The following is a 72089-nucleotide window of genomic DNA, read 5'->3' as shown; positions in this document are numbered from 1 at the left end:
TGCTCATAAGTTTTTGAAGAGTCGAAAACATTAGGATAGAAATTATCGGAATGTTGGAGTTGTACGAATACCGACAACACTGACATGTGAAGAGAAGGGTAAATCTGTAGTTTACAATATGTGAGTAACCGGTTAAGTAGCAAAGAGAGGAAGTGGATGAAGAGTGCGCATTTGCCATATGACAGTAAAAGCCTGAGCCTTCTGTGACGGCACATGATGAGTGTTTGTGCAAATAATATTTTTCTTATTTTCCTATATTACCCCTCCATAGTTATCCATAATTCATTTTATTTACATATTTAAATTAGAGGATACTTATTTTTTTTTTTGAATAATCAGATGTTTTCAGATAGTTTCATTTGACCAAATAAATGTTTTCGTTTGATTTCTTTGTTGGACCCCTTTTTGTTTTGTCAAGGTTGGACCTCTTCTTCTTTATGAACTTTGTTCTACTCTTTTAAATTTTACATGGGTGGTGTAATAAACTCATGTCTTTTTCATTATATTCAATGATAAAATATCTAACGAGAATGCTCCCAAATGATATTTTGAGTTTGATTTTTTTTTTATTCTTGATATATATATATATATATATTTGTTTTTCTTCATATTTATTGTATAAAATTATGAGTTAATTAAAAAACAGTAATACAAAAAAATAATTTCAAATGGAAAAGCAATCAGTGAAAATAAAGATACTTAGATACATAGTAATTGACAGTTAATAAAAAACCAAACAAGTTTTCCAGAAAAAAAAAAACTGAATTTGTTAAACAAAATAAGGAAAACTTTTTATCATCATTTTCAAGAAAAATGAAAAAAATCCTCTATTGTTCTCATCTTATTCTTATAATCAAGATTATTATTCTTAAAATTCAGTAACTTCTACATATAATTTTTTCCGGTCGTCCTCGACATTATGAAATGGACTTTTTGATCAGTAAAAAAGAGAAATAATAAGCGTATTAAAATACGTTTTTTAGAGGCGTTACATGTTGATGTGTTATGAGCCAGCAAAACTTCATTGGAAAAACAAGAACAAATTTGAAATCGAAGAAAAGACTAAAAAATTAATTTGAAATATGAGAACCGGGAAAGTGAACCGGAAACCGGTTGATCAAAGGGAGAGAGAAAATGGCATGTGAAGGCACATGGGAGAAGAGAAAGGCAAGGAGACAGAGAAGGAAGCATGGAAGTGAACAGAGAGCATGTTCTGTATATTCCCTGCATGCACATAACTTCATGTTTCTTTTCTATAATGCTGAAAAATAAGATTATATAATGAACTTGGTTTTAAAGATTTGATTACTTTACGAACCAAAAGGGAGGGTGGTTTTTCTGTTTATAATCTCGATTTGGTGCACATGGTTTACTATCTAGAAACCAGGTTATAGCATGTGTTTAGCTGTTTCCACGTGACTGTTTTGTGTAATTGCGTACATTGATTAACAGTTATCAACTTTTTATTTTGCTAAACAAAAATTTATTGAATTAGCACCGGGTATCTTAATTTCGCAAAATGTTTGTCTCGAAAATAAGCATGTCTTTTGGCAAAAGAAATCGTGTAATTATAAGTTCACCACGGTTAAAGCACCAAATTGTAAGTAGTCCAATAATAGGATTTGGACATGGTGCAGTCGAATCCGAGGCTGTAGTAAGTTTAGGTCTTTGGTCCAATACCATAATGCCACCACCATAGGAAAACTGATTCCAGTCGGATGGATTTCGGATAGATATAAAATCATCAAGTCTTTAATTTTGTTTAAATTTTTCATTTTTGATGGAATACTTATTGTTTAAAAGGATAAATCTATACTTTGTAGTGATTTTTGCAAATCTACCGTAAATTAAAAATCTTGAATAAAGTTCTAATGACTAAGTGACCCAATCATAAACTATTGAGTTTAAGGCATTGGTCCAATCTACCATGCCATCAGGCGCCGGTTAAATTTTTATTTTTTAAAATCTAATGTTCAATTATATTTGAAAGAAAAAAATAATCGTTTTACAATTTTTTGAGAGTTTTTGAAAATTCTTTTTATAACAAAAAAAAAAAAATACTACATCAAACTCATCATGAGAACCATGTTCTTAAGCCATCCTCATATCTCATGTTTCCTGAATCTCGGATCGAGCAAAGTTGGTTTCACACATTCTTGTCCATCATCTTCGCAATACGGTACATTGTGTAAGGCTTCTCATCATGCCTTCGTTTATTCCGTGCTCTTCAAATAGAACGGATCGACATTTGAAATGCATATATAAGGAGGAAAGCTGACGTCCGGTTACCTGGTGGTTTGAGGATCAGCTCCACCACTTCCTACCAAACGCAGGTAAACCTGGTTGTCAATAAGGAGTACGCATTTTTTTAAATATTAGTTTTCTTGTCACATAATACATGTAGGTTATTTAGTTGATCATTTAATAACAAAAAAAAAGTTATTGCTCAACGTGCTCATACATGTTTTACATCTGTATTTGGATTAGTGTCGACATACTGAACTTTATTAGCTAGATTTCTTTTAAAAATAAATCTTCAACCATAATTTCTCAACACTTAACATCCCTAGTATTATATGCATACATGCGTTAATAAGGAGGAAAGAAAACAAAAGTTTTTGGCTTTTGTTTTGTCGGAAACATTGGTTGACTAAACCAGCTGCATGAAGTAGAAGCTTCCGGTTAGGAGCTTGAATCAAACCAAATGCGGAAATCAGGAGATTGGTTTCGGTACAACGCTGTTATCATAATTGTGCTTAACGTCGTCGTTTTATATCATCTTTTAGATGATGGAGCTTTTACAGATATGACCGTTAGCGAGTGGAGTCAACGCACACGAGGTTGTTACGGTTGTTATCGAGCTGGTATTGGGTTGTTTTAATACTAGTCATCGAGTCTGTAGAAGCTTAATCGGTTCAATTATATCTTAGAGAGAAGTGAGATCTTTTGTATCGGTGAGAGAGAAAATAGAGAAAGCTTTCCGGTGAGTGAGAGTGTTTCGGGGTTTTCCGGTGAGAGTGACGGAGGTTGTACACGACGACACCTTAGTGAATTCCGAGGAATCCTTGGCCAGACGTAGGGAAGCGGTTTGCTCCCGTACTGGATAAATCTCTTGTCCCTTTTTTTTAGTTTTCTGCATCTCGTTTCGTATATCGATCTTTCACAAGTGTTCGATCAAATTCGTTCTCTCAAAGCGAGAGAGTTCTTGGTGAGATTGAAGGAGTATTTTCGCAACAAGTGGTATCAGAGCGTAGGTCGGGAGGATTGGGAAGATCTAAGCTCGAATCAGTCTCGCCAAGAGGTATTGGACAAATCCATCAAGATGACTTCCGCAAAGATCGAGTTGGAAAAGTTCAATGGCACGATCGATTATAACATGTGGAGAGAAAGACTGTTTGCGAATCTAGACCTGCTCGGTCTGATGCAAGCATATAAGGCTCAAGAGGCAGAAGAAGAAGCTAAGAAGGATGGATCGGCTAAGGAGGAGGATCCGAAAGGAAAAGGTCTCGATGCCTCAGAAAAGGCATCAGATCCATCCATTGCTGAAAATCAAAGAAAGGTACGTAGCACCATAGTCATGAGTGTTACTGACAAGATAGTGAGAAAGATTGTTAAGGAGAAAACTGCGGTTGGTATGTTGAAGATCTTGGTAACTCAGTATATGTCTCAGTCGTTACCTAATAGGATGTATTTGAAGCAACACCTATATAGTTTCAGAATGAATGAGTCTACGTCTATAGAGAACAACATAGATGAGTTCTTGAGGATAATCACAGATTTGGGGATTGTTATGGTTGAGATACCAGATGAGGATCAGGCTATATTACTGCTCATGTCTCTACCAAAACAATTTGAGCAGCTGCGTGATACTTTGAGGTATTCTAAAACTGAGATGACTCTAGATGGTGTTATCGGGTTTATCCACGCAAAGCAACTTGAGTTGTCTGTTAATGGGAAGAATAACAAGGCTCAGGGTGAAGTGTTGTACTCGAATCATAATAAAGGAAAGGCGAGCAAAGATTCAAACTCTGGTAAACCACAAATTAAGTCCAAGAAGGGTAAAGGTAAGACTGGAGTCTATACTTGCTGGATTTGTGGTGGAGAAGGCCACTTCAAGAAAGATTGCCCTAAGAAGACAAGTCGTCAGGGTAAAGATAAAGTTCAGATGACAGGGGAATCATCAGCTGTCACTGGTGTTTAGTTCATTGAGTCACTAATGGTGTCTGAAGTAAATGTAGCTGAGGGACATGACTTTAATGAAACTTGGATTATGGATACCGGATGCACATTCCATATGACACCTAGGAGGGAATGGTTCATAGAACTTGAGGAGTTCATAGCCGGGTCCGTAAGGATGGCTAACGAGACAACTTCCACAGTAAGGGGAATTAGGACTATACAGCTCAAAACCGCACATGACAGTTATGTTCTGGTCAAGGGAGTAAGGTATGTTCTGGATTTCTCAAGAAACCTTTTGTCTTTGGGATCCTTTGAGGAACAAAGCTGCACTTTTGAGTCGAAAAATGGTCTGCTTCAAGTTATAAAGAATGGTAAGTTGATATTGACTGCTAAATGAGTCCATAAGCTGTACATTCTCCAAGGAACGAGTCACGGTGGAGAAGTTCACTCGGTGAATGGTAAAGATGAAACGAACCTCTGGCATAGTAAGTTGGGTCACGTTAGTCAGAAGGGTCTTGACATCCTGGTAAGGAAAGGCTATCTGGAAAAGTCAAAGGTCTCAAATATGCAGTTCTGTGAGAGTTGTGTGTTTGGTAAAAGTCATCTTCAGAGTTACTCGTCTGGTCAGCACACGAGCAATAACTGTTTAGAGTACGTTCATGCCAATCTGTGGGGTTCTCCAACGGTTCCTCAATCATTCAGTAAGTGTCATTATTTCTTGAGTCTGATTGATGATTATTCCAGAAAGGTGTGGGTTTATTTCTTGAAGTCAAAAGATCAAGCGTTTGAAAAGTTTGTCGAATAGAAACTGTTGGTTGAAAATCAGGCAGGCGTCAAGGTTAAGAAGCTAAGAACTGACAATGGTTTGGAGTTTTGCAACAGGGAGTTTGATGGTTTCTGCACAGAGAATGGTATTTCCAGACACAAGACCATCCCTCACACGCCTCAACAAAATTGGGTTGTGGAATGGATGAATAGGACCATATTGGAAAGGGTTCGAAGTCTTCTGAGTGAATCTGGGTTGCCTAAAGTTTTTTGGGCTGAAACTGCCAACACTGCTGTGTACCTCATAAATAGGACTCCTTCCAAAGCTATCCAAGGTCAGATTCCAGAAGAAATTTGGTCAAAAACGGCACCAAGCTTTCATCACCTGGGGAAATTTGGGTGCATTTGCTATTTTCATCTCGATGATGGTAAATTGCAACCAAGGGCAAAGAAGGGCGTCTTCATTGGTTATCCTGCAGGTGTGAAGGGGTACAAGGTATGGTCTTTGGAGGATAAGAAGTGTGTTATCAGTCGCAACGTAACATTCAATGAAAATGAATGCTATAAGGACTTATTAAGTCAAGGTGACTGTAATAGAGAGAAAAACACCGCTTTTCTGGATATAAAACTTGGTATTTCTCAGTCTGGAGATACAGGTTTAGGTGGAGAGAGTCAAGCTGGCTCAGGTTCAGATGTTGTGAATTTAGATGATGATGAAGAAGGACCGGATGTAAGTACGGTTTCTGAACCTGGTACTGATGGTTATCGCCTGGCTCGGGACAGACAGCGAAGGGATATAAGGCCACCTCAGAGATATGATGATGAGTTCATCCACCTGGATTTACTCGCATCAGAGGATGGAGATCCGGTTGAACCATCTGACTTCAAAGCTGCAATGAGGGATATGTTCAGTGAGAAATGGAGAATGGCTTCAGAATGAAGAGATAGAGTCTTTGAATAAAAATGAAACATGGACTCTTGTATCAAGGCCTAAAGGAAGGAAGGTTATTGGTTGCCGGTGGATCTTTAAAAGGAAGCCTGGAATACCAAGAGTGGAGGAGCCACGCTATAAATCAAGGCTTGTAGCTAAAGGCTATGCTCAAAAGGAGGGGGTCATTTACAACGAGATCTTCTCGCCGGTCGTCAAGCATGTGTCCATAAGGTACTTGATGTCCTTAGTGGTGAATGAAGACCTAGAGTTAGAACAGTTGGATGTAAAAACCGCTTTCTTACATGGCGATTTGGATGAGGAGATATTCATGGATCAGCCTGAGGGTTATGAGGTAAAGGGCAAGGAGGATGCTGTGTGTCTGTTAAAAAAATCCTTGTATGGACTTAAGCAGAGTCCGAGGCAGTGGAACCAAAAGTTCAACACGTTCATGATTGATATGGGATTTAAGAGGAGTGATCATGATCAATGCGTGTATATCAAATATATCTCAGGCATCTACATATACCTCTTATTGTATGTGGATGACATGTTGGTGGCGTGTAAAGACATGGGGATCATTAAGGATCTGAAGGAACAGCTCAGTTCCAAGTTTGAGATGAAGGATCTCGGAGCGGCTCGGAAGATTCCGGTATAGATATAATTCGAGACAGGAAACAGGGGTGGTTAAAGCTGTCTCAGGCGAGTTATATGGAGAAAGTCTTGAAGACTTATAACATGGATCAAGCGATAGGTGTAAATACACCAATGGGAGCTCATTTTATACTCTCGTCTGCAACTGAGGAACAGCTTGATGAGGAACAAGGCTATATGAGGTCAGTTCCATATTGCAACGCAGTCGGGAGCATCATGTATGGTATGATAGGCACTCGACCTGATCTTGCGTATCCTGTTGGTCTAGTAAGTAGATTTATGAGTAACCCGGTGAAGATGCATTGGAATGCAGTCAAGTGGGTACTAAGATACATCAGGGGATCAACTGGTATGAGTCTTTTATAAAGGAAGAGCTCATCGTTTGAGATATGCAGTTTCTGTGACTCTGATTTTGCTGCAGATTTGGATGGGAGAAGATCCATATCAGGTTATGCGTTTGTCTCGGGAGGAACTGTCATAAGCTGGAAATCTAGTCTATAGAAGCTTGTAGCATTATCAACAACTGAATCCGAATATGTTTCAATGACGGAAGCTGCAAAAGAAGCTGTATGGTTGAGAGGTCTGTGTAAAGAGTTCGGGTATCCACAAGAGAAAGTGGAAGTGTTCTGTGATTCTCAGAGTGCTCTGGCTCTGGCTAGGAATAATGTTCACCATGAAAGAACCAAGCATATGGCGGTTAAGTTGAGTTTCATCAGAGAAAGAGTCGAAGAGGATGAGTTGCAGGTCTCAAAGGAGAATACAAGTGAGAATCCTGCGGATATCTTTACTAAGGTTCTGCCTGTTGGCAGGTTCAAACAGCTGTTAAGTCTGCTTGGTGTCTCTGAAGATTAAGAGGAGAAGGATCCGAGGTCGGAAGTTCGCTAAGGTGTTGAATGTTATGGTTTATCAACCAAGGTGGAGTGTGTCGGAAACATTGGTTGACTAAACCAGCTGCATTAAGTAGAAGCTTCCAGTTAGGAGCTTGAATCAAACCAAATGCGGAAATCAGGAGATTGGTTTCGGTACAACGCGGTTATCATAATTGTGCTCAACGTCGTCATTTTATATCATCTTTTAGATGATGGAGCTTTTACAGATATGACCGTTAGCAAGTGGAGTCAACGCACGCGAGGTTGTTACGATTGTTATCGAGCTGGTATTGGGTTGTTTTAATACTAGTCATCGAGTCTGTAGAAGCTTAATCGGTTCAATTGTATCATAGAGAGAAGTGAGATCTTTTGTATCGGTGAGAGAGAAAACAGAGAAAGCTTTCCGGTGAGTGAGAGTGTTTCGGGGTTTTCCGGTGAGAGTGACGACGGTTGTACACGACGACACCTTAGTGAATTCCGAGGAATCTTCGGCCAGACGTAGGGAAGCGGTTTGCTCCCGAACTGGATAAATCTCTTGTCCTTTTTTTTTTATTTTTCTGCATCTCGTTTTGTATATCGATCTTTTACAAGTGTTCGGTCAAATCCGTTCTCTCGAAGCGAGAGAGTTCTTGGTGAGATTGAAGGAGTATTTTCGCAACATGTTTTGTTTGTTTCATGGAAGTGGAAGTGAGGGACAATATGATATAGGGCAGGGACAATTTATTTTTCTTAGTGGTCATAAATTAGTAAAGAAGTTACAAAAAAAATTTAGATGTTGACGATACATCTTTTCATTCCCCTTGTGTTTCCTTCCTTACTTACCATTTTATAATTCAAATCAAAATTTCAAAAGCATTCGATTATGGGACTAGGGAGTGTCTATGTTTTTTAAGTGTCTTGGACACTAACACGTTGTTTTGCTTTAACCAATGAAATATGGTACAAAAAGGAAAAGAAAGATTAATTGACCCACGTGAGATAAACAATAAACATTCTAATGAAGAGGTTTTGGACACTAGTCGACTATTTATGTTAATGTATAAGGTATAAATGACTTTCTGTTCAAGTAGATGTCTCGAGTTTAAAAACTGTCATGTAATGACGCAATGTCTAGATAATCTATACTTAGAGCAATCTTATTTTAAGAAAAGCTCATCCTCTAGTTAAAAGTGGATTTTAAACAAAAAATATAATAAAAGTGGATTGCTCCAAAAGATCTTCAAATTTATCCTTAAAATATTTAAATATTGCATTCTAGTCCTCAATATACATAATAATTAAATGGAATGATAAAAAAATCAGAGTAGTCTGTTAAAATAATTCCAAAAATCGATTCTTATTTAACTCAACATTGATTCTTACATTTTTTCATAATTTCATAATGTATTATCACCTCATTCAAAAATCTTTGGGGGTTGATACTATGCATTCATTTTCGATAAGTTTTTACCGATTTTCAGATTTATAAGAGATTAGTCATGAAATTAAGCAAAATTTTTACAAATTTCGTTTTCTTTTATTTTTGAAAAAAACCTCATATATCACATATCCTTTTTCTGAAAATATCTACTTTTCCATGTGATGTAGTTTTCTAGTTTCTTCTCATAACTTTAACTTTATTGTAGATGTTTACTTTTAAAAAAAAAAAACAAAAATCAATAACAAGGAGAAGGAAAAAAGAAAAGAATATTGAGGATTATGTGGGGAAATAAGGTACCCTAAGACTAAACACAAGGGGTAAGTTGTTAAGTCAGTAAATAGTGACTACCGATCCCACACTCTGACCTCCTTGCTCTTGTCTCCCATGCTCTTCTCTATTTGTCCTCTTTTCACGTTTATCAATTGTTTTTATTCAGACTGATTTTTTTCACATAAATTGCCCACCTCCAAACAAAAAAATACGAAATAATCAATACTGTTTTGTAATTTAGTTCTGTTTGACAAAAAAGATATTGTTGTTCTAATTTTAAGTAAATGATAACGTCATCCTTAAACTTAGATTAAACATATATATGAACGAGGCCCATTGTACCATTTTCTCAAATTTTAGTGGGGATTTTGATTCGAATTCCGGTGGAAAAAGCTGCTGATATGACTGACTTAAAGACATTTTCTCGGATATGAATTATTAAAATAGGTTTTTTAGCTAGTTTAAGATCTAATTTAAAAATCATAATTCGCCAAATTTTATAGGTGCCATAGTTTGTTTCTACCTCTAGTAATTAGATTAGAATAAAAATGAGATCATATTTGTGTCGTTTTTTCTACAAATACTTTGGTCTTTTGAAGTATTTCTTCTGTATAGAATTGTTTTTCTTTCTGATGGCATTGTTTTATTTCAAAGAAACTATGCTTTGGATCTTATTTTTAAAATTTGATAATGGTTTTTTAGTTAATCATCCACTTGTCTATGAAGCAAGAAATTTATGTTCGCTGAGTTTAATTTATTTTTGTGTGACTCAAATCTTTTTTCCATATTCTCTTCAAATAATTTGTTAGTTTATATCATTGGAAATTGCATGATTTGGTTTAATTCGATGCTCGCCTACCATTTGGTGAACGGGATACCTCTTTAGCATGTAAAAATCAGAAGCAACACACGATTCACGTTCTTCTGCATAAGTTGAATATCAGATTGTAGTGGTTCTGATTTGTAAACTTAAATGGCTAGAAGTTTTGCTAACCTTTCTTGGCAAAACGTTTAGGAGTCAAACGTTTTGCACATATATTTTCCATGAGACGGAAACAAAAACATATCAAAGTGGATTTGAGACAACCAGACCATCTCACGAGTCCAGTTTGTACAAAACAACATGCAAACATTTTCATTAAAACGATAATTTGATAGTGCTTATCACTCCGATTGCAAACTCTCTTCCTCCGTTTACAGACCACTTGGATGAGACTAGAGACATACTTTCTAGATCTCTTCCTCCGTTTACAGAATCTTTTTTATGTAATAATTTATCTTATTTAAGTGTTTTTCTATAGCATTCTCATGCCGCCAAAATGCAATAATGAATTACTACTAATCACACAATACATGGCCATTTTTAGTATATGTAACAAGTTCATTGAGATAGAACTTTAGTTCACTTTTTTTTAGCATAAATTTTTTTTACTGAATATGTATATATAAAGGTCCTTTGCAATGGCGATTCACACCTAACCGCTCTCTTCATGTACTGTTAGTAATAACAGGTTCTAAGGGCAATCTATCTACGCCGGATTTCTCCAGCCGACGCCAGAAAGGACAACACGGCTACTCCGGCATTGGTTGGTCGAAATATCTCTTTTTTCTTTGTTTTTGCTTCGTTTTCTTCTATCACGATCTTCGTATGTTTAATTTGGTTCTCAGCAGTGCCGTGCCTAGCTTTATGGAGGCCTAAGGCAAATTTTAAAATATACTGTTATTTAATATGTTTAAATATGTATTTTCATTTATAATTTATTTAATGTTAATACTATTATAGTTTTTTAAACAAAACAAAATTTTAAACATCATAATACTTTTATTGTAGTTGTGTCTCAAACATTTATATATAATTACATAGTGTTATATAACAAACAAAATCATGTATCTTACATATTTGATTAAAATTATAAAAAAATGTGGCCTTTAAAACTAGAACAAATTTTGGTGGCCTAAGGCAATTGCCTTATTTTATACATGCAAGGCACGGCTCTGGTTCTCAGTAACCACTCTTTCTCTCCTTCTTGGAGTTTCCTTCCGGTGTCCATCATGGTGGTGTTGCCGGCGTTATATCTCGGAGATCGATATGATTTACTCTTTGAATCAAATTATCCAATTTGGTTCAAGATTGAAGCGATGGTCTTAACGAAAATTACTACCCACCATCTTGTGGTATATGTATGTCATTTGATTTTTATTCGGGAATAGGAGTAATTAGGGTTAACGAAGATGATGGACAGCAAATTTGGAATTTTTGTTCGATTTTTTTTTCTGGTAATTTTACTCTGCTGGATATGGCATTTCTATGAAAAAAAACCATCATGGAAACCGCCATGGAGGGTACAAGGGTTTGGAAGAGAAGATGGAATTTTTTTGTTGTATGGCGACATTCGTACAGTCGTTGAAAATTGACAATTTCTAATCTTATTTCTTTCAAAAGAGTCAATAGATTGAGTTCTTCTTCGAAGAATATTTTTTGTTCTGATTTGGAGATGTGTCAACGTAATACAAAAGGAGAAACTATAGATAAAAGCCAGAAATGAAGATTGCATCAAATCGAATGCGAATATAAAGAAGGAAAGTGTGGATACTCTTTCAGCAAATAAAACTTCTCGGAGAAAGAATCGTCAACTTTCACTTTGTTGTTTATTGCTTGTAGTTTTACTATTTTATGTATTATTGTTGTTTATTTTTACTATTTTATGTATTGTTGTTGTTGATGTAACTAGGATTCTATATAAATAATAAAGATAGATGTTGAAAAAAAATATATATACAAAGGTCATACGTTCAAGTAATTTATAAGATCTCAAGGGAAAGAGGAGAGGGTGGGAAAAGCTTGGTTACTCTCCATTTCTTCGTTGAAATTGTTTTAATTTCCTGTATTTGTGTTAACAGTTGTAACGAGATTGTTATCTGTATTATTATTATTATATAAATTGTAACATCCCAAAATTGGCCCAATTATAGAAAGCCCATCAAAGCCAAGCCCGTTCCAGCAACTCTAATTTATTCCAATATATAAATAGTGAATTAAATTAGAAGGAACCTCATTTGTCTTCTAAGAACCCTAGCCACCCAAAGAAAAAGAGAGAAGGAGAGAGCCAGCCGTCGCCAAGCTCCAGCCACCGTCGCCGCCCATCCTTGCCACCGTCGTCGTTGTCAGCCGAGAGGAAAAGAAGCCGCCGTCAGCCTCTTCCTTCCCAAAAGCTCCTTGATTCTCTCGTTTCTAGTTCTACATAACTCAGATCTGCATTTGGTGAATGTGAGGATTAGATCTAGGTTTTTCTTCTTACTCTTTTGTCTTCTTCTGGTGTGGGAAGTCTAGATCTGATAAGTCTAAGTTGTTTTCCTGCGCATCTAGATAGATCCATGTATATATATATAATTAATTCGAATTAAGACTCTCATTAGAGGAAGCACCATCATACTTGATTGTTCACCCTGCTTTGTGGTTAATGCTTGGTAAAAATAGCTAGATCATGTATCCGTCTCGGTGGAGGTGTGCCGAGGTACGGATTGTTTGCTGGATTAGTGCCGTCTGTGTGATTGTGACATTAATTCATCGCCAGGTGGTTAGACGAACCACCATGCCTATCTTTGTGATCTGGCATAGCCTGTCTGTGTGACCTGGCAATGTTGAGCCTGTCTGTGTGACCTGGTGCCTGTCTTTGTGACCTGGCGATGTAAAGCCTGTCTGTGTGACCTGGCATAGCGTGTCTGTGTGACCTGGCAAGATTGGAGACGCCTCTTTGATAGTTGTTTGTGCACTTCTAGAGTGATTGTTGTTGCTTGTTTGGTTTATACTTGTCATATTGGTTGGAAATGATCGAGTGGGAAGAGTGCCTGGTTTAGTTCTCACTGAGTAATTTCCCAAATTACCCACCCCTCTCTTTGAAATCCATATTGCAGGTGAGTATGATGAATGTGAATGTGATGATGACTGGGAGGAACAAGATGAGTAGTTCTAGTGTGGTGTGCCTTCAGAGATGGAGGAAGATTTCATTGCTTTAAGAACTATTTCGTATTTTCCTTTTAAGACAATGTTTTCTAATCATTTTCGGATTTATTTAAGTTATTTCATTTCTATTGTAAGACTTGGATTTAGTTTGGATTTGGAATAAGATTTAAGAGTTATTCTGGAATTATTAGTTAGGTTTAGATAATACCGCCGGTTTAGTCTGGTTTTCTTGGAATCTAGGATCGGAGTGTTACAATTGGTATCAGAGTCTAGGTTCGAGGTAGGAAAAGAGAGTGTTAAGTCTAGAGTAGTGGGTTTGGGAATCGGATTTCAAAAAAAAAAAAAATAGTACATTAAAAAAAAAAGTTTTCAAATATTTTTCTAATATTTTCGGATTTAAAATAAAATAATAATTTTTAATTTTCAAAAAAAATAAATAAATAAAACCACCACCTAGATTAGCCTCTCTAGTTATTATTGTTTGTTCTTTTATCTGCAGGAAGTTAGTTTTTACGGGACCAGACTGACTTATCTGCCTTTATCTTTTGTAATGAAGATGCCTCCGAAAGCAAGGAATGTGCACACCAGGTCCCAAGCTCGTCGTCCAAGTGGGGATGAGGAGACTACTGGCACGACAGGAAGTTTGAACCGAGTTCCATTGGACCAGCAGCGTAACCCACCGCCAGCCCTAGTGGACCAGCAAGGTGGAAATCTTGCTGGAAATGTGCCTGTTCAAATGCCTGCCGCAACCCATGATGCAGTCTTGGAGGAGTTGCGCCGCTATCAGGAGATGTATGGTCACTTGAACCCTGGGGTAGGTGTGAATGTGCAGCAGCAGCAGCAGCACCAGCAGCAGTATGTGCCACCACCAGTGTTTGTTCAGCCTCAAAATGTGCCGCCGCCGGCGTTTGTTCAGCAGCAGCAGGTGCCTCCGCCGCCTCCTGCGCCTGCTAATGTGTTTGGACTGATATATTACGAGGCCATGAGACACCTGAAGGATATGGGGATGGAAGCTTTTGGAGGAAGATCTGATCCAGTGTCTGCTGACAACTGAAGGAAGAGATTGGAGAGAAATTTCGATGCCATGAGATGTCCAGAAGGCAATTAGAAGGACTTAGCCGTGCAGTACCTGAAGGAAGAGGCGCTGATATGGTGGGAAGGTGTAGTGGAAGTAACTCAGGGTCGCTATGAGTTGACCTACAATGATTTCAAGGAAGAATTTGCTGGAGAGTACTTTCCGCCCGAAACCTTGGATCAGATGGAGAGTGCCTTTGAAGATCTGCGTCAGGAGAACCTCTATGTGAGAGAGTACAAGGAAGAGTTCAATAAGTTGAGGAGATTCTCCAGGAAGCACTTCACACAGGCTGACTTGATCCGTCAATTCATGAAGGGTTTGAGGTTGGAGTTGAAGAGCAGATGTTCTGTCAGGAGGTATCCAACCTTGGTGGAGATGGTGGAGACAGCTGCCATTCAGGAAACCAATTTAGAGGAGCTGAGGAGAGCTAGGCAAGCTCAAGCTCGACCATCTCGTATTCCGGAATCACCAAAAGGACATGGGATGACATGGCAGCTTCGGGAACAATGGTGAGAGCTCAAAAGTGTCAGCGCTGTGGGAAGATGCACATGGGAAGGTGTGGTGTGGCTAAGTGCAATGGCTGTGGTAGTTTGGGCCACCTAGAGAGGGAGTGCCCAGCAATTGCAAAGGATGGCAAGTGTCAGTGCTGTAGAAATTTTGGACACACCCTAAAGGATTGCAAGGCGAATTTGAGTAACCAGCAGGAGGTGAAAGCAGCACCTGGATTGCCCCCAGCGCCACCAGCTAAGAGGCAGGCTGTTGGACCTCGTGTTTTTGCCATTGGAGATCCTGAGGGAGGAGCGCCAATTGCTGGTAAGTAATATTGAGTGATTTTATATGTTGCTTGTGAATAGGAATGTAGAAGGAAATGCATAACTAAGAATAAGTACACATCATCTAGGATCGGTCTCGGTAGAGGGCGCGATTGCATATATCTTGTTCGACACCGGTGTCACTCATAGCTTCGTGAGCCCGGAGTTGACCAAGTGTTGGACTTTCTCTGGGAAGTTCACCCCCAGATCTAAAGCAGTGAAAACTGCTGGAAATGAGCAGGTAGAGACCATTAGTATCCATGAGGATGTGCCTATCTTGATGGAAGAAGCATAGTTTCCTTGGACTCTAGTGGAAATGAAGTTGGACCACTATAATGTTATCCTTGGAATGGATTGGATGAAGCATTATGAAGTTGTTCTGAATTTCCGGAAGTCGAGGGCCTATGTTCCGCATCGAGAAGGTCGGAAAGTCTCTCAAGGAGTGAAGACCGACACGGGAGTGCCAATCATTTTGATGATTAACGCAGAAAATCTTATGGAGGAAGGATGTGAAGCTTTCTTGGAGACAGTCTCTATGGTAGAAGAGGGAGCAGCTAAGAGTCTTGAGGAGATACCTGTGGTAAAGGAATACACTGACGTATTTGAGCCATTGACGGGACCACCGCCTAAGAGAGGAGTTGACTTCCCTATTGAAGTAGAACCAGGGACGAACCCTGTTTCGAAAGTTCCATATTGGTTAGCACCAGCAGAGATGGCTGAGCTGAAGAAGCAATTGGAGGAATTGACGGATAAGGGATTTATTCGGCCAAGTAGCTCACCGTGGGGAGCACCAGTGTTGTTTGTGAAGAAGAAAGATGGAAGCTTTCGACTTTGCATCGATTATAGAGGCTTGAACAAGGTGACCATCAAGAATAAATATCCCCTGCCAAGGATTAATGAGTTCTTAGACCAGTTAGAGGGAGCTTCATGGTTCCCCAAGATCGATTTAGCATCAGGCTATCATCAGATTCGGATAGCAGAGAAAGGAATTGTCCTTTGAGGTTGGTGATATGGTATATTTGAAGTTGAGAATCTTTAGAGGAAATGACAACCATCAGAATATGAAGAAGCTCAAGCCAAGGTATATGGGACCGTACCCTATCTTTGAAAGGATTGGAGAAGTGGCTTGCCGCTTAGAATTGCCCAAGAAGTTAGCTAAGTTCCATGATGTGTTTCATATCTCGCTTTTGAGAAAGGTTCTGAGAATGTCAGAGCTCATTTTGCCTCAGCTGCCAGTAGATGTGAGGAAGAATTTTTCAGCAGCCTATCAGCCTGTGGTAGTGTTGGAATTTCGGGAAATGGAGGTCAATGGTAGGAGGAAGCCGTCAGTTAAGGTCTGTTGGGAAAGGGATGGTATCCGCGAGGAAACTTGGGAGTCGAAACAAGAATGTGGAAGGATTACCCGGAGCTCTTTCAGGACAAGAGAGGACAAGGGCAAAACCGGAGGAGTTGGGGAGAATTCGGGGACAAATTCTTTGGAGTCGGGGAGAGTTGTAACATCCCAAATTTGGCCCAATTAGAGAAAGCCCATCAAGGCCAGGCCCGTTCCAGCAACCCCAATTTATTTCCATATATAAATAGTGAATTAAATGAGAAGGAGCCTCATTTGTCTTCTAAAAACCCTAGCCACCCAAAGAAAAAGAGAGAAGGAGAGAGCCAACCATCGCCAAGCTCCAGCCACCGTCGCCGCCCATCCTTGCCACTGTCATCGTTGCCGGCCAAGAGGAAAAGAAGCCGCTGTCAGCCTCTTCCTTTCCAAAAGGTCCTTGATTCTCTTGCTTCTAGTTCTCCATAACTCAGATCTCCATTTGGCAAAGGTGAAGATTAGATCTAGGTTCTTCTTCTTACTCTTTTGTCTTCTTCTGGTGTGGGAAGTCTAGATCTGATAAGTCTAGGTTGTTTTCCTGCGCATCTAGATAGATCCATGTATATATATAATTAATATGAATTAGGACTCTCATTAGAGGAAGCACCAGCATACCTGATTGTTCATCCTGCTTTGTGGTTAGTGCTTGGTAAAAATAGCTGGATCAGGTGTGCCGATGTACGGATTGATTGCTGGATTATTGCCGACTGTGTGACCGTGGCATTTATTCATCGTTTGGTGGTAAGACGAACCACCATGCCTGTCTTTGTGACCTGGCATAGCCTGTCTATGTGACCTGGCAATGTTGAGCCTGTCTGTGTGACCTGGTGCTTGTCTTTGTGACCTGGCGATGTAGAGCCTGTTTGTGTGACCTGACATAGCCTGTCTGTGTGACCTGGCAAGATTGGAGACGCCTCTTTGATAGTTGTTTGTGCACTTCTAGAGTGCTTGTTTGTTGCTTGTTGGGTTTATACTTGTCATATTGGTTGGAAATGATCGAGTGGGAAGAGTGCCTGGTTTGGTTCTCACTGAGTAATTTGGGAAATTACTCACTCCTCTCTTTTAAATCCATATTGCAGGTGAGTCTGATGAATATGAATGTGATGATGATTGGGAGGAACTAGATGAGTAGTTCTAGTGTGGTGTGTCTTCAGAGATGTAGAAAGATTTTATTGTTTTAAAAACTATTTCGTATTTTTTTAAGACAATGTTTTCAAATCATTTTTGGATTTATTTAAGTTATTTCATTTCTATTGTAAGATTTGGATTTGGTTTGGATTTAAAATAAGATTTAAGAGTTATCCTAAAATTATTAGTTAGGTTTAGATAATACCGCTGGTTTAGTCTCGTTCTATTGGAATCCAAGATTGGGGTGTCACATAAACTATTTATGATATATATATATATATATTTGATTTGTTGAAAAAGATAGATTGTTGGTGTGGACAACAATCTAACACAAAAACCGAATTAATCAACGTTATTGGACATAAACTCTACATATGAGAGAGAAAACGGTTACCTAAAACTGATCATGCTTGAAGAAAATGAAGGTAAACCACTGACACATCACTTCTTCACAGACGATCAATCTTAACCATGGCCACCAGTGTTGCATGAACAAACCACCATGAACATCTAATGTAATCGGATGAAAGATGAGACAAGAGCTTATATAAAGGTACATACATATGGAAAAACAGGGGCATAGTGATAAAATCAATGTTAGACGTTATTGATCGCTTACTCGAAGGGAAGAGAGAAGATCGCATTTACTACTCTCCGGAGGTGTTATTGGAGAGTTGATTTATAAAGATTTTTAAAGTTTAAGATTCTATAGTTATTGGTTTGTGGATTTTTACATTCTTAATAGATTCCTCTGTTATTCATTTAGAGATTATAAAAATCAGTTGTTATTGATATGATGATTTTTATAATCTAATCAAAATCCATTGTTATTCAAAAGTCTGCATTTTAATGATTCTATGATTCTGTTATAATCTAGTGTTATTGGCATAATGATTCTTTATAATTTAATTCATAAATCATGATTCTCAAAATACTACCTATATCTCTTGGATTCTCAAAATCTATCATATTAAAATTTTTTTAATAGATTGTTTAAATCCATAGAACTCTCTCTAAATTTTACAAATCCAACAAAACTCTTAAAAATTTGACAAATCTCATGATTTTTAAAATCAACTAAAATCTTCATAAATCTAACTCCCAATAACCCCTTCCAATTATTGTGAAGAGATGCTATGTTAATATATAAAAAACCTATGTTATTGAACTTGGGCTACTTTATCTATTGGGCTAAAGCCCGTTTAATTACTTTAAGTTTCTTATTAATTAATTTATTAATTTCTCAGTTTTCTTCTTCTCTTTCCAGCCTACCGAATACGAAGATGCTTCTTCTTGCTTTCTCTTTCCCCTAATTTCCCAGAAAATGTTCAATTTGTGAAATTTCTTCCGTTTTCTCGTGGAATCGTATCTATTCCATCCCATATTCGGCACCCAAATCATATAAAAGGTTAGTTCATTTGGTTATCATTGATATGGAAGCTTTGGGATTCTGGTTTTTTGTTTTCGTTCTTTTGACCGATGATCGTGTCCTGTTTCGATATTTTCAATCGAGAATTAACTTCTTCGGATGAATCCTCATTTTAAAAGTATGTTACTCGTAGTAAATTCAATTGGATTCGATCGATTTCTACTTCTCTAGTGTGTTGAAATTGTTGTTTTGTATCTCGGTTCGCTCTTCGCTCATCTCAGCGAATTACATACGGATCATGAATTACGGAGATAAATATAAAAAACTCGTCAATTCGATTACAATTAGGAAATGATCAGATAGTTAGATCATAGTTTTTTGGTAAATAGTTAGATCATAGTTACTGGTTCCATTAGCTTGTCTGATCATAAATTGAAAGCCTTTGTTGTTAAACATTGAATTTTCTCTTACAGGAAGTCAAATTAATAACTCAAATCAGTGAGGCTCTGTTCTGAATTCTGATATATCTCATGAAGTTTTACTTTTTATTTCAGAAATTAAAAAAATTTTGTTGATGAAAAGGATCTAAAAGAATGAACTTTTTTTTCTTACTGAAAGTCAAATTCATAACTCAAATCAGCGAGGCTCTGTTCTGATATATTTCATGATGTTTCACTTTTTATCTCAGAAATTGAAAGTTTTTTGTTGATGAAAATGATGATCTAAAAGAATGATTTTTTTTTTCTTACTGAAAGTCAAAGTAATAACTCAAATCAGTGTGGCTTTGTTCTAATTAGCTTGGCTGATCATAAATTGAAAGTTTTTGTGGATAAAGAATGAAACTTTTTCTTACAGATAGTCAAATTAATAACCCAAATCAGTGAGACACTGTTCTGATATATCTTCTGAAGTTTCACTTTTTCAGAAATTAAATGTTTTTGTTGATGAAAATGATTCTAAAGAATGAAGCTTTTCTTACAGAGAGTCAAATTCATAACTCAAATAAGTGAGGCTCTGTTCTGAAATATTTCATGAAGTTTCCCTTTCTCAGAAATTGAAAGTTTGTTGGTGAAAATGATTTAGAAAGAATGCATTTTTTTACTACAGAAAGTCAAATTCATAACTCAAATCTCTTTTCAGAACTTGAAAGTTTCACCTTTTTTTCAGGAAATAGTCTGATTTTTTGTCTCTAATGTTGATCCACTAAACCAATTGTGTCACTGTGTATGTGTGTGTGTAGTTGTTGATCAAACGTGAAGATGTTCTCTGAAGAAGTCTTGAAGAATGTTTTTCCATTGCTCGAAGGCGAAGATCTCGCAGCTTGCATGGGTGTATGCAAACAATGGAGAGATATCGCAAGTGATGATTTCTATTGGAAATGTCAATGCGCCAAGAAATGGCCTTCGGTTTGCAAACGCCACAAGCCTCCTATGGAAACATACTACAAGATGTTTCAAACGTTTAGCAAGCGGCGGTTAAACCGCTCTCTCCCTCCTCCAAGACTATCCTTCGAAAACTTGGAGTTCTTCATCGACATTTGGTCAGAAGATAAACTGGTATTCTCCGGTTTGATACCTGGTGTTACTCTGGAAACCGGGATTAAACCGTTACCGTCAGGGATCAGTCAAGTTCTTAGGAATCATCTCGGGAAACCTGACTACAAGATGATTGTTCCCGCAGAGCCAAGATTCACTATTCCTATAAACCAGACGGTTAGTGTGTCTATGCTTGTGGGGAGGAATGATTCCAATAAGGTTGCTCGGATAATAAACCGGTCTGTCTTTGACTATATCGACCGTTCATCGTACCGGGCCCTTGCTTTTGAGTATCTTGACTTGTCTCCTTATTACCCTTTTGTCTCTGGTATACGAGCATGGGTCTCTTTGCTTTTCATGGAAGTTGAGGATATAAATGATGGGCTCCTAGACGTTTTCGGGATTCAATTGGATTTCTGTGATGTTGCTGACACTAAGGAAGAGGTTTTGTGGCTTCTTGATATGCTTGATTGGAAGTGAAAACAAGCTTAAAGACTCTTTGATACCATTAAAGCTCTCTCAGGTTTGTAACTCTGTAAACAGAACATACTTTGGTTTTGTAGTCATACTTTTACAGCATTTGTCATAATTTTTGGTTAAACATAGTGTGATTTTTTTTTTCTTCTCTAAATACACCGTCCTCTATAAAAGTAAATTTCTTACTTTTGGTTTGATTATTACTTGAGAAAATTGGCTGGAAGGATAGTTTTAATTTTAAGTTCTTAATTTGGTGAAAGGGTGTGTTTTTAAAAAGGTAATGTCTTTGGGTAGTTTTTGTGGTCAATAACTATATCATCCTTTACTATTATCTATTATTACATTTCAATGCATTTTGATTTAAAAAAACAAATAATTCGAATAAATATGACAGAAAACAAAAATAAAGGAAGAGAGAGAAAACAAAAGAAGTAAAGAGAAGAGAGAGGTACCGAGAGAGCAAAAAAAAAAACAGATTTTTATTAAAAAATATTATTTTTTCTTTTCACTTTTTGATTTCTTCTTCTTCTAATTTATTCACTCTTATATATTATTTTAAATAACAAAAAATACAATAATATATATTTTAAAAATATTTTGATTTTTTTTTACACATTTTGAAATTTGAATTTTGTTAAAACAGATAATATTTAAAATTTGTTATATATTTTAGTTATGTATACATTAGACATGTAGGTCATGAATGTTTGAGTGATTTTTAGTTTTTAGTTTTTGGTTTTTGGCTTCAGGTATTTGGTTTTCAGATTTTAGTTTTTGATTTTTCTGTAGATTTTGGTTTAAAAAAACTTGAATGGTGGATTGTTTACATTTTGGTTTTTGTCTTTATAATACATATATATATATATATATATGATCTTGATTTATATCTTTTCTTATTTAAACTCTTTTTGTTTTGTTTAAAGTGTTTAAAATTGCTAAAATAAAGATATATATTTTTTCAATCAGAAAATATATTTCCTATATTTTCTTGTGTACAATAAATAATTAAAAGCATGTTTTATACCTTTTAATTTTATTTTATCATATACTTAAAACTTAATAAAATAAATATATCAAACTCACAAAATTTTATAAATAGGAACTTAAATGAAAATGCACATAGATTATGTTATGAAGTTAGAAAAAACAAACACATTGTCTCATAAATGCATATGAGATTTGATTCATGTGTTAAAAGTTATTAAATTGAGTATATTAATTTATTAATAAATTTCTATTATTTTTCAAAAAATAAAATTAATTTATTAGATTTTTTGTGTGTATAATATGAAACTGGTGATTTTATGTACAAAATATATTGAGCTAAGACTTATCATATATATATATATATATATATATATATACTGTTAAACAAAAAAATCTCGACATAAAACTTCTAAATAGTAGATTTTAGTTTTTGTTTGAAAATTGGAAGTTATTTTAAAAACTAGTTTTCCTAAAAACTAAGGAATCAACTTTGTCAAAATTATAATTGGATAAAAAATAATTTTTTGAAAAACAAAAACCAAAATCTATTTTAAAAACTGCAAACATTCAAAGTCGTATACTTCAGTTGTATACATTAGGCATGATATTCAATTGAAGGTATTCAGTTATGGTATTCAATTGAATGAATACTTAATAGATGTATATTGAATTGTGAATATGTAATAGTTGTAAACCAAATGAATGATGAATACCTTTGAGTGAATATTTTCGGGTGTATACCAAATAGTGAATACCTTTATGTGTACACCAGATGAATGAATACCTATGAATATGAGTGAATACCAAATGTTGTACACCAAATGAATGAATACTAAGTCGTGAATACCAGTGAATACCTTTCTGTGTACACTGGTGTACACCATTATGTATACATTAGTGTACACTAAATTGTGAATACATTTACGTGTACACTAAATGAATGAACACCAAATCGTGAATATCTAAGGATGAATATTTTCACGTGAATATTTTCAAATGAATACTTGATAGTTGTATATCAAATGGTGAATATTTTTAAATTTGTATATATTACAAAAATTTTTTTTTATATTTTTAATATATATATAAATTATTAAATGTTTTATTATTATGAATAATTTATAACAATTGATTTAAAGGAAAAAATAATCTCAAAAAAGAAGAAAGAGAAAATAAAACTACCTTTATTATAAAACTACACATGCCCAAGCCCAAAAGCCCAACAACGTCATTTGTACAAAAAACGACTGCGTTTTATAACTGAGAGTGAGTTGTACGTGTTAGAAAACAAAATTTTCACTCAGAGGTTTCTCTCTCATCCTTTCCTCTAATAAGGGTAGAAATGTCATTATGAAAAAGCCACTGTTCAAAAATGTTGAAGATTGCACCTGATATCAAAAACACACCCATTCAACTAATTAAAAACTTAAAAGTACCCTATTTCCCAAGAAGCTCTTATTACTTTGGTCTAGTAGTCATACTTTTATAGCATTTGTCATATTTTTTGTTTAAACATAGTTTGACTCAATTCTGTTCTTCTCTAAATACACCGTCCTCTATCAAAATAAATTACTTACTTTGGTTTGATTATTTTTTGTTAATTTTTTTTGTTGAAGATTGCATAGGATAAATTAATACTGAATAATTTCAACCGAACCAAAACCGGAAATGTCAAGGACCCAAAAAATTGAATTAACATTTGCTACGTTTAATGGGTAATCTTGGTCCATAACTCAAAGCTCTGGTTAAATCCTTTACTTTGAAGTTGAAACCTAATGCATGAATTAAATCATGGAAAATTAAAGAGAACTTAATATATTCTGAAATGTTTTATTTATTTATTATTATTATAGTTTTTGAACTCAAATACATCTGTTAATTCTTTTATGTTTTTAGCAGTAAGACTTAAGCTAAGTCACTTAGCTAGTAAAACTCAAATCATGCCTCCTAAAAGTTAATCTTCCCATCAAAAGTCTGATTAAATCCCCAATTAGGTGGTATCACATTAATAAAATCCTTACTAATTCCATCACTCGTCGCAACCCTGAAAGATAAGCCCGGTTAACACAACATCAGTGACCCAGTTCTGTCCCCAAATCTTCCTCATCGTAAGCCACCCGGTTCTCCTTCCTTTAATCTGTATGCATGGCCTTAATATCACCGACAACTCATACATTGTACGACAAGATTGTTAAGAAATTAGGGTTTCCTGAGGTTTCAAACTTGACACCACCGGTTTTTGCGCAAGGAATATTTCTGTATCTAACCGGGACAACCCCGGCTTTGTACTGTGCGATCTTGAGGAATATTGGTAGGGAGAGGCCAAAGTGTTTCTGTGGTGGGTTGCACCAAATGTCTGTAGTCTTGGTGTAGTTTGCTGGACATTTATTTGTTGCTGTGATCTTGATCGATCCAGGCAAACACCATTTTGGGTCATTCGTGCACATGATCTCGAAACAAGCCCCACACGTGTACCCGTCATTGAAAAGTCCCGTGCTCAACGCCGTCGTGGCTAGACCATAGCCTTGTTTGTTTAGGTCACCGTATCCACAAGCTCCCTCTATTGAATTTACTATGAAAAGTGAGTATACGATAAAAAAAAAAATGAACAGAAGTATATGATAATTATAGTATAATGTTTTGCACCTCCAAATGAATTTTACGGTTTAAGAACTTTAGAAATTTCAAACAAGCTCCAAATGAATTACATTATCTCAATAATTAAATTCGAAAAAATATTGGTAATTGAAGACGTGCCTGCAACATGGCTCGTGCGTCATACTAAGTAGGGTCGAGTCCATCGGTTCCAGGTGAGTTGGCTACATCACCAATCAATTGGGGCTCGGCTCCATGACCTTAACTGATGGGCACGAACCATATCGCCAATGTTATTAACAAAACAGTTGTACATATCATTATTTCTAAGAGTTTCATGTTTTTTTTTTGTTTATCTCTTTTTAATGATACTTTCTTACTTACTTTTTATTGATGATAAATGCTAATGAGAATGTGGGTATATTTATAGGAGAGAATGGGACTAACTTTGGTAATTATGTAACATGTTTTTAAATCTCTCCAAATGTGCATATACTTTACTAAATGATAAAAACTGTGTTGAAGTTTTGTGGTCAATCTGCATCCTCATAAGTGATTATATTGCCAATATATATTATATATAAAACTTGGCCAACTTTTTCCAGCTGTTTGTCACATCAGCACTGGAGAAAATGCCACCTATCCATTTAAAATCTTAATGAAATACACAATTAATCATATTTAAAAAAAAAACATTAAAAAACATTAATAAATATTAATATGTATAACAAATGTATTTAAATAAATAAATTCAAATTTATTTTAAATATATCAAAACTTATAATATTATATAATATAAGATTTTTCGAAATACATCATTCCATTTCTTCTTTCCAAGTGATTTAAACTACATTTTCAAACTAAAAGTATAATTAAATTTTTATGAAAGTGAAAAAAATTATCAGACTGAATAAGTTAAGAAGTTTTAAATAATCTTATATAAAACTCTAACTAATAAAATTATAACACACAAAAATATTCAATAAATGATTAAAGAGATAAAAATTATTAAAAAATAATAGTAAAAAAAATGGATACATAAAAATGTCATACAAAGTTTTTTAGTAATTTTTAAAAAGATTTAATCAATAAAATATATATAACCAAAAAAACTCAAAATGGTAAATTTTTCTATGAGCTATTACGTTTTTATATATAAATTAAAATAGTAGATCTTTAGTTCCTCATTACCGTAGGAGAAAAATTGGATTATTTGGTACAACCGGTGTGGAAGAGATTACAAATAATTTATCATCTAGAAGAAATCGGAAAATATAAATATTTTAAACGAAAAAAACATTGCTGGTAAAAATAAAATTCAATACAAATTCTAAAAATGTATTATTTAAAATATAAATTAAAACAAGATCTGCGCATATGCACGGGTTCTCTCCTAGTTGTAATTAATACTTTTCTATGTTACATGTAGTTAGTTTAGTATTTCTTTGAGTCTCTTCACATCTTACCATTACGTTCAAAATATAATATATTGGAATGTTTATCATGAATATTGACTACAAACATGTTCGTACACCTACTTAATTAAACAAGAAGTAATGCAAAGATATAATATTGTAATAAGAATATTGTAAAAATTTTACTGCCTAAATAATTAACCGGCTGTGACAATCGAAAAAAATCACTTTTAACACTTGAAATGAAAGTTTTTCCGTAAAAATTTAAAAAATTACCTAGCTAATAGTATATTAACAACTTGTAAATACACATTGTAACAACAAAATACGAAAAAAATTGTTAGGTATATGCATTTCCATGGTCTAATGACCTTGTTAATGTGTTTTTCGGGCAACCGAGTCTGTTGATATTTTCTCTCTTAAGTTAAAATAAAGCCGCAACTAGAGTACCTAGATGTTTGAGAAAAAACGAGTACGCCAAAGCAATAACGGTTGGAAATATGAAAGTGGGTTTTTAGAAAGTTAAGAAAGTTGGTACATATTGGCTACATATATAAATACTAAGCATCATAAGGCATGGGCAAAAAACCCGAATATCCAAACCAGAACCAAACTGAAATAGAGGTATCAAACCCAAACCAAAACTTATAAAAATGTCCGATGATTACTCCTCATTGATACCCGTGGATATCGGGTAAATCCGAAACCAAACCGATATCAGATCAGATATCTGAATTACCTAAAATATAATTGTATATTTTTAAAAAATTAAATATATTATGAGGTTTTAAATATATGTTTGGTATTTATATATTTTCTTTACAGTATTCAGATATATTTTTAGATTTTTGGGTATAACTTTTGAATTTTCTGATATATTTTCGAGTTTTCGAGTATATTTTTGGGTATTTGAGTCTATTTCGAGTATTCAAATATAATAAATATTCAAACAAGTTAAGATAAAACAAATTTTGGATATCTATCGGTTTAGAAATTTTGGAACCGAACCGATCCAGAACCGAATAGTATCGAAAAAAACCGAATCGAAAATATCGATATCTATATAGATCCTAAACATCTCTACCCGAAATATCCGGAACCGATCGACTCCTATCCGGAACCAAATCGAATACCCGAATACCCAACTTTAATCATAATATTGGAATGATTTATTATGAAAGGAAATAACACAACAGGAGTTTTTTTTTTATATACTTCAAATACACACTCTTTGATTCAAATGATTGTGAACAAATAATATTTGAAGCAGTGGGATCGTTGACAATATTAATTGTATTGTTAATTGGAATCCTTGTTAATTTTTCAAATGGGAAAAAACTGTTCTTTTTATGATCGTCAATCCGATGATATATGGAACTACCAATATAGGGAAAAATGAAAAACCTCACCACTATATTAAAATCAAATACCAAAACTGAATAAAAATTTAAACGCCTTATTTATAATCTTGGTCCTCAGGCTCAAGGCTCTCGTTAAATCTTTACTTTGAAGTTGAATCCAAATTCATGAGTTAAACTATGGAAAATTAAAGAGAACTTCATTTATTTTTGAAATATTTTTATTATTATTATAACTTTTGAACTCAATACATCTGTTAATTCTTTTATTCATCTAGCAGTATGACTTGGCTAAGTCACTTAGCTAGCAAAACTCAAATCATTCTCCTAAAAGTTAATCTTCCCATCAAAAGTCTGATCAAATCCCCAATTTTTTTGTACCACATTAATAAAATCCTTACTAATCCCATCACTCATCACAACCCTAAACGATAAGCCTTGTCCGGTTAACACAACATCAGTGACCCAGTTCTGTCCCCAATTCTTCTTCATGGTTATCCATCCAGTTCCGCTTCCTTTAATCTGCATGGCCTTGATATCTCCGGCTCCTCCTACATTGTACGGCAAGATCATTAAGAAATTAGGGTTTCCTTTGGTTTCGAACTTGACACCGCCGGTTTTTGCGCAAGGAATACGCCTGTATTTAACCGGGACAACCCCAGCTTCGTATTGTGCGATCTTGAGGAATATTGGTAAGGAGAGGTCAAAGTGTTTCTGTGGTGGATTGCACCATACGCCTGTCGTCTTGGTGTAGTTTGCTGGACAGAAATTTGTAGCTGTAATCTTGATGGATCCGGGCAAACACCATTTTGGATCATTCGTGCACATGATCTCGAAACAAGCCCCACACGTGTACCCGTCATTGAAAAGCGCCTGGCTCAACGCCGCCGTGGCTAGACCATAGCCTTGTTTGTTTAGGTCACCGTATCCACAAGCTCCCTCTATTGAATTTACAATGAAAAAAAGTGAGTGTACGATAAAAAAAAAGATGGAACAGAAGTATATGATAATTATAGTATAATGTTTTGCTCCTCCAAATGAATTACGCCTTAAGAATTTTAGATATTTCAAACAAGCTCCAAATGAATTACATTATCTCAATAATTAAATTCGAATAAAATATTGGCAATTGAAGACTTACGCTGAGTGCCTCCACCATGGATATCACCGTAAAATGTGGCTCGTGCGTCATACCAAGTAGGGTCGAGTCCATTGGTTCCACTTCCAGGTGAGTTGGCTACATCACCAACCATCGGGGCCTCGGCTCCATGACCGTAACTGATGGGCACGAACCATATCGCCATTGTTATCAACAAAACATTTGTACATATCATTATTTCTAAGAGTTTCATGTTTTTTTTTTTTTGTTTATCTCTTTTTAATGATACTCTCTCTTTTACTTTTTATTGATGATTAATACTAATGAGAATGTGGGTGTATTTATAGGAGAGAATGGAAGTAACTTTGGTAATTTTGTAAATATGTTTTAAATCTCTCTAAATGTGCATATACTTTACTAAATGATAGTAACTATGTTGAAGTTTTTGTAGTCAATCTGCATCCTCAATTCCTCATACGTGATTACATTGCCAATATATTGTAATTAATACTTTTCTAAGTTACATGTAGTTAGTTTATTTCTTCGAGTCTCTTCACAACTTACTATTACGTTCAAAATATAATATATTGGAAAGTTTATCATGAAGATTGACTACTAACTTGTTCGTATACCTACTAAATTAGGCAAAAAGTAATGCGAAGATATAATATTGTAATAAGAATATTGTAAACATTTTACTGCAAAAAAAATAACTTAACCGGCTGTGACAATCGAAAAAAAAAATCACTTCAAACACCTGAAATGAAAGATTTTCTGTTAAATTTTAGAAAATTACTGGCTAACAGTATACTAACAACTTGTAAATACAAACAAACATAACAGAGGTTAGTAAGAAAGAATAGACAATCTATTATATTTATTTTGACTCCGCAAATGTTTTTTTTTTTGCATAACTTATATACTGTTAACTGTTTAAATCATATTTTAGTACCAAAAAAAACATTGATTTGATTTCACATCTAACATAATTTTAATTTGGAAAAACAAATCCCAATTTTTTTTCATACGTCAATAAAGATACTAATAACATAAAAAATCTATTTTTATCAATAATATAGCATGACTACTAAAAAAAAACATAAAAGAGATAACAAATTGAACAATTTATAAATAGATACTGTCTATAAAAAAATATAGAAGCTTCTGTGCATTTTGCTCATCTATATATTAACTCATTATTTACAATGTTACATTCATCTCCAACTGAGTATGAATTTGATAAGTGTAATAGACTGCGAAAGGACATGAGTACATTAAAGGAGAAAAATTAATATAATGAGATATTTTATATATATTTTCTATATATTTTGTTATTTTTATCAAATTTTTTGTTAAAATCAAATTTATAAAAATAGACGTTCTACACTTTCAAACAAACAAGACGCTGGAAGAGAAGAAAAGTGACGAGACAAGAGAACAGCCAATCTGAATGATCTGTTACCGTCAACTCCAATGTTAATTTTTTTTTAAAATAGAGGCATTCAATAAAGAATTAGATCTTCCATACACATTTACAAAAGAGTGAAGATGAAAACTCACACTCCACCAAAAACAGACTCTGCTGGCGATTACGTATTTGAAAAAGAGGTGAAACTGACAAGGAGAGAAAAGTAAAGGTCCAAATTGATCGCATTGGTTTTTTTGAATCTGGGTACTCTTTGATATGGTTTTGATGTGGAAAACACATATTGACTTCTCTTAAGTTAATTTCTGATGAGATTCCATGTGGATTCGGTAAAAGAGGCTTAATAGTGGACTATTGGTATTGAGTCGGCAAGAGAAGCTGCACCAAAAAAAAATATTTGTGTGAGGTTGTCGATACAGCAGTGGCGACAAGTTTGCAGCAGCGAGGAATTAGTGAGGTAAAGAATATGTAGAAGAGAGAGAGATGAGAGATTTATGAAAAGATTTATACGTTTGCGTGAGTATAGTTGAATTATTGTTGGTTATTGTTTGTGTGAGAGTTAGAGAATCTGTAGGAGAGAGAGTGAAGATGTTCAAAGGTATAGTAGTATATATTATATATTATACATAGAATATAGTAACCATCTTTCTTATATGGTTATTCTCTTAATTAGTGAATTATTGTTGGTTATTAATTGTAATTTTTTGGAACAATAACACTTGGAAATTTAAAGTGGGTTTTTAGAAAATTTAGAAAGCTGGTACGTATTGTATATATATATATATATCCTATATATTAAATGAGAATGTAGTTTAATGAAAAAATCTGATTTGTTTTAATTTGATTGGCTTAGAAAAGCTTCCTTGCCAACGTCAATGATGACGTTTATTCCACGTCAAATGTGACATGGCAATGTCGCTAGCTCTGCGCAATTTCATTGGATGATGATGCTGATGTGTAAATTCTGTCCAAGTTTTTCTTATTTAAAAAAAAAACAAAAGAATAGAAAATCATAAACGGATAAACACGCGGATCTTTATACCCGACCCGACCCAATTATCTGTATTTTAAAAACACTCTTTGGCCTTATACGTCTGAGAAGCCCATTTCTGAATTTATTGAAATTATTGATTTTTAAAAACTTTTCCGTGTAAGAAAATAAAAATGATTCCCAAAATGGAAGATTACATTAACTATTAGCAGGATTTACCGGAGTTAATGTAACAAAATATACAGAAATCTTAATTTTTCAAAAAGAAACAAGAATTTATGTTACAGTTTAATACTAGACATCAATTTTGGCAATTAAATCAATTTGAATATTGATTCTCAAATATTCCCGCAACAATACCTACTTCTACGCACATTCCGAATATCCATATTCTTCATTTCATTCTCTTTCTCAAAATAATTGAAATCCCGCCTAACATCATTTTTAAAATGTTTTCATTCACTTCCTCTCCCTATATATACCACCTATCGTAAACCCTAAAACTCTACCATTCTCATTCACTAAAATGGTTTTAGTCCGCAGACGTTAAGCTGTTATAGTTCCATTTGCCAAATTAGATCAATCAAGTGAAGTTCAGAAAGTTAGAGCTACTATATTTTCACTTTGGAAAGTCAAGAATAGGCAGTCTAGCTTTGTTATAGAAATGGTATTGGTTGACGAAGAGGTTTGTATGCGATCTTATGTATTTTTTTTATTCTTATTTTAAGTAATCTATAGATTATATAGTAATACTATTTACGTGTGATTCACAGGACACTAGGATTCACGCTACTGTTGACGAAGAATTGATCGCAAAACATAAAGGGATCCTTATAGAAGGAAAATCACTTTCTATTAATTGCTTCATAATTAAAGAATACTATGATGATTTTAGGACGACTCCATTACCATAAGATCGCTTTGTGCAGGACAACCCGTGCTAAGGAGATTAAGATTTTCCATCAGATTTGCCAGAGAAATATTTGTCTGATTTCAAGTCAATCAAGGAAGACAAACTCGACAAAAACGTCCTCATCGGTATGTCATCATCTTGATTATGAAATTTATATTATAATAATGTACATATTTAACATTGTATACAAATATTTTTTCTTGAAAATGTCATTGGACAAATTGTCACCGTTGGGAGTATGGAAGTTATAAAAACTAAAAGAAAAAGTTGGATCAGCGAGAAATTAATGATAACACTTCGGGATACCAAGTAAGTAGTTATGATATCATACCAAAATAAACATAACAATATTTTAAAAAATTAAACGCTAATATGTTTACTGATGAAGCGATGTCCAACTGAAATGTACACTATGGGGACAATATGCTAAAGCAACTGTTGAGTACACTAATAAACATATGGCTGCTATTGTTGTGTGTGTAATGCGATTTGTCTGTATAAAAGAGTACAAAGGTTAGATCACGATATCCCCTATTCATATATATACAGTTTGTAGAGATTGAGTTTGGATTATTTTGTTAATTATTCTTTTTTATGTTTTCCGAGTATAAGTGACATTTCAATATCAAACACTTTTAACTCCACCAAAATTCTGTTTGATCTTGACTTCAAGATCATGAAAGACTTCAGAGAAAAGTATGTTATGTGACAATTTAAAATCATTTTAAAATTGTAGAAATTATATAATTATTGTTTACGTTTTTGTAGGTTGTCAAAAAACAATCAAATGATTGTGCATGCGGAACAGAGTTATTCGACTTTTTGGGGTGGTGCTATTGACTACCATGAAAAATTCTTAGGTTTGAAAAATAGGAGGCAGACGATAGCTGGAATTCGTGATACAAAAGTGGTATGAGCTATATATTTTGAAAATGGTATAAATATATTTACATTTAACTATATACATATTAATGGTTTTGTTATAGTCTGGCAAGATTGTCACATGCGTTACGGTCAAAGACGTTGACACTTCAAAGCTGTGGTATTATTGGGCATGCAAACCTTGCAACATCAAAGTTTTAGAGCATGGAATTATGTCTGATGATGAAGATTACGATAAGAGGATTCTTCTTTTCAATTGCAAGAATTGTGGTGATATTTATTCATATGATACCATTGTCGCAAGGTAATACAATGATTTGTCCCATAAAGTTAAGAAAACATTACTTATTAAGTATTTCTTAGGTAATATATCTAGCATATATAGCAGAATTATAAATATTGACTTTCTTTGATTGACTGGATAAAAGTTCGCCTTATTTTATTACATTGATTCGTCTGATCATACATTTATTCCGGCACTACATTACATGTTTATGATTGTAATTTTTAAATAACTCATTCTTCTATTATCTTTCAAACAATGTAGGTACTATAATGTATTATTTGTAATTGATGATTCAGACGTCGATGTCCGCCTCCTTATGTTTGATGACACTGCTCAAAGGTTGTTAGGTCATTCAGCTGAGTCAATAATGGAACAAAATGATGAGGTTATTTGTGTAATAATTGTATACATTATGCAATATTTACATTTTCTTAAACAATATTAATCCATTATATATAATGATGCACATGATTTACCAAGAGGGCTCCCTGATGGCTTGACAAAGCTCCTAACTATGAGGATGCTTTTCAAAATAACAATTTCAGAAGAACATACAAAAGGAAGCCAGTCTCCGTATATAGTAGAACTATGGTCTCAAGATGTCGACATTATAACTGAGTGGGATTCTCAATCAGAGGTAATATATGATAAACTTTTAAAAACTTCTAAAGCTCACTTTTTTCATCGTTTAGTTAAATTAAGACATCAACAATGTACCTATGTCTCCAGCAACCGTTGATGCTTACGAGTTCAGATGAACTTGAGAATCCATCGTCTGGATCTTCACTCACTCCTTATTCTAAGAAGGTAATTAAGAGTCCCGACTATTTGGATGTAGGTGAAAGATCTGTTAACAAAAAGCGACCGAAGCAAGAGATCCCAATGAAGTTATGAAGAAGCAAGACATCGTAATGAACTTATTGCAGAAATGCATTGCTGGTGATTGATTATTGCTTTTGATATTTATAACCAATTTGTCTAATGGGTGGATAACGTTTGAACTCTATTCCTTATTTTGTTTGCGGTTTTTGTGGAATCTTTTGGCGTATTTTATTTAATCGTGGAACTTTAATGTTGTCCTAGATTGTTTTTCCCTAATTATATTTTTTTTAAAACTTTAATTTGTGATTTTTTATTTCCAACCAACTGGCATAAATTTACACGAGAGTTTCAATTAAGACGACATTAAAACAGTAACCGTTTTACTCCATCACATAGAAAACTATTCATTTCCTTATTCTCTTTCATCTTCCATCTTTATAAAATTATTAAAACAAAGAATGTCTCCTTGTGAAAGACTTTCCGATCTTCAGATTTCAAACGGCGGATATCGTATTTGTTTTCAGACACTAAGAGATTATTATGATTATACTCTCTTCGATCGACCTAATCGGATGTTAGTTCTTGCGGATGAATTTGTAAGTTTTTCAAGTTTGAAAAGATTTATCAAACATATGTTTTAGGAATGTTTTCCTAAATTATTTATTTTTATAAATTGTGTAGGGCAATCGCATCCTGTCTACTATTCAATATGATATTATGGACAAATTCGAGTATGAATTGGTTGAAGGAGATTGGGTTTTTCTTGGTAATTTTGAAGTTACTGACAGAGTGATTCATCCAAGTATATCATTAAACAACTATCATATACATTTCCTCGAAGATACCATTGTTGAGAAAACCGATCCAAAGTCTTCAAGAGGAATATACTCTTTTTGTGCCTTCATGAATATTTTATATAGATTTATTTATACAGATAGATATCTTGGTATGTTTCTTACAACATTTTTTTTTAAATCGTTCATCTAAGGAACTCCAACATGTATTTAAAGACAGTCCTTTATTGTTGCAGTTGATCTTCTCGGCGTTGTCACATTTGTTCAGAAACTTCAGTTAGGAGTTCTTATGTCCGATACATCGGGCACACCCACGGAACGTCCACTTATTCGTTTAAAATTCAAGATTTTAGGTCTGTACAACTTATTCTTAGAACATCTGTTATTTGTATATTTTTTATAAATTTTAAAGTATAATAATAATGTTCTAAATAATTTAAATATACAGTGGAGGAACTTTGAAATGTATTGCTTGGGATAACTTGGCAAGAAAATTTGAAGATCTTTGGACGAATCGTGAAAGGTCTTCTAGGCATATTATTGTATTGCGATTTTTCTCTTTCACTAGATGGAGAGGTAACTATCTACCTCATTATTTGATATTTTTAATGAATTACAAGTTTTACATATATATTTTTTCCAAATAGTGAGTATGTCTATGTATATAGATGAATGGATAGTTGAATCGGAAAGATTCATATCTGATATTCTCGAGGATCCTCCTACCCCAGAAGTGGAAAGTGCAAGGTTGACGTATGTTTATTCCATCTTTGATATTGTATCCTATAATATAATCTTTCTAAATATATGATAGTTATATTTCTTATATTGACATAACGCTTATAATGATAAAAAAATCCTAATATTATTTCAGGTTGCATCTTCAAATGATTTTCCTCCGGTCCACGATCAATATGAAGACCAGTCTCAGTAAAAGAAGTTGTTGTTCCTTTTTTCTTATTTTTATAGTGTTATACCATACTTTTAAATTATTCTGATTGAGATAACTTATCCAATGAAAATATTTTATATTTTCTAAATAACAATTACATTTTTTGGGTATATTGTCGAGAATCGTACTCTATTTCTTTGATTACAAAAAATAACAATGATATTCAAAATTTGGATGGTCCGTGATTTGTGTCTGTATTAAAAAATAGAGTACATAAATTCCGGTATTGTACTCTCATTCATGATTTGTAATTAATGAAATGAAGTAATTGACTTAATTAAAAAGAAGTAGTCAGTACAAGATATGGCATTTTCCTACCATATTTACATATTTTACTATATATATTTAATCAATATAAAAGTTAAATATACCAATGAATTGAATGTAACCATTTTGGTTTGTTCGTAAGTCACTTAATGTAATAAATGTCAAAGGTTGCTATTTATTCGGATTTTACAAAACGACACATCCTTTCAAACCCTATACTTTCTATTGTTTTCCTATACATATAAAAGGACCAAGTAGAAAAACTTCTCGTCATCTTAACTAAAAACAAACCTAAAGTCCCAGAAAACAACCACTTTCCTCAAACATGACTCGCTATTGTGCCCTTGAGTATCTTTCTCCCACAAAATCTGACTCAAGAATCCTTATAAAAGTTCTACGAGTTTGGGAAAAATTCAACTACAGTAATCATCGCCAGGAATTGCATCTTATCCTCGGTGACGAAAATGTAAGTTCATATTTTGAAAATTTTTAATTCTGTTGCATGTTATGAACATTTAAACACATGAATCTCTGAAATGATTATTTGGTTCACGAATTTAGGGTTACAATATAGAGGCATCTATAGATCAGGATCTTATTTCTTCCCTCGGTCCAAAGTTTAAAGAAGGAGAATGGAATTATGTCAAATTCTTCAACGTTGTCAATGCGTTCAGATATTTCAGAAATACTATAAACTACCACTTCATCAACATGAACGCCGATACTGTTGTAGACAAGACGTTTCAAGTCAATTCTAAGCATATGATTGATTTTATGCCATTTGATGCCATTATTCGAGGGAATTTCCCTACTGAGTACTCTATCGGTTAGGCTTCTCACCTTTATTCAATTTAATATATAGGGTTATAAATATTGTGTAATGAAAATGTTTCTTGGTAGATTTGATCGGCGTAATCATCTATGTTGATGATGATCTAAGTACTGACATTGATGACCCATACGAGATGATTTTTGGACCTTCTCACAAATTGGACATTCAGATAAGGGACATGAAGTAAGACATTTTATATTATCATCTATATATGTAAAGGCCAATCTTTTTTCTTATAATTCAGAGTATTTATATTTTAGTTAATGTTGTTGTAATATAATTTTTGGTTTAGTTATAATGATATGGATATCGAACTCATTGGAAAGACTGCTCTGGATTTCTGGAAGAAGTGGGAAGACTTATGAAACAGTCTTGACTTTGCGCATGTTTCGTCTGACCTATGATTTCGAAGGTTAATAATAAAATTTTATAATCGAGTGAGAACATTCATTTCGACTTTGTTTATATGTTAATTTGGCTTCTAACATTTCTTCCCTTTATATTTCTAAATCATACAGGGAGACATCGCATAAGAAATGCTGGAGACCATTCTGAAATACTTTTCAATCCTCACATAAAAGAGGTTTCTGATTTTCTTGACTGGTAATTTTCTAATTGGTATTAATGTATATAATAAGTTATATGGGTTATTTTATTCTTTTTTCGATTGTTAACTTGAAATTATTTTATGTCAGGCTTCCTTTTACCGATATCCATGGAGATCCAAGCTGGCCATAACTTTAATCCCTCTACTTATATTTTAATACCAACTATTAAACGTTCAAACATTATGTAATATTTACCCATAAAACTGGGATATATTTGAACCTACTTTTGTATATTTGTAATGAAATATTTAGTATTTATTTATGGCAATGTTTAATTACCATTTTACTTGTGTCCTTTAATATCATTGTATTTATTGTTTATATATTTTACATGTATATATGTATAGTTTTGGATATAACATATATCATATATATATAGAATTCATTTGAATTTAGAAATGTTACTTCCTTTATAGACATTTTCTTCCATCCAATATTTCACATTTCCATAATAATAACATATTGCCAAATTATACAACTACAATATTTTAACGGCCATTTTTCATATTATGCCAAATTTATTACTATACTAATTTGTTACGGTAGACTTGGAAATTACATTTATTACGATCCTTTATGAGTTTCCTTATTTATAATTATGCCACGCGATGCAACTATAACGTTTCTTACGTAATTAACAACGTTTGCTCAGTATTGATTTTTTTTTGTCCAATGCGCACTATTGATCTATTAACAACTTTACGTGTAAGAGTAATTTTAAATTAATTCCGATTGACGTTTGTATTTCAGTGCTGACAACTACTGTTAAGCTTTTCTCATTACCTTTGGAGTTGAGTGTAAAATATTATATTCTGTTGCCTATGTTTTAATGTTTGTGGATTATAATGAATGTAGCAGATGAGCTTATAATCTTACGAATCAATACACATATATGAGAAAGTGAAGTGGGAGAAAAATTATTTTTATTTTATTGAAGATAATTAAGGTACAAAAAAACAGAGATAATATTAGCTAAACTTCGAAGTTTCGCCTTCCACGTTTATTCTTATGTGCCTACAATATTCAAAAACATATTACGTAGTTAACTTCAAACATATTAGTTAAACAAATCAATGTATTAATGGAATATTAACAGCTTACCCACATAGATATATCTAGGTAGCGGATTTCTGTCTTAACGAAGCCGCATTCTATACATTTCAAACCTACCTCCAGATCTAGATGGAGATCGTGTTTTCCGTTCTTGCAACGTTCCTTTGGATCATCAGTCGATTTTTCTTCATCAAGCTGCAGATATTACATATTGATATGAACATCCAATAATACAAAAATCATCAATAAAACAGAATAATTTAAAGTTTAAATCACCTCAGAAGGAACCTCGATGGCTTTCGTAGTTGATTTGCTCAGAAAGTCATTCATCTCTTCCCACATATTATTTTGCTTCATCTCTGATTCAGAAATTGGAGGAGGTGATGGTGTTTCTTCCACACCAAATCTCATGTTCAATGGTGGTGGATTCATTTTTACTAATCCGTTTTCATCATAATGTTTTTCTTGGTGATTCTCCATTTTTTTCTAATCGCGTTTAGGGTTGCAGAGTAAATTTTATAAGTATTTTTATAATAGAAGCTACCTCATATTTTATATAGGATAGGGTAGTTAAAAAATATTCAATGTCACCATATTTCTATGTTTTCTTGGGAATACTGTTTCAACCAACCTGTTTGACTTTTTCACTTTCGCTTTTGATAAATGGACATAATATTTACACAAGTCTTCTTCGTCCAATTCACATAACTTGTCTCATACAAAAATGTTTTAAAATTTGGATTTTCCTCTTTACAGTTTGATTTAAACCGCAATATATTGTAACATAATATTGTGCTCCGATAATTTCGAACTAATATTCTTATGAAGCAATTACATATATTCTGGATTTTTAAAAATATAATATGAAGGATATTGATATATTGTTGTTACTTTCTATAACGAGATGTATATTGCATCTTTAACTTATTCGTATATTCGTGTATGCCCTATTTAATCCATCTATATATTCACATCATACTTTTGTGAACTGCAACTTCATTTGTTACACTGAACAAAAATTCTCAATATTCTCCATTTCTACTGCTATGAACATGATAGGTAAGCCTTCTGCGTCCAACTTTATTCTATTAAGAATCCTTGGTATAGAACTATAGAGACTTACCCTTTATAACTTCTTATCATACATTATTTGTTTTCTTTTAACTGTTTTAACAAGTTCTTGTGATTGTTTTCAGAAATTATTCAATTTCATCTACCAAGAACAAATTCTCCCAAGTGAAACAAGGTGGACAAACTAATGAAAAATACAAAATTTATTGCTTGGATGGAGTGTAAAAAGATATATCCAACTGCCAGATTCATGCTCTACACTGAATTATCTCATCAATTTGTCTGGAATACCACATTGCATGAGTGGAGGCCACGGGTGAAAGGTTCAGGAAATCCAACTATTCTTCAACAGTATTCAATTTATGATGGGGAAATTTTTTATTTGGGTTGTCTGTTGAATATCATTAGAAGTCCTCGCAGTTATGAAGATATCCGAACAGTTAATGGTGTTGTATACACACCTTCAGAGAAGTTTGCTATGCAATGGGCTTATTCCCGGTCAATTAGATTTATATGTTTTTCTTAAGATTAGTTATAAAATTGCATGCTGAATCTTTATTTCAATAAGTTACTTTCATTTTGTTGTTTTTCATCGTCTTAATTTTTTAAATTACTTTTTATGTTGAATATATGAAATAGTAAGGAAATCATCTACTAAATACTACATTTTCCATCGTTATATATTACATAATCATTACAACAGTCAACCAATTAACATTTCATTAAATATACATTAACTTATAATTCATAATTTAGTTAATAAACTGTTATAATTGTAAGTTTAATGTATTGTTGATGCGAATTAATCGTAACTTAGTTGTTAATAAGATAAAATATATCTCAAATTTTGGAAATCTCTAATAAAATTGATCAACTTTTTAAATTTCATATTTAAATGAAATACATAATATAGAAAAATGCGATTTGTTGTTATTTTAGATAATTGCACAATATTAGATCGCATTCGATGTAAGTAACAATTTCCTACATAAGCAAGGACAATTTTTCCTAAAACTTCTAGTGAATAATAAAAAATCAACAATAACAAAAACTTATGGAAAACGGTATACATTTCTCATTACCTACTGTTCAAAATTACTTGTATTTCTACTCTATCCAGAATTTGGTATAAAGTACTAACAGTATACTTCTTGTCGAAAGTGAGATTTCAGAAGTAATATAATTACAATAACTCTATGGCAACACAATGAATAAAATTACTTATTCTGATGTGATTCTCCACAGATGCACAAAAAATATTATGTAGAAAAACGTGTATTTTTCTTTCATATAAACATATTTTTTGTACGTCTGTGTGAGGATCACATGAGAAGAATAATTGTAGTATGAGTTTTGTCTGAGTGAGTAATTTTTTGCTTGGTTAGTTGATCAAAATTCTCTTATGGTGTATATTTATAGAATTCGTACAGAGTGACTCCTCATTTTTCTTCGATGTGTTTCATATTTCCCAAAAGTCCTTTATAATTAAAACATATTAAATAACATTTGACTGATTTATCACAATTTCCAAATGAAGAACAATTCGAAATAAATGAATACATCTTCACATAAAATCTATAAAATATGTTCATATATGTCACATTTTGATGAATAACTTACGAACATAAAATTAATGTATGTATTCATAATTACATGTATTCTTTATCTGCACTTTCTTCATTATACATACCTAATTATAATTACTTAGAATTTATAATTACAAACATGAGCCAATTGTAAGACACAATCCAATTCTTATACTAATAACATACCATTCAGCCCAAAATTAGTAACATTTTACCCACACACACTGTCAAATATCAATATTATAACACTCGACCCAGAAACTTAACAATATACCCAAAAAAATTAAAATTTTAAAAAACATTCAAGCCTGCACATGCGTGCGGGCCAGTATCCTAGTATATATATAAATACTAAGCATCATAATATTGGAAAGAATTATTATGAATGGAAATAACACAACAAGATTTTTTTTTGGTTGATACTTAATATACAAACACTTTGATTCAAATGATTGTGAACAAATAATATTTGAAGCAGTGGGATCATTGACAATATCAATTGTTTTGTTAATTGTAATCCTTGTTAATTTTTCAAATTTGAACAAACCGTTCTTTTTACCATTCTGAATCCATGATGGAAATATCACCAATATTAGGAAAATGATTAACCTCGCCACAATATCGAAATCAAATACCAAAACTGAATAAAATTGTAAACGCCTTATTTATAACCTGAAAATTATAATATAAAATCTAATTCAATAAGATAATTATTAGAAATATTGATAACACCATATTTCGAACTTTTATGGATGACTTTAAGAACTTATTCAGGTGTTTTAACTTAGTTTTCAATGGTTTTAAAGTGATTTCCATATTTTAAAATTTTAAAAGAGTTTTCAAGATATTTATACAAAAAGAATGCATTTTGGAATAAAAATACAATTTTGGATAAATTTAAGCCGTTGGAAGTTTGATAACAAATGAACACCTTCCCACCGTCTGATCATCCCCAAATGTGGACACAAGATAGAAAAGTCAACCAGATTTCCAATGCAAAGCAATCTAACTGTTAGATCTCCATTTATGCTCGTTGCACTGAAGGCGAATCAACACAGTCTGGAAGTCGAGGAAGTTCCCACCCGCGGCCGGAAGACCATCCACCGCGGCTGCGACTTTATAGACCGCGGAAAGCCTATTTCCATGCCTCAAAAGCCCATTTTAAAGCCCAAGACGTTCTCGTCATTATTCCTGCGAATCCTAGTCATTCCCGAAGACTCCATACACTATATATATATATATCTCTTTTAGGTCATTCAGAGAGGGTGTGCCCAAGTCAGCCGATTTTCACCAAGAGCTTTAGAGAGTAGCCGCCCACGAAGAGGAGCCACCAAGAGGGGTACCATCGCATCTCCTTCTTCATATCGTATTTCATTCCTTTACTTTTCTCTATTTCAATTTACGGCAACCTTTATACTTTTGTGATGTTAAACTTAGCTATGTCTGAGTAATTTCCCAGTTGGGTTGTAAAGGGATTTTTTAAAGGGAATCTCATGTCTTTATCTGATGAATTGTTAGTTTTAGGGTTTATAATCTTCTAGAAGTCCTTCGTTCATTCTTGTTCTTAATGCATGTTTTTTGTTTTTTGCTAGCCACTTAGAAACTGATCTTAGGTTTAACTGGAGCCACGAGAGTGTTTTATCGGATTACCTGACCTAGAAGGGATACGAGCGAATCGTTATAGGAGACGAAGGCTACCTATAGAGAGTTGTGAGCGTAGACAAATTCTGATAGTAATGCATGATCTTATTTGCGGCAAGAGACGAAAGCTATTTGTCGTGTTTGAGTAATGAGTTGATTAGGGTGACGAGAGTTGGCTAATAATACATGTGCCTATTCGAGTTCAGGAACCTCACTAGTTGATTACCTTTATCGATTTATTTGTCTATCATTAAATCAGTTCATGAACCCCTGAGAATACCCTTAAGCCTAGCGTTTAGTTTTTTTTATCGTTTTACAACCTTTTAATATTGACTTGCATCTTTGATTTAGTGACATCGAAACCAAAACCCCCCCCCCATTTTGTTTGTTTTATTAGTTTTAAGTATTTGATTGATGCGCACTGAAACTCAAAATCTCTGTGGTTCGACCCCTAAATATTACAACGTACATCTGTGCATTTGCAGATATTTAGGGTTTATAAATTTAAAACGTGAAGCTAGAAGTAACCCTTGCATCCTCTAACATCAAGTTTTTGGCGCCGTTGCTGAGGATTTTGATCTCTTTCGTTGCAAATCTCTGCTTATTTCTATAGAAAAATTTCTTACTTTTACTTTTCTTTGCCTTTTTCAGGTACTTTTCAATGGAAGATCAGAAAAAACTTCCTGATCCTCTCGATGATAAGCCACCTCTTCTAGATGGTGATTCATCTGATGATGAGCTTAATGACTCAATCGATGATGGCAATGGTGCGATTGGAGAACCAAAACATACCAAGAAAGGTGAACAAATGATTAGTGAGCGCGACATAGCTCACAAATTATTTGAAGATAGATGTGCAATACGACTACCCTTACTCGAGGATGGAGATTCTGAAGATAGGGTACACTACATTAGTACTTAAACAATTAAAATATAATAGTTATCCCACAGAACACCCAATAGATCATATTGAATCATTTGAAGAACTCTGTACAACCATAGCAAAAAATGTAGATTACCATATGTGCATTCTTTTTCAATTTTCTTTGACTGGTAGAGCTAGTAAATGGCTTAAAACTTTGCCGTTTGTGTCAATAAAGATGTGGAAAGAGTGTAGAGAGGCTTTCCTAAGTCACTTTTACACTCGAGATCGTTCCAAACTCTTAAGGAATAAGATACAAAAATTTCAGCAGGAGGACACAGAAGACCTCTACGATGCTTGGGAAAGATTCAGAGATGACCAGAGAGATTGTCCACATCATAGATTTTCTGAAGAACGTTGACTGGCAATTTTCTACCAAGGGGTTAATGAAGAGTTAAAAACATCTTTTGACACCTTTAGCAATGGAGATTTCTCACTAAATATGTAGATGAGGCTCACGCCTTTATTACTAATCTAGCAGGAAACATCAGAAACAGAATACTCCTAATCCAATCTCGACATCCTAAGGTCAAGCAAGAAGACTCATATGTTATGAAATGTCTTTATTCAATAATGGGATAATCTTAAGATGCAAAAACCTGATAAGTCTTGCTCAACGCATAACTTTGATGACTGGAGCAACCATATTGAGCCTTTTGATGATAAAATGAAAAACTATGGAGTTAGGAAGAACTTTCAAAATCAGGAGATGATGAAGACTGCTGAAGGTTACCAAATTGAAAGAATTGACCGAAATCAGGCCCACCGCGGGTGCGACCCTTTCAACCGCGACCCATGTGATTTTCACCGAGGTCACGACGATCTGAACTGCGGCCAAGAGGAGTTTCACCACGGGTGCGATGAGTTGAACCACGGCCAGCCTTCATTCCAACTTCTTCTTGAGCAAATACAACATGTTCAATCTATTTCAGTACTCCCTTCTTATTTTCCTTTTTCCAAGGTTGAAAAAACTAGAAGAAGTTTATAAACATAAGAAATCCAGGGAAGCAGATTTAGAAAGGCTGCATGCAAAGCTCGAAAAAGCATTTGAAGAGCTTGGAAAAAGAAAAGAGGATGTTAACATCACACTTTCCACCCTTCTCTCTATAGTTAAAGATGAATCAAAGGAGACAGATTTGTGTGTTTATGATCTTGATAATCCTTTTTTCTGAAAACACGAATGAATTGGAACCTTCTGATCACTTAAAAGCAATTAATCTTAGGAGTGGTTTAGCTTACAAAGAACCAGAGTACCCAAAAGATTTTGATGATTACTCCTCATTGATATCTGTGGATATCGGGTAAATCCGAAACCAAACCGATATCAGATCAGATATTTGAATTACCTAAAATATAATTATCTAGTTTAAAAATATTAAATATATTATGAGGTTTTAAATATATGTTTGGTATTTATATATTTTCTTTATAGTTTTCAGATATATTTTTAGATTTTTTGGTATATTTTTTGAATTTTCCGATATATTTTCGAGTTTTCGAGTATATTTTTGGGTATTCGAATCTATTTCGAGTATTCATATATAATAAAATATCCAAACCAGTTATGAAAAAAAAATTTTGGATATCTATCGGTTTAGAAATTTTGGAACCGAACCGATCCAGAACCGAATGGTATCGAAACAAAACCGAATTGAAAATATCGATACCTATATAGATCCTAAACATCACTACCCGAAATATCCGGAACCGATCGACACCAATCCGGAACTAAACCGAATACCCGAATATCCAGCTTTAATCATAATATTGGAATGATTTATTATGAAAGGAAATACACAACAGGAGTTTTTTTTTTTGATACTTCAAATACAAACATTTTTTTATTCAAATAATTGTGAACAAATAATATTTGAAGCAGTGGATCGTTGACAATATTAATTGTATTGTTAGTTGGAATCCTTCTAAATTTTTCAAAATGGAAAAAACTGTTCTTTTTATGATCGTCAGTCCGATGATATATGGAACTACCAATATAGGGAAAAATGAAAAACCTCACCACTATATTAAAATCAAATACCAAAACTGAATAAAAATTTAAACGCCTTATTTATAATCTTGGTCCTAAGGCTCAAGGCTCTGGTTAAATCTTTACTTTGAAGTTGAATCCAAATTCATGAATTAAACTATGGAAAATTAAAGAGAACTTCATTTATTTTTGAAATATTTTATTATTATTATAACTTTTGAACTCAATACATCTGTTAATTCTTTTATTCATCTAGCAGTATGACTTGGCTAAGTCACTTAGCTAGCAAAACTCAAATCATTCTCCTAAAAGTTAATCTTCCCATCAAAAGTCTGATCAAATCCCCAATTTTTTGGTACCACATTAATAAAATCCTTACTAATCCCATCACTCGTCACAACCCTAAACGATAAGCCTTGTCCGGTTAACACAACATCAGTGACCCAGTTCTGTCCCCAATTCTTCTTCATGGTTATCCATCCAGTTCCGCTTCCTTTAATCTGCATGGCCTTGATATCTCCGGCTCCTCCTACATTGTACGGCAAGATCATTAAGAAATTAGGGTTTCCTTTGGTTTCGAACTTGACACCGCCGGTTTTTGCGCAAGGAATACGCCTGTATTTAACCGGGATAACCCCAGCTTTGTATTGTGCGATCTTGAGGAATATTGGTAGGGAGAGGTCAAAGTGTTTCTGTGGTGGATTGCACCATACGCCTGTCGTCTTGGTGTAGTTTGCTAGACAGAAATTTGTAGCTGTAATCTTGATGGATCCGGGCAAACACCATTTTGGATCATTCGTGCACATGATCTCGAAACAAGCCCCACACGTGTACCCGTCATTGAAAAGCGCCTGGCTCAACGCCGCCGTGGCTAGACCATAGCCTTGTTTGTTTAGGTCACCGTATCCACAAGCTCCCTCTATTGAATTTACAATGAAAAAAAGTGAGTGTACGATAAAAAAAAATAGAACAGAAGTATATGATAATTATAGTATAATGTTTTGCTCCTCCAAATGAATTACGCCTTAAGAATTTTAGATATTTTGAACAAGCTCCAAATGAATTACATTATCTCAATAATTAAATTCGAATAAAATATTGGCAATTGAAGACTTACGCTGAGTGCCTCCACCATGGATATCACCGTAAAATGTGGCTCGTGCGTCATACCAAGTAGGGTCGAGTCCATTGGTTCCACTTCCAGGTGAGTTGGCTACATCACCAACCATCGGGGCCTCAGCTCCATGACCGTAACTGATGGGCACGAACCATATCGCCATTGTTATCAACAAAACATTTGTACATATCATTATTTCTAAGAGTTTCATGTTTTTTTTTTTTTGTTTATCTCTTTTTAATGATACTCTCTCTTTTACTTTTTATTGATGATTAATACTAATGAGAATGTGGGTGTATTTATAGGAGAGAATGGAAGTAACTTTGGTAATTTTGTAAATATGTTTTAAATCTCTCTAAATGTGCATATACTTTACTAAATGATAGTAACTATGTTGAAGTTTTTGTAGTCAATCTGCATCCTCAATTCCTCATACGTGATTACATTGCCAATATATTGTAATTAATACTTTTCTAAGTTACATGTAGTTAGTTTATTTCTTCGAGTCTCTTCACAACTTACTATTACGTTCAAAATATAATATATTGGAAAGTTTATCATGAAGATTGACTACTAACGTGTTCGTACACCTACTAAATTAGGCAAAAAGTAATGCGAAGATTTAATATTGTAATAAGAATATTGTAAACATTTTACTGCAAAAATAACTTAACCGGCTGTGACAATCGAAAAAAAAATCACTTCAAACACTTGAAATGAAAGATTTCTGTTAAATTTTAGAAAATTACTGGCTAACAGTATATTAACAACCTGTAAATACAAACAAAGATAACAGAGGTTAGTAAGAAAGAATAGACAATCTATTATATTTATTAGGTGAATACCCACATATATACATGCGGGTTTTTATATTCAACTATTTCAAATATATATTATTATATTCTCATAAAAATTAATATAATAATGATTTGTTACTTATTTGTATGTTATTACAAACATATTTTAAATTTTAAAATTTTAGAATATATATTAAATATTACTAAGTAATATAGAATTATATAAAAAAATTTAAAAAATCTATCAATATTTTAAATTTATTTATAACATAAATTTGTATTTAACATTTATATAATGTTATTTAAGAGTAAATTAATAATAAACCTTTAAATTTTTTTAAATGGTAATTTAATCTTTAAATTTATTAATTATAATTTAAGAGGACAAATATCACTTTCTCCACTGCTAATAAGGCATTTAGCTAGAGAAAGTTAAGCAACTTAGCTAGAAAAAAAACCCGCGTAGACATACGGATATATTCAAATGATTTTTCTTTGGTCTGATGTTCTATCATTTCTAAGATAGTAATTGATTATATTTTATTTATTTGAATATATTCCAATACATATTTGCTACATAGTAACTATTCATACCTTTTGTAATATTGAATGTGACTTGCTTTTCCCTACTTTTCATCTTATTCTTTATTATGGTTTCTTTCTTTGTTATTTGATTCTTCTGTATTTGTTTGAACTTGACGAAGATCTTTCAATGGGCGAGTTACATTATTCCACAACCTTGAAGGATTGATAACTTTACAATGTATTATCATCGTGACAAATAGTTTTTTTCAATTGATCTGGGGTAACCCATTGTAATGCATCTTTCGTTGCTTGATGCCAATCGTTTTCTTTCTCCAATGTCCATAGCCACATCATTTTTTTAAAAAAAAATTGTATTCCAAGTGAAAGATTTTAGAATTTTCTCATGTTTCAGTGCTTGCCGATTGATGCTTCCCTCGTCATGTTGTTTTTAAATTGTTTTTTTTTTCATTGTGAATGATTTGTAATATAATCGTTGGTAGGCTTAATTTATTTTGTTTGATAATATATTGTCCCTGTTGATGTGAGACTCTCTTTGTATTTACGTTATATGCCATCAAAATTAAAATTGTTTCCAACCTTTCCCCATCGGTCTTCAATCATCTTTTTCTATCTTCTTCTACCTTCCCTTCACTAAAATTACCCTTGATCAGCATTCAAGTACTGTATTTATCATAACAATCACCTCTCTCGCAGATTTAGTCATACATCTTCTGTACATCATCAAGTCTCCACTTTTCAACAAGAATGGTTGATGAATCTAGCAACGTTCCCAATTTTTTCGGCGTCGATGTTTATTCTTAAACAAGCTTGTCCTGAAGGGAGGTGTGCACGTATGACCAAAAGAGCTGAAGTGATAGATTGTGTTGATTTGAGTTTGTCGTAGATATTTTGACGTCTTCGTGCTTCTGTAGTTAATAGCTCACCTGTAAGAAGAGAAAACAACAATCAGCTTTTGACTTATGCATAAACCTGTCTAAACTGAATCCAAAAACTCTCACGTGATGTACAAAATGACCAGTAAGACAGATCACATAAACACATTCATGTAAAAGGATTTGCTGTTATCTTTAGTCTCCAAAAGATCAAATCTTACACAATAATTTTTAGTGGATATTACTAAATAATAATTCTAAAATGTCATCCCAATGCTCCGACCTAAATCTTCAAACTCATATGCTTTCGAACTTAATCCTAATAACTAATGCTAATGTGATATGCCAAGAAGAGCTTACTTCAGGAAAGCAAAGAAGACTGTTGCTGAGCTGGAATAGAGATGCAGAGCTGGACCAATCGGAGATGAAGAGCTTACTTTAGTAGTCTCTCAACATGGTTTTCAAATGAGCATCCAGAACGCTTCCAGCTTCTGTTGAGCTTTCTCCTGTTATTTACACCAATATTCCACATGTGTGAGAGATAGGATGATCAAATAACTTCTACTTTAGTTCTCGTATGGTGGTAATAGATACAGATCATGTAATTTGAGAATCAAATAGACCTTTCAAAGTAAATGACTTTTCGGACTTACCATCGGTGTACAACTTTGCTACCCCTTTCTCTGCTTCTTCTTTAGATAGAGGGTGTATAGTTTGGTCTCTCAGTGTCCTTAAACATGTATAAGGCCAGTAAGGGGGAAGAAAATATGCCATTCCCTAATCCAAATTCTTTGATATCCAATGATGGTTTGTCAAGTCTTCCACATACAGTGGGCCAGATATGTCTTTCCACTACCATTTGGACCTGAGATATTTGCTAGCCATCAATTTCTAAACAGGGGTAATGATATCCACCCCAGAAAAGGAAAGTTGATCTTGAGAATCGAAAACGACACCAACATTACTATGCTTAAACAGTTCCAATATATATGATCAACCCAAGTACAGACTGTCTATATGGAAAGAGTGCGTGAACGTATAGTACACAAAGCACCAAGACTTAGTAACGCCTTGTTAAAGTTTGAACCTATAAATGTCGTAGTACCTGACTGGAAAGCATCCAAAAATTCATCGAGCTCAAAAGTTCTGTTTACCAGCAGAGAGCTCAAGGGACTTCTTCTGTAATTCAAGAATATCACCAAACACCACAAAGCTTTGTGAGAAACAGAAGCTAGATACCGAAATGCATGTGCTAATTCAACTGGTATCAAAGGCATCATGTAAGAATATGTTATAAACCCTACAACAAGTTGCAAGCAATAACATCGGCCACAGAACCGTAAAACTCAACTACATAATTAAAAATCTCGACGACTTTACTTAACAAGCCTGATTCAGCATACGCGTGAAGAACATGGGCAACCAAGAAAATATTCAATCATGACGAAAGCACGACCACAAATCCTATTCCACCCAATGAAGCAATCCAAAGGTCAGTAAATTATATTCCACATTTCTAACATTTATTAGAATATGATCAATACCAACATTAGTATGCTTAAACAGTTGATTTAACTCCAAATACGAAGACAATGGTGGTAGAACTGTAGATAATCCTATACTTGACCTCAAAGACCTTTGCCAAGTAAATTAAATGCTACAATTTGTAGGAGAAAGAACCCTAATGCTTATACCTCAGAAATTATCTGACACGCCCTGAACCTAGCGTTTCTATTCACATCCACAGAACCAGTAATTAGAAACTTGAGAAATTTATCTAAAAAATCGTCCCAATCAAAATCAACATCTGAATTACTACGCAGACAAGCAAATTCCGCCACGAAATGGACAATACGCTTCGCTGCTGCGGTTGAGCTGCAATGAAAAGAATGGTTAGGGTTTTGAAAAATCGCTAAGAGAATCAATGAATGGAAGACGGCTCAACATCAGACTCAGACAAAGATAGTTTCGACCTGATTGTGGCAAGCTCCTACAGCGTCCAGTTATGAGTAGCGTAGATTTTTCCGATGTAAGTGCTCTATATAAATATGGGTCTTGAGTCCTTCTCGCTGGGTTCCTATACTCTCGTTCCTCTGATAGCAAATTTATGATTATTGGGAACTTGAGCAGTCGAGAAGAGAGGCAGATGCAAAGAAGGGAAGAAGTTAGGGGAGATGAAAAGAAAGAAACGAAATGAAACGTAACTAAAGGAATGTTAAATTTTAGGAGAAAAAAGGTTTAAGTTTACTGGACACGTGGCACTCTACGTTGCATAAAGCTGGAGAGAGTTCGCTAACTTTTATAGTATAGATTTTGACTCCGCAAATGTTTTTTTTGCATAACTTATATACTGTTAACTGTTTAAATCATATTTTAGTACCAAAAAAAACTTTGATTTTATTTCACATCTAACATAATTTTAATTTGGAAAAACAAATCCCAATTTTTATTCATACGTCAATAATAATACTATTAACATAGAAAATCTATTTTATCAATAATATAGCATGACTATATAAAAAAAACATAAAAGAGATAACAAATTGAACAATTTAAAAATATATACTGTCTATAAAAAAATATAGAAGCTTCTGTGCATTTTGCTCATCTATATATTAACTCATTATTTACAATGTTACATTCATCTCCAACTGAGTATGAATTTGATAAGTGTAATAGACTGCTAAAGGACATGAGTATATTAAGGGTGAAAAATTAATATAATGAGATATTTTATATATATTTTCTATATATTTTGTTATTTTTTTTTATAAATTTTTTTGTTAAAATCAAATTTATAAAAATAGATGTTCTATACTTTCAAACAAACAAGACGCTGGAAGAGAAAGTGTCAACTCTAATGTTAATTTTTTTTTTAATATAGGCATTCAATAAAGTATTAGATCTTCCATACACATTTACAAAAGAGTGAAGATGAAAACTCACACTCCACCAAAAACAGACTCTGCTAGCGATTACGTACTTGAAAAAGAGGTGAAACTGACAAGGAGAGAAAAGTAAAAGTCCAAATTGATCTCATTGGTTTTTTTGAATCTGGGTACTCCTTGATATGGTTTTGATGTGGAAAACACATATTGACCTCTCTTAAGTTAATTTCTGATGAGATTCCATGTGGATTCGGTAAAAGAGGGGCTACAGTGGACTATTGGTATTGAGTCGGCAAGAGAAGCTGCACGGAAAAAAAATTTGTGTGAGGTTGTCGATACGGCGGTGGCGACAAGTTTGCAGCAGCGAGGAATTAGAGAGGTAAAGAATATGTAGAAGAGAGAGAGATGAGAGATTTATGAAAAAAGATTTACGTTCGCATGAGTATAGTTGAATTATTGTCGGTTATTGTTTGTGTGAGAGGTAGAGAATCTGTAAGAGAGAGAGTGATGTTCAAAAGTATAGTAGTATATATTATATATTATATATATAGAATATAGAACCATCTTTCTTATATGGTTATTCTCTTAATTATTGAGTTATTGTTGGTTATTAATTGTAATTTTCCGAAGCAATAACACTTGGAAATATGAAAGTGGGTTTTTAGAAAATATAGAAAGCTGGTACGTATTGTCTATATATATATATATATATATATATAAATACTAAGCATCATAATATTGGAATGAATTATTATAAAAAGAAATAACAAAACGAGATTTTTTTTGGTTGATACTTAATATACAAACACTTTGATTCAAATGATTGTGAACAAATAATATTTGAAGCAGTGGGATCATTGACAATATCAATTGTTTTGTTAATTGTAATCCTTGTTAATTTTTCAAATTTGAACAACCCGTTCTTTTTACCATTCTGAATCCATGATGGAAATATCACCAATATTAGGAAAATGATTAACCTCGCCACAATATTGAAATCAAATACCAAAACTGAATAAAATTGTAAACGCCTTATTTATAACCTGAAAATTATAATATAAAATCTAATTCAACAAGATAATTATTAGAAATATTGATAACACCATATTTCGAACTTTTATGGATGACTTTAAGAACTTATTCAGGTGTTTTAACTTAGTTTTCAATGGTTTTAAAGTGATTTCCATATTTTAAAATTTTAAAAGAGTTTTCAAGATATTTAGACAAAAAGAATGCATTTTGGAATAAAAATACAATTTTGGATAAATTTAAGCCGTTGGAAGTTTGATAACAAATGAACACCTTCCCACCGTCTGATCATCCCCAAATGTGGACACAAGATAGAAAAGTCAACCAGATTTCCAATGCAAAGCAATCTAACTGTTAGATCTCCATTTATGCTCGTTGCACTGAAGGCGAATCAACACAGTCTGGAAGTCGAGGAAGTTCCCACCCGCGGCCGGAAGACCATCCACCGCGGCTGCGACTTTATAGACCGCGGAAAGCCTATTTCCATGCCTCAAAAGCCCATTTTAAAGCCCAAGACGTTCTCGTCATTACTCCTGCGAATCCTAGTCATTCCCGAAGACTCCATACACTATATATACCTCTTTTAGGTCATTCAGAGAGGGTGTGCCCAAGTCAGCCGATTTTCACCAAGAGTTTTAGAGAGTAGCCGCCTAAGAAGAGGAGCCACCAAGAGGGGTACCATCACATCTCCTTCTTCATATCGTATTTCATTCATTTACTTTTCTCTATTTCAATTTACGGCAACCTTTATACTTTTGTGATGTTAAACTCAGCTATGTCTGAGTAGTTTCCCAGTTGGGTTATAAAGGGATTGTTTAAAGGGAATCTCATGTCTTGATCTGATGAATTGTTAGATTTAGGGTTTATAATCTTCTAGAAGTCCTTCGTTCATTCTTGTTCTTAATGCATGTTTTTTTTTTGCTGGCCACTTAGAAACTGATCTTAGGTTTAATTGGAGCCACGAGAGTGTTGTATCGGATTACCTGACCTAGAAGGGATACGAGCGAATCGTTATAGGAGACGAAGGCTACATATAGAGAGTTGTGAGCGTAGAAAAATTCTGATAGTAATGCATGATCTTATTCGCGGCAAGAGACGGAAGCTTTTTGTCGTGTTTGAGTAATGAGTTATTAGGGTGATGAGAGTTGGCTAATCATACATGTGCCTATTTGAGTTCAGGAACCTCACTAGTTGATTACCTTTATCGATTTATTTGTCTATCATTAAATCAGTTCATGAACCCCTGAGAATACCCTTAAGCCTAGCGTTTAGTTTTTATCGTTTTACAACCTTTTAATTTCGACTTGCATCTTTGATTTAGTGACATCGAAACCAAAACACCCCATTTTGTTTGTTTTATTAGTTTTAAGTATTTGATTGATTCGCACTGAAACTCAAGATCTGTGTGGTTCGACCCCTAAGTATTACAACGTACATCTGTGCATTTGCAGATATTTAGGGTTTATAAATTTAAAACGTGAAGCTAAAAGTAACCTTTGCATCCTCTAACATTAAGTTTTTGGCGCCGTTGCTGAGGATTTTGATCTCTTTTGTTGCAAATCTCTGCTTATTTCTATAGAAAATTTTCTTACTTTTATTTTCTTTGCCTTTTTCAGGTACTTTTCAATGGAAGATCAGAAAAAACTTCCTGATCCTCTCGATGATAAGACACCTCTTCTAGATGGTGATTCATCTGATGATGAGCTTAATGACTCAATCGATGATGGCAATGGTGCGATTGGAGAACTAAAACATACCAAGAAAGGTGAACAAATGATTAGTGAGTGCGACACAGCTCACAAATTCTTTGAAGATAGACGTGCAATACGACTACCCTTACCCGAGGATGGAGATTCTGAAGCTAAGGTACACTACATTAGTACTTAAACAATAAAAATATAATAGTTATCCCACAGAACACCTAATAGATCATATTGAATCATTTGAAGAGCTGTGTTCAACCATAGCAAAAAATGTAGATTACCATATGTGCATTCTTTTTCAATTTTCTTTGACTGGTAGAGCTAGTAAATGGCTTAAAACTTTGCCGCCTGTGTCAATAAAGACGTAGCTTTTCTTTGAGTTAAAAGATCACCAATCCAAGACAAAAATATTCGGAGGATTTTTGGCCTAATTCTTCTTCTGATCATCGATTTAACCTCTGATCAAAAAGATGGTATTTTCTTCATCAAAATTATAATCATAATTGTTTTGAGGAAACGTCTACAATAATTAGTCTTGGACAATTTTTTTGCCACTCCCTTTGGCAGCATCCACTAATTCTGAACTTAATAAGAGTGTAGAGAGGCTTTCCTAAGTCACTTTTACACTTGAGATAATTCAAAACTCTTAAGGAATAAGATACAAAATTTTCAGCAGGAGGACACAGAAGACCTCTACGATGCTTGGGAAAGATTCAGAGACGACTAGAGAGATTGTCCACATCATAGATTTTCTAAAGAACGCTTACTGACAATTTTCTACCAAGGGGTTAATGAAGAGCTAAAACATCTTTTGACACCTTTAGCAATGAAGATTTCTCACTAAATATGTAGATGAGGCTCACACCTTTATTACTAATCTAGCAGGAAACATCAGAAACAGAAGACTCCTAACCCAATCTCGACATCCTAAGGTCAAGCAAGAAGACTCATATGTTATGAAATGTCTTTATTCAATAATGGATAATCTTAGGATGCAAAAACCTGATAAGTCTTGCTCAACGCATAACTTTGATGACTGGAGCAACCATATTGAATCTTTTGATGATAAAATGAAAAACTATGGAGTTAGGAAGAACTTTCAAAATCAGGAGATGATGAAGACTGCTGAAGTTTACCAAATTGAAAGAATTGACCAAAAGCCCCACCGCGGGTGCGACCCTTTCAACCGCGACCCATGTGATTTTCACCGAGGTCATGACGTTCTGAACTGCGGCCAAGAGGAGTTTCACCACGGGTGCGATGAGTATAACCACGGCCAGCCTTCATTCCAACTTCTTCTTGAGCAAATACAACATGTTCAATCTATTTCAGTACTCCCTTCTTATTTTCCTTTTTCCAAGGTTGAAAAACTAGAAGAAGTTTATAAACTTAAGAAATCCAGGGAAGCAGATTTAGAAAGGCTGCATGCAAAGCTCGACAAAGCATTTGAAGAGCTTGGAAAAAGAAAAGAGGATGTTAACATCACACTTTCCACCCTTCTCTCTATAGTTAAAGATGAATCAAAGGAGACAGATCCATGTGTTTATGATTTTGATAATCCTTTTTCTGAAAACACGAATGAATTGAAACCTTCTGATCACTTAAAAGCAATTACTCTTAGGAGTGGTTTAGCTTACAAAGAACCAGAGTACCCAAAAGATTTCGATGAGTACTCCTCATTGATACCTGTGGATATCGGGTAAATCTGAAACCAAACCGATATCAGATATCTGAATTACCTAAAATATAATTATATATTTTAAAAATATTAAATATATTATGAGGTTTTAAATATATGTTTGGTATTTATATATTTTCTTTACAGTATTCAGATATATTTTTAGATTTTTGGGTATATTTTTTGAATTTTCTGATATATTTTTGAGTTTTCGAATATATTTTCGGGTATTCGAGTCTATTTAGAGTATTCAAATATAATAAATATTCAAACCAGTTAAGATAAAAAAAATTTTGGATATTTATCGGTTTAGAAATTTTGGAACCAAACCGATCTAGAACCGAATGATAACCGAATCAAAAATATCGATATCTATATAGATCTTAAACATCTCTATCCGAAATATACGAAACCGATCGACTCCTATCTGGAACCAAACCAAATACCCGAATACTCAGCTTTAATCATAATATTGGAATGATTTATTATGAAAGGAAATAACACAACAGGAGTTTTTTTTTTTTGATACTTCAAATACAAACATTTTTTGATTCAAATGATTGTGAACAAATAATATTTGAAGCAGTGGGATCGTTGACAATATTAATTGTATTGTTAATTGGAATCCTTGTTAATTTTTCAAATGGGAAAAAACTGTTCTTTTTATGATCGTCAGTCCGATGATATACGGAACTACCAATATAGGGAAAAATGAAAAACCTCACCACTATATTAAAATCAAATACCAAAACTGAATAAAAATTTAAACGCCTTATTTATAATCTTGGTCCTAAGGCTCAAGGCTCTGGTTAAAAATTGAATCCGAATTCATGAATTAAACTATGGAAAATTAAAGAAAACTTCATTTATTTTTGAAATATTTTTATTATTATTATAACTTTTGAACTCAATACATCTGTTAATTCTTTTATTCATCTAGCAGTATGACTTGGCTAAGTCACTTAGCTAGCAAAACTCAAATCATTCTCCTAAAAGTTAATCTTCCCATCAAAAGTCTGATCAAATCCCCAATTTTTTGGTACCACATTAATAAAATCCTTACTAATCCCATCACTCGTCACAACCCTAAATGATAAGCCTTGTCCGGTTAACACAACATCAGTGACCCAGTTCTGTCCCCAATTCTTCTTCATGGTTATCCATCCAGTTCCGCTTCCTTTAATCTGCATGGCCTTGATATCTCCGGCTCCTCCTACATTGTACGGCAAGATCATTAAGAAATTAGGGTTTCCTTTGGTTTCGAACTTGACACCGCCGGTTTTTGCGCAAGGAATACGCCTGTATTTAACCGGGACAACCCCAGCTTTGTATTGTGCGATCTTGAGGAATATTGGTAGGGAGAGGTCAAAGTGTTTCTGTGGTGGGTTGCACCAAACGCCTGTCGTCTTGGTGTAGTCTGCTGGACAGAAATTTGTAGCTGTAATCTTAATGGATCCGGGCAAACACCATTTTGGGTCATTCGTGCACATGATCTCGAAACAAGCCCCACACGTGTACCCGTCATTGAAAAGCGCCGTGCTCAACGCCGCTGTGGCTAGACCATAGCCTTGTTTGTTTAGGTCACCGTATCCACAAGCTCCCTCTATTGAATTTACAATGAAAAAAAGTGAGTGTACAGTAAAAAAAAAAAGATGGAACAGAAGTATATGATAATTATAGTATAATGTTTTGCACCTCCAAATGAATTACGGTTTAAGAATTTAGATATTTCAAACAAGCTCCAAATGAATTACATTATATCAATAATTAAATTCGAAAACAATTGGCAATTGAAGACTTACGTTGAGTGCCTCCACCATGGATATCACCGTAAAATGTGGCTCGTGCGTCATACCAAGTAGGGTCGAGTCCATTGGTTCCACTTCCAGGTGAGTTGGCTACATCACCAACCATCGGGGCCTCGGCTCCATGACCGTAACTGATGGGCACTAACCATATCGCCATTGTTATCAACAAAACATTTGTACTTATCATTATTTCTAAGAGTTTCATATTTTTTTTTGTTTATCTCTTTTTAATGATTCTTTCTTTTTTACTTTTTATTGATGATTAATACTAATGAGAATGTGGGTGTATTTATAGGAGAGAATGGAAGTAACTTTGGTAATTTTGTAAATATGTTTTAAATCTCTCTAAATGTGCATATACTTTACTAAATGATAGTAACTATGTTGAAGTTTTTGTAGTCAATCTGCATCCTCAGTTCCTCATAAGTGATTACATTGCCAATATATTGTAATTAATACTTTTCTAAGTTACATGTAGGTAGTTTATTTCCTTGAGTCTCTTCACATCTTACCATTACTTTCAAAATATAATATATTGGAAAGTTTATCATGATGATTGACTACAAACATGTTCGTACACCTACTAAATTAGGCAAAAAGTAATGCGAAGATATAATATTGTTATAAGACAATTCGATAAGTTAATGCCTTTGTGGCTTTGCTAAGTGTTGGTAATTCTTCATAGAATCTTTTGTTGCCATGTTTTTTACTTTTCCTTTTTTTTGCCAATGTAACAAATTTGAAGCTCTGCTCATGTAAATCTTCAACTTTCATTAATGTGATATTTACAGTTTGGAAAAAATAATTTATTATAAGAATATTGTAAAACTTTTACTGCGAAAATAACTTAACCAGCTGTGACAATCGAAAATAAAAATCACTTCAAACACTTGAAATGAAAAGATTTTCTGTAAAAATTTAGAAAATTACTGGCTAACAGTATATTAATAACTTGTAAATAAACATTGTAACAACAAAAATATGAAAAAATGTTAGGTATATGAATTTCCATGATCTAATGAGCTTGTTAATGTTTCTTTAGGGCAACCGAGCCTGTTGATGTTTTATATCTTAAGTTCAAATAAAGCGGCAACTAGAGAACCTAGTTGTTTTAAAAAAAAAAAAAACTAGTACGCCGAAGCAATGACGCTTGGAAATATGAAAGTTAGATTTTAGAAAATTTAGAAAGTTAGTACGTATTGGCTATATATATACTAAGCATCGTAATATTGGAATGAATTATTATGGAAAGAAATAACATGACGAGAGTCTTTTTTTGGTTGATACTTAAAATACAAACACTTTTTGATTCAAATTATTGTGAACAAATATTATTTGAAGCAGTGGGATGGTTGACAATATTAGTTGTGTTGTTGTTAATTGGAATTGTTGTTAATTTTTTGAATATGAAAAAACCGTTCTTTTTACGATCGTGAGTCTGATGATATATGGAACTATCAATATAGGAATTATTTTAACAAGGGCGTCTCAAACCTTATAAAAACCTTGTTTAATAATAGAATTTAAACCTTTATTCTAAAAAAACAATATCGATAATTTTTTTAAGGAACTATAAATTTATTTTAAAGGATAGTTTATAAATAGTTCTAAATACTATAAGATTCAACATAAATACATCAGTATAATTAAAAAAACTTTTATTTAAATAACGCCATTCATCTAGCTTTTTTTGAAGCAAAATCATCATACTTAATCTTCTCCAACCTATCATTTTCGATCGCGATTATTGCTAATCCATTTAGTCTCACTACAACAAAGATGCACATTATTGGCACGAAAAAAATGCTATTATATGTTATTGATAGCATTTTCAATCGTGTCGTGACATCGGCAGCTATAGAAAGTACCCATTATACAATAGCGTGTTTTAAATCCTACAATATGTTTTTAGACAATAGCAATATTCAGATGCTGTATTTTATTGTTTCGAATCATCAATTTTTTTTTTACAATTCAGAATTCTCGCTATGTTTAAGTTTATTACAGCATTGTAAGTTCCTGTAAAACACAATTTAGTAACAAAATTTACGTGCCATGAAACAAATAATCACATTTATTTTTGCACTATAATATGTGCTTTCCTGGTCAATTATAGCACATTCGTTTTGTTATTATATGAGCGTTTGGTAAGTAATGGCAATTTCATTTTGCTATGATATGACTTTTTCTGAAATTATGGCACTTTCATTCTGTCATGATATGTGCTTTCCTCATAAGTAATAGCACTTTCGTTTTGCAAGATATGTGTTTTATGGACGTTATCTTTCGTTACGAAATACACCTGCTTTAATAGAAATCAATACCAGTAATAATATAAGTCTCAATCATCCAAATTCAACACACATAACACAAGTCTAAATTCCAATCCAAGTTACATAAGTAGACTCAAAGTTAAGATCTGAATCCATACTACACTTAATAAGCCTAAACGCAAAGTTAGCCTAGTTTTAAACTAAGTAAAACTAGCTAATCTGGACCAAGTTTTCTTCATTCCCTGCAACAATCAACCATGTATACATCAGTATCCTATACAAGAGCAAAGTTAAGAACCAAAGTAGCTAGCATGCTCTAATCACAACACTAACCTTAGACTCAAACCATGATAACTTTATCCTCTGGCCATGCAATATATGTACCAAGTGCATCTTCCATACACTCGATTGCAGAAGATGGCTTCCAAACTGCTGCATCAGGTACGCAAATAAGACTTCAACAACTTTAATTTTGAAAATCTCCTCTCTGCAGATGCAACAGTTACAGGAATAGTTAGTAGAATTCTACAAGCAACAGCTGCATTTGGAAAACTATTAGTACGCTTCAAATAATTCAAAACGTCAATAGGTTTCATTTTCTCTTTTGGAATAACATCTCTAAGTAATCTTAACTCCATAAACAGTTCTTTTCCGTCAACGTCAAAATCCTCGCCTTTTTTGAAAGCAAACCATCTAAAGTCCTATCACCAAGAGAACACCACTTTTCAGGATCGAATATTTCGTAGGAAGTTCGTAAAAATTTTAATTTTCCTCTATTTATAATGCAGTTTTTTCATCTAAATTCTCTTAGATTTTCGATGTGGAACAAACCAGAAGACATATTTCCTACAGAATTCCTACGATTTTTTTACAAACAATATTTCGTAGGAAATCCGTAAGACAATTTCCTATGAAATTTTCACTAGCGTAACAGTCAATTAGGTCCTACCATTTTTCTACCAAATTTTGACCATATTTTCTACGAATATAAATTTGGTAGGTTATTGGTTGGATATTTCTTACCACTTTTTGACATTTTCTTTTTGCAGGAAATTTTTTACCTATTTCCTACCACTTCTATTTTCCGTCATAATTGCGTAAGAAATTGGTTAAAAATATTCCTACCAAATGTTTTCATAGGAATATGACATGTTTTCTAGTAATATTTATTTTTCTTCGAAATACACGTTTTTGAGGAAATATAGGATCAATATCTATATCAACAGCAATTTTTCTAACAGTTTCCAAAGCATTAGAAAAACCAGTGTCTCTATACTTTTTAAAAAACTCTACTAATTCTCTTACCTTTTCAACGACAACATCAATAAGCATATATCTTTAGACTGTAAGCTTTTGCTAACCAAATTAACAGTATATAACATTTCATACCAAACAACTATATTTACCAAAACAATCCAAATTATATTTTTAGGATTGATCCTAAAAAAATATAGTTGGATGTTTGTTCTACCACAAAAAAAAAAAAACTCAAATTTAGCATTAGTTCCACCTCAAATTCAAATCGGAAGAGGACTTACAAGCTGTCCTCCACGAAGCCCCTTTTCACTTCAAAAGGTGGATGTTTGTTCTACAGCGATGGAAGCCGATTATATCAAACGTGTTTCCCTCAGAGATCATGTTCTGGGTTCCAGTCCATGGTATCCCGGCTCACTGCTGCACTGAGAACAACCTCAAAACCATCACTAACGTGATAGGAATCTATATCAGTCATGACATCGAAGCAGCCTCGATTAAAGTTCAAGTCAACGCACTCAAGCCACTTATCATTCGCAAATCGATTCAATTCTCCTCAGGGGTAAAGGTATCAGTGGTCTTTGAGTACCTTTGGCTTGAAAAACATTGCTTTATTTGTATGTCTTTAGTGCATGAGAAAGAAGATTGCCCCCAAGTAAACAAGACTAAAGAGTCTGATGTGCAGATCCAACACATCAACAGCCAACAAACCTTATAGAGGCTAGAAGCTGATCGCCAGAGAAGGAGGAGAGGAAAGCTACCCCACCTGCTCCACTAGTGAGACCAAACCCCTATGCATCAAACAAAATCTCAAACAGAGCTCCATATAACAAAGACCCCACAGCAATGGAAAGAGCGAGAAACAGAGACTCGCCGCCTGTAGACAGAGGAAAGAGATCAGCTTGCTCCCCTCTAAATCGATATCCAGAGAAACGATCAAGGGGATCCTACTACAACTATCATTGTCCAAAGGATACCCATAAGCTTATTCCTCGCTATGAGGACCATGTACCTCGCCATGAGGTTGACCATAAAAGCAGAGAGTATGCAAATGCTCGCATAACCAGAGATTATGAGACTCGCAGGGATACCTTGTCTCGTGCCGACTACCACAGAGATTCTCCTGAGAGAGAATGGAGATCGAGGAAATCAGGTCGGTACCTCCGATCCACAAAACCTTGTGAACCTCTTTGTAGTGGCGATATCTCCTCCCATAGGCACTCTGATCGAGGCCAATCTCATGATGTGGTCCACTCCTACTCCCGTACCCCTGCAAAATCTCTCTCTCACCGCTATCTGAGCAAAAGCGACGCTAATGCTCAACCTCGTGATGATGACCGTAGCATCATCTTTGGCTCTTGTCATTCCGCTCCTCCCAAAGAAAATGCTCTCTAAAATCCCTATAGCAGTGAGAGTGGATGCTCAGCTCTGGAACGCATTGAGGACCCCAGTGGCTCCACAATGAATCCTTTTTGCTCTCCATCTTCATCTCGTCCCCAAGATAAAACACTCTTCCCTTAATGAGAGAGGTATGATGATGATGACCTCCTGGGACCTGCGATTCAAGACGAGGTGAAAAATTCTGAACCTCCGAAGCTCTCTCAATCGTGAGGGAAGTTCCAACGACACAACTCTGACTCTGAGGCCTCCTCTGAAGCGAAAATACCGGACCTCCCTCCCCTGTGTGGAGAGAATGTACCAGTGGCTTTCAGACTTGGTCCTCGCACTGTACTCGTGAAGCAACACCTGGAACTCCCAAAGCGAACTACTCCTCAACGACGTCAAACCAAAGCTTCATCGAGAAATGCCGTCAAAACATCAGTTTGTGCAGCGTCAAAAAAGTTAACTCCGAGCATCCCATTGCGGGGAGGCAGTGCAAAGCGTCGTTTAGCAGCAAAGAAGGGCTCACCAAGAAAGAGGATTTCCATCGATGCTACCAAACGACCCCCTCCAAAGGCGTTGAAGGCAGCCTCTGCTAATGATTTTCCTCTTAATGATGACAATCATGCTTCTTTAGTTACTTCGATTTTTAAGGTCTTAGTTCCTTCTTGTAAGGATTCAATGGTTTCCCGAAAACCATCAGCTTCTCAATGATTACAACCTGTTGGAACTGTCAAGGGCTTGGGAGCTCCCTTACAGTTTGACGCCTTAGGGAATGAAGACACACTCTTTTCCTGGATATGACGTTCCTCATGGAGACAAAAAACCACGATGAGTTAGTCTTTTGTGTTAGTCAGTGGATGAGTTATGATCACAAGTTTACAGTTCCACCAGTTGGACTTAGCGGTGGTCTAGCACTCTTTTGGAAAAAGGATGTTCTTCTAGAGATAATTTCTTCCTCACCAAATTATATAGACACCAGAACTAAGTTCAAGTCAAAATTCTTCTACGGCCATCTGGTGAGCCAAAGACGTCCGGAGGTGTGGAATAAAATCACCAATCTTGGTGCTAATCGAGATACAGCCTGGATTCTCTCAGGTGATTTCAACGACATTCTCGATAATTCTGAAAAGCACGACTGCCCTAGAAGACATAAAGGTTCATGAATTTCCGGAGCTTCATTTTTCAAAATGGTTTGTGGGATATTAAACATTTAGATAACCCACTATTTTGGAGAGGGATGTGATATGACTATTTTCTTTAGCACGGCTTCATCGTTCCATGTCCAATGCAGCTTGGCTCGAAGCTTTCCCCTCTGGCCGATCTGAGTATCTTCGCTATGAAGGCTCCGATCATCGCCCCCCTAGATACGTTCCTTGATGAATCGAGGGTAAAACGTAAGGGCATTTTCCATTTTGACAACACACTACGTGATAAAGAGAAGATCATGACCCTCATCGGGAAAGTTTGGAACAACCCCAATCGAGATTCAGTCATCGATAAAATATCGGATTGCAGAAAGGAAATAATTCGCTGGTCTAAGGAGCAGAACTTTAATAAGCGCTAAGCTAATCTCTGATACGCAAGCTGAGCTCGAAGCAGCATTGTCTGCGGACATCACTGGCAAATGCATAGTGACCCCAGAGAAAGCTTACAAAGACGAATAACTTTTTGGCAGTAGCGAAGCAGGATCCTCTGGCTTCAAAGTGGAGACCGAAATACCGGTTAATTCAATGCGGCGACCCGAAATAGGAGGACGTGTAACCGATTTACTGTTTTAGAAGACAATAGCGGGACTGAGTTCCACAAAGAACACAATTTTTCTCGCATCATCTCGAGTTACTTCTAGAACATTTTCTCTTCGCAATCAAACTTGGACTTCAGCTTAGTCCATGAAACGCTCTCACCGTGAATAGGTGAAGACACTAATGCTCGCCTTATTAGAATTCCAGACATGGAAGAAGTTTATGCTGCAGTTAAGGCGATACACCCCAGCAAAGCTCAGGGACCCGATGGATTCTCTGCTGGCTTCTTTCACACGTTTTGGGTGTCTTTCCAGCTAGACAAAACGAAACTTATTTGCCTCATTCCCAAAATCCCAGGTCCCAGGAAAGTTGCGGACTGCAGGCCGATTGCGCTTTGCAATGTATACTACGAGATCGTAGCTAAAATCCTCCAAATGACTTCAGACTATGCTCCCCGACCTTATTGCTGAACCCAATCAGCGTTTGTAATGGGGCGCGCATTTCAGACAATGTCCTTATCACTCACGAGAACCTCAGGACCTTTGAAACGAGAAAACAATGCTTTATGGCGGTAAAAACTGACATGAGTAAAGCATAAGGTAGAATCGAATGGGGATTTCTTCGAGCAGTTCTTGAACGTCTTGGTTTTCACAGCATATGAATCTCGTGGATTATGGAATACGTTACATTTATTTTGTATTCTTTCCTCATTAATGTCGGGCCTCAAGGTTGAGCTCTCCCTTCTTGGGAACTTCGTTAAGGCGATCCCTTATCTCCGTACCTCTTTATTCTTTGTACGGAAGTTCTGGCAGAACTTTCCAATAAATCAGAAGAGGACGGATCCCTCCTTGGTATCAGAGTAACAAGGAACAGCCCACAGGTTAACCATTCCTCTTTGTGGATGACACTATTTTTTTCTACAAATCGGATCCGGCAAGTTGCAATACTCTTGTCTCTATCCTCTGCAAATATGAAGTTGCATCAGGCCAATGCATAAACCTGAGTAAATCATCAGTGTTTCTCTTAGCGAAGACTCCTAGATTCCAATGCATAGCAGCTCGAAGAACCTTCAATATCCATAATGAGAGCGGAACAAGGCAATATCTGGGACTCCCATAGAATTTTGGACACAGGAAACAATACATTTTGCAGGAATTGTTAACCGCATTAGACAAAGATCACACAGTTAGGCATCTCGCTTTCTTTCAGCAGCCGGGAAACACGTGCTTCTCAAATCTGTGTGTATCAGCCATGCCATCCTATTCCATGCCATGCTTTAAACTCTCGCTCTCACTTTGCAAACAAATCCAATCAGTCTTCACAAGGTTATGGTGGGATGATAAAGCGGATATTAGGAAGATGTGCTAGATTTCTTGGGCAAAGCTTAAAGTCCCTAAGAATGCAGGAGGATTGGAATTTCAGGATATTGAAATGTTCAATGATTCTTTGCTAGCAAAATTAGGCGCACGACTGATTTCACACCCCCACGCTCTAGTCTCTCGGGTTCTCCTAGGCAAATACTGCCATGCTGATTCATTTATGAACTGCTTCATTTCCTCCAATCTGTCGCATGGGTGGAGAAGTATAATAGCTAGGAGAGAAATTTTACGAAAAGGTATGGGTTGGCTTGTTGGTAATGGTGAAATGATTAATGTGTGGAAAGACCCCTGGCTGAGTTTAGACCAACCGCTACGATTGTTTGGCCTAACTCCATTTCATGCGCAAGACCTACGAGTATCTGATCTACTCTTTCATGAAAGGAACTCGTGGAACTGGGACCTTATCAGGGACTTGCTTCCAGAGTATGAACATTTGAATCGCTTCATTCCCATGAGCTCCTCCCGACCTGTAGACAAACTAGTTTCCTTACCGCAAAAGAATGAAGATATTCTGTTCGATCAGGCTATGGAATTGCCATGACAGAGAACCTCCCAATCCGAAAACGGGATTTCGACTGGCAGAAACACATATGGAAACAAAGAACAGCACCAAAAATTCAAAATTTTCTATGGAAAGCAGCAGTTGAAACCCTTCCTGTTGGCGTTCAACTGGTTCGACGAGGCATCCAAGTCAACTTTGGGTGCCAAGTTTGCGGTAACCCGGTAACTATCATTCATGTTCTTCGTGACTATCCGTTTGCAAGGAAAGTTTGGAGTTTGGCACTGGTACAAAATCTGTCACACCTCAATACGGTACATATCTGGGACTTCCTCTCAAGATGCTCAGGTGTCGTGAGCCCACCCCCATCAGAAATCTGCAAAACTTCACTTCCTACATGGATCGGCTTGAATCTATGGACGGCAAAAAACCACCGGATTTTCTCAGACACCAATTATACTGCTAGTGAGATGATTACTAAGGCGCAAGAAACTTATGTTGAGATCCATGCTATTGTAAACGATATTCGCCAATTGGCGTTATATTTTTCTTTGATTTCTTTCGTTTATGTCCCTCTGTCTAAAAATGCTGAGGCTGAAGCGATTGCTAAAGAAACTCTTCGAATTAATTTGTACGACTAAATTTACTAATGAAATTGTTCGAACAAAAAAAATAAGTCTTAACTTCCACTTTACAAGTTCTGTTTCTTATTTTACATAAAAAATATTTGGTAAATCATATCAATATCCTCTTATTAATAAATACAAAATTGTATTGTTTATTCTGATTTTTTTATTGAAACCCATTACTTAAAGAAAAAAAATTATGGACCCTTTAAATTTTTGGACCCTGTTCGACCGCTCCACTCGCTGGTGCTAAAAGACGGCCCAGATAAATGATTAACCTCAGCATTATATTAAAATCAAACTAGATTCAATCCCATGCATCCGCACTGGAATTTTGTTTTTAATTTATCAGATTTTGTATATAATTTATGTTTTTAAAATTTTGTGTATATATAATTTTCTAATAAGTGATAGAGATTTTTTTTGTTTATATATAGGTTGATTCGATTGATTTATTTATTTTAGTATATATATGACCGCGATTAGAAAAATATTATTCTAACCCGTTTGTTCATGTTAATCCGAAAAGTACAATGATTATAAAAATGTCATTATAACATGTTCATTTATATTAATCCAAAAGAACCACAATTATTAAATATAATTCTAAACCGTCCATTCATATTATTTGTATATTTTTATATTTTTTAAGTTTGAATATTTAAAAAATGAGACTTATTCTATACTATAATATATCATTTTCATCTTTTTCATTGAAACTATTATTTAAATTTGAATATTTAAATTAAATCTAAATTAATATCTGATTAATTATTTTTGTAAAATATAATAATAACTTATTTTATGATTTTTGATAAATAATATAACCTATATTTAAGGAAATCTATAAAATCTAAATTCAAATCTAAATTTTTGAATTTATTTTGAAATATAAATTAAAAAATATTATTTTATTAATATTATATTAAATTGACTTATGTGGTAACATAAATAGAAGTTATCCAAAAACAGAATAGTAGAAAACTAAGTAAAATCTATTTGGACACAAAACATGCTTCACTTTTAATAATATAGATACCAAAACTGAATAAAATTGTAAACGCCTTATTTATAACATGAAAATTCTAATATAAAATCTAATTAAATAAAATAATTATTAAAATTATATATTACAAATAAGACAGTGATATGAAGAATAACCCTAATTGTATGTTGCGTGTCTCGTCAGACACCAACCAAGAAAATTTTATGCTCAAATATCTTAATCATAATTTTCCTTTAATTTGAAAATTTAGGTTCTAACCAGTGCCGGACTAATTAATTTAAATGTTCTTGTCTAAAATTTAAAGTATGCCTTTTTCAATATTTTGTTTTTAAAATAAAAAACAATACAAAAATAAGAAAAATAAAATTAAAAGTAAAATTTCAGAAAATATTTGAACTCTATAAATAGTTTATAAAAATATAAAAAACAATAAAATTAATATTTTATTGTTGAAATATGGTCTTCTTTACATTTTTTCCTGCAAAATCGTTCAATAATTCTTTCATATTCGAGTTTTTCAACCATAGTTGTCTTAATAGATAAAACTAGCACATTTAATCGCTCTTGTGACATAGTAGATCGCAAATAATTATTTATCAGCTTCAACTTCGAAAAACTTCTTTCAGCAGTGGCAACCGATATCAGAACTGTCAACAATATGCGATAAGCAACTTCTTTGTTTTGATAACAATCCTTCATTTGTTTCAAAAATCAAGCACTTCAATAGGCTTCCGAACTTTATTTGGTATTGATTCTCGGAGAATTTTCAATTCCATAAACAGATCATCACCAACTATTTCTGAATGCATACCATTCGTTAAAGAAGCCTCCAAGTTCGCACATGATCTCCTCCAAGAATCCTCGCTTACTGATGTCAGTTTTTAAATTAAACAAAAAACCTAAAAGTTTGTTCATACCTTTGAAATTGTTCAAACCTAGACTCGAGAGAAACTAGAGTTTGATCCATGAGTGTATTGAAGTAATCAATCATGAAGCTTTCTTCAGGCAAAAATAACACGTTTTCATTAGTTATCTCATTGTCTTCATCAAAATGTTTCTTTCTTCTAATGAAATGCTTTTTTAAAACACGAAATTCAGCTTTAATCTCCATCTCAGATGCAATTTGCATAGTTTTAGCCTTTGCTTCCTCAAAACCCGTCTCCTGGTATTGTTGAAAATATGTCATAAGCCCTTTCAATTGGTGAACTGCAGCATCAATATCTATGTTTTCGGACTGCAGGCTCTTACTTACTGTGTTGACAAAAAAAAAAAAATCATACCAAATAATCATACCAAACAAGAACTCAAAACCTCCAATTCCATGTGTTTCACTTAGAGCAAGGGATTTAGCATCACTTCGTGTTCTTGGGTCGTCAGTACTTTCAGCCAAATAAAGCAAAACTTCTCTGATTTCTAAGGCTTGAAACTGTATTGCTTTGACACATTCAACGTGACTTTCCCAACGTGTTTGAGACAAAGATTTAAGGGTTAAACCTTTAACCATCTTTGTCAATATGTCCCACCTATAAAATATATGTTGTTATATTGTTTCTAAAATAGAATTTGTTTAATAAAATAGTTATTATTTTAAAATATGCTCTTAACCAATATTCTTTTAGAGAAAATTCCATAAACATTACAAAAAACTTACAAATATTATTATCTTAAAAAAATATTGAAATTTTGTTTATTTATATATACTCTTTATATATAAAATAACCAAAACATGCCCCCATAATTTGGATTTCCTAATCTATCGCCTACCTCACCTATGTTTGGGCCGGCCCTGGTTCTAACCAGATATACCGTATAGGAGATCGAGATTGGTGGTATAAGATGTTATACTAGTATCACAATTCATTTAAATTTGAAAATGTGCGGGTATGAGTCGTAGACGTAAAAAAATATTGGGAGAATTGCTTTTATAATGCCAAGTCAATTAACATTTATCCCTTTAATGTTTTCTATTTTTTTGTCACTTTTTGACATAGTTGTACTTTTAAATCAGTTATGGCAGTTTTAAAATAAAATCAAAACTATTTTTTTTTTTAAATTTCGAAAATACCTAGAAAAGAAATAAAAATATTTTAGAATATCATTTAAGGAAAAAAAATATTTAAAAAATATTTTTAAAATCCGTTCTATGCAAGATAGAATGCGTGTTCTACAATCTACGTCTATGTACAATCTAAATTCTATAGTTCTTTACATTCTACCAGCCTGTAAAATTCATTTTCTATAGTTCTTTATATGTTCTACCGATTAGTAGAAAACGTATTCTATATGTTACCTATATTATATATTACCAGGCCCGGCTCTTCTTCAAGGCTTGTGAAGCATGGGCTTCAGGCCACAATTTTATATAAAAAAAAAATTTAGGGGCACACTTAACATCATATGCCAATTTTTTCATCTTTTTTAGTGGAATTTTCCTTTTTTTCGTTTATTTTGAGTTTTCAATTTTTTAGATAATTAGAAACTTGTTAAATTATTGGATTTTTATTATAAAACCCATATCATAAGGAGTTCTAAGTAAGATGTGGACATAACTAAATCTTTTTAATACTATATATAATTCTCATTATTCGGGAATAAGACACAATAATTTTCTCTCTCTTTCTTATTTACAATAATCTCTAGATCTTTTTTCTACCCCGGAAAATGTGAGATTTAGTCTAAAGTTTTTTTATTTTGGGATGATAAGTTATGTCTAAAGTTTTTTTTGTTGAAAAAAAAAACCTCGTTTAAACCTCCTTGGGTCTGCTTGGGATTTATGTCTAAAACACATGTTTATTCAAAGTTTATTCAAATTCATGGATTGCTTATCGAATATTGTTGACAATCCGAGTCTCAGTTGCCTTTGCAGACAGAAGTTTTTCAAAGTTGAAGCTGATAAAAAATTATCTACGATCAACTATGTCACAAGAAACGCTGAATGAATTATCAACGATATCTATTAAAAAAGATATGGTTGATAAACTCGACTATGAGAAGATTATGAATGAATTTGTTGGGAGGAAAGCTAGAAGATCTGTTTTTCAAAAATAGAGATATGTTGTAACAATTTTTTGTTTTTCTTTTTTTAGGGGTTTTATAATTTTTTGTTATTTTGAATATTTTAACATTAATTTACGGTTTTAGATTTTTTATAATTTAAAAGACCACATTTTTTAATACTTTAAGCCACTAAAAAGTTTGGGATGACACTGTATATTATGGTAAATTACAAGTTGTACTGAATACACAAGGTTCTATATTCTCGTAGAATATTAATTCTATTTATTAGACCAGGTTCTACGTTATTGTAGAATAGTTCTTCTACAAATGGTCTTCATTCTACATTAACTTAGAATATGTATTCTACCAAAATCTGAGAAAATCTAGGAAAATTGGTTAACATCCAGACTGAATATTTTTGAAAAATTTTCAATTTTTTTTTTGCGTTTTTTGTTTCTTTTTATTTTTTGCTGTCATCGCTATCTTCTTCTTCTTTTCCATTGATCAATCAGATTTTCTCTAAATTTACATATCTTCTGTTTCATACATGCTACATATCTATGTCATTTGTGGTTCATAAAAATTAGAGATAGATAAAAAGTGGATTTTTGTGACTGATGAAGAAAAATGAGCTAGGTTAATTACTGCTGAATAAAAATAACTGTGAATGACATTGTTGCAGTAGAATGAGGTTTGTACATGAATTACACATGTTTAGAGAATACATGGAAGAAGCTCTCGTTGAGATATTAATTAGGAGAAGAAGTGAGACAATAACAGACATTTATTTTTGGAATAAATATTATTAAATTTTAAATCATATATATGAAAAAAGTGAACTATCTCCATCTTTGTGTCACATCAGCAATTTTAAATATTATAGAAATGCTACATGTACTCAAAATAATTATTAACACAAAATGAATTAATATATTTAGCAATTTTTTTAATTATGAATCCACTTTAAATTTTTAATCCCATGGTAGTCAACCTACAATCTCTTCATATTCCTAACACTTAGTTCTTATTTATATATTTTTTATTTGCATTCTTGTCATTATTATCTCTTTATGTGATATTTGAAACGATTCATTTATTTTTATTCAGATTGATTTAAACATTGGATCACGTCCAACTATATAAATAAGTTTTTCACTCTATATTATAAATATAGTCGATCATTCTATATTTATT

General features: G+C 33.9%; 5 protein-coding genes, 1 long non-coding RNA gene, 2 other non-coding genes and 1 pseudogene across 9 annotated transcripts; 2 read left to right on the top strand and 7 right to left on the bottom strand.

Annotated features, from left to right (window-relative positions):
- The first annotated feature begins 18692 nt into the window (after nucleotides 1–18692).
- On the top strand, nucleotides 18693–20965 carry LOC18022607 (F-box protein At5g39250). The gene is made up of 2 exons (XM_006405589.2): nucleotides 18693–18838; nucleotides 20040–20965. Exon 2 carries the CDS (start codon nucleotides 20059–20061, stop codon nucleotides 20812–20814), a length of 756 nt encoding a protein of 251 aa, XP_006405652.1. The 5' UTR covers nucleotides 18693–18838; nucleotides 20040–20058; the 3' UTR covers nucleotides 20815–20965.
- Nucleotides 20966–23745: 2780 nt separating this feature from the next.
- LOC18022606 lies at nucleotides 23746–24599 on the bottom strand (annotated as a pseudogene).
- Nucleotides 24600–27407: 2808 nt separating this feature from the next.
- LOC18022605 (putative expansin-A26) lies at nucleotides 27408–28576 on the bottom strand. Its single transcript, XM_006405587.2, has 2 exons — nucleotides 28308–28576; nucleotides 27408–28107 (listed from the first exon to the last, which is right to left on the bottom strand). Exons 1-2 carry the CDS (start codon nucleotides 28516–28518, stop codon nucleotides 27494–27496), a joined length of 825 nt encoding a protein of 274 aa, XP_006405650.2. The 5' UTR covers nucleotides 28519–28576; the 3' UTR covers nucleotides 27408–27493.
- A 7347-nt stretch (nucleotides 28577–35923) lies between these two features.
- Nucleotides 35924–36795, top strand: LOC112088382. The gene is made up of 4 exons (XM_024158648.1): nucleotides 35924–36064; nucleotides 36160–36424; nucleotides 36499–36613; nucleotides 36723–36795. Exons 1-4 carry the CDS (start codon nucleotides 35924–35926, stop codon nucleotides 36793–36795), a joined length of 594 nt encoding a protein of 197 aa, XP_024014416.1.
- A 6753-nt stretch (nucleotides 36796–43548) lies between these two features.
- LOC112088714 lies at nucleotides 43549–43656 on the bottom strand. The gene has a single exon (XR_002900659.1). It is a non-coding gene; the product is annotated as a small nucleolar RNA R71 (small nucleolar RNA).
- A 1847-nt stretch (nucleotides 43657–45503) lies between these two features.
- LOC18022604 (putative expansin-A26) lies at nucleotides 45504–46685 on the bottom strand. The gene is made up of 2 exons (XM_006405586.2): nucleotides 46416–46685; nucleotides 45504–46217 (listed from the first exon to the last, which is right to left on the bottom strand). Exons 1-2 carry the CDS (start codon nucleotides 46624–46626, stop codon nucleotides 45604–45606), a joined length of 825 nt encoding a protein of 274 aa, XP_006405649.1. The 5' UTR covers nucleotides 46627–46685; the 3' UTR covers nucleotides 45504–45603.
- Nucleotides 46686–48408: 1723 nt separating this feature from the next.
- LOC18022603 lies at nucleotides 48409–50810 on the bottom strand. Of its 2 annotated transcripts, XR_002900492.1 has the most exons (6): nucleotides 50604–50810; nucleotides 50325–50505; nucleotides 49736–49809; nucleotides 49284–49495; nucleotides 48991–49136; nucleotides 48409–48681 (listed from the first exon to the last, which is right to left on the bottom strand). It is a non-coding gene; the product is annotated as an uncharacterized LOC18022603 (long non-coding RNA). The 2 variants fall into 2 exon arrangements; XR_002900491.1 differs by having other exon boundaries at nucleotides 49736–50505; nucleotides 50604–50800.
- Nucleotides 50811–54892: 4082 nt separating this feature from the next.
- Nucleotides 54893–55000, bottom strand: LOC112088711. The gene has a single exon (XR_002900656.1). It is a non-coding gene; the product is annotated as a small nucleolar RNA R71 (small nucleolar RNA).
- Nucleotides 55001–56831: 1831 nt separating this feature from the next.
- On the bottom strand, nucleotides 56832–57996 carry LOC18022601 (putative expansin-A26). The gene is made up of 2 exons (XM_006405583.2): nucleotides 57731–57996; nucleotides 56832–57531 (listed from the first exon to the last, which is right to left on the bottom strand). Exons 1-2 carry the CDS (start codon nucleotides 57939–57941, stop codon nucleotides 56918–56920), a joined length of 825 nt encoding a protein of 274 aa, XP_006405646.2. The 5' UTR covers nucleotides 57942–57996; the 3' UTR covers nucleotides 56832–56917.
- Between the last annotated feature and the right edge of the window lie 14093 nt (nucleotides 57997–72089).

This window comes from Eutrema salsugineum, unplaced genomic scaffold, assembly GCF_000478725.1.
Source record: "Eutrema salsugineum unplaced genomic scaffold, Eutsalg1_0 scaffold_14, whole genome shotgun sequence".
Taxonomy (NCBI): Eukaryota; Viridiplantae; Streptophyta; class Magnoliopsida; order Brassicales; family Brassicaceae; genus Eutrema; species Eutrema salsugineum.
Note: the sequence above shows the minus strand (reverse complement) of the source record. Positions and strands in the feature narration are given on the sequence as shown.

Excerpts from the sequence above, each read along its gene's own strand:
- LOC112088382 (XM_024158648.1), top strand. The coding sequence starts at position 35,924 with ATGACTCGCTATTGTGCCCTTGAGTATCTTTCTCCCACAAAATCTGAC. Across the intron at positions 36,065-36,159 it reads TTATCCTCGGTGACGAAAAT|GGTTACAATATAGAGGCATC; the intron begins GTAAGTTCATAT and ends TCACGAATTTAG. Across the intron at positions 36,425-36,498 it reads CCCTACTGAGTACTCTATCG|ATTTGATCGGCGTAATCATC; the intron begins GTTAGGCTTCTC and ends GTTTCTTGGTAG.
- LOC18022605 (XM_006405587.2), bottom strand. The coding sequence starts at position 28,518 with ATGAAACTCTTAGAAATAATGATATGTACAAATGTTTTGTTGATAACA. Across the intron at positions 28,108-28,307 it reads CCATGGTGGAGGCACTCAGC|AGGGAGCTTGTGGATACGGT; the intron begins GTAAGTCTTCAA and ends TAAATTCAATAG.
- LOC18022601 (XM_006405583.2), bottom strand. The coding sequence starts at position 57,941 with ATGAAACTCTTAGAAATAATGATAAGTACAAATGTTTTGTTGATAACA. Across the intron at positions 57,532-57,730 it reads CCATGGTGGAGGCACTCAAC|AGGGAGCTTGTGGATACGGT; the intron begins GTAAGTCTTCAA and ends TAAATTCAATAG.
- LOC18022604 (XM_006405586.2), bottom strand. The coding sequence starts at position 46,626 with ATGAAACTCTTAGAAATAATGATATGTACAAATGTTTTGTTGATAACA. Across the intron at positions 46,218-46,415 it reads CCATGGTGGAGGCACTCAGC|AGGGAGCTTGTGGATACGGT; the intron begins GTAAGTCTTCAA and ends TAAATTCAATAG.
- LOC18022607 (XM_006405589.2), top strand. The coding sequence starts at position 20,059 with ATGTTCTCTGAAGAAGTCTTGAAGAATGTTTTTCCATTGCTCGAAGGC.